This window comes from Lethenteron reissneri, chromosome 31 (assembly GCF_015708825.2).
Source record: "Lethenteron reissneri isolate LAM-NWPU_2019-01 chromosome 31, ASM1570882v1, whole genome shotgun sequence".
NCBI classification, from domain to species: domain Eukaryota; kingdom Metazoa; phylum Chordata; class Hyperoartia; order Petromyzontiformes; family Petromyzontidae; genus Lethenteron; species Lethenteron reissneri.
This window is the reverse complement of record NC_083809.1, coordinates 12,529,426-12,601,514: the sequence shown is the minus strand read 5'-3', so window position 1 is coordinate 12,601,514 and position 72,089 is coordinate 12,529,426. Positions and strand designations below refer to the sequence as shown.

At 51.1% G+C, this 72,089-nt stretch overlaps 1 protein-coding gene across 5 annotated transcripts; it reads left to right on the top strand.

Moving 5' to 3' along the window:
• Positions 1–29,062: 29,062 nt before the first annotated feature.
• PLEKHM2 (pleckstrin homology and RUN domain containing M2) lies at positions 29,063–67,065 on the top strand. Of its 5 annotated transcripts, none has more exons than XM_061563597.1 (17): positions 29,063–29,820; positions 40,873–41,003; positions 41,220–41,329; positions 42,573–42,672; positions 42,899–42,986; positions 44,041–44,251; positions 45,620–45,673; positions 46,986–48,177; positions 48,807–48,876; positions 50,208–50,298; positions 51,153–51,306; positions 51,471–51,603; positions 57,498–57,715; positions 59,320–59,385; positions 59,900–60,059; positions 62,971–63,138; positions 63,868–67,065. In XM_061563597.1, the coding sequence occupies exons 1-17, from the start codon at positions 29,761–29,763 to the stop codon at positions 64,093–64,095; spliced, it is 3,234 nt and encodes a 1,077-aa protein (XP_061419581.1). In that variant the 5' UTR covers positions 29,063–29,760; the 3' UTR covers positions 64,096–67,065. The 5 variants fall into 5 exon arrangements, with proteins under 5 accessions (XP_061419581.1, XP_061419582.1, XP_061419583.1 ...); XM_061563598.1 differs by having other exon boundaries at positions 46,989–48,177; positions 63,868–66,734; XM_061563599.1 differs by having other exon boundaries at positions 29,064–29,820; positions 44,041–44,245; positions 63,868–66,734.
• Positions 67,066–72,089: the final 5,024 nt, after the last annotated feature.

Below are 72,089 nucleotides of genomic sequence, written 5' to 3'. Positions count from 1 at the left end.
CGTTGGGGACCCTGCGGAGTCGGGCTGCAAAGGTAGGGGGGGGACTGCTTCCCGGGGGGACGCCGGGGGCCGCTCTCCACGACGGACTGCTGATGTGGAGGGAGGGGTTACATGATCGCTGGCGTCTGGTTGTACCGTCGTCGTTACGGTACGAGTTGATTAGGACTCTGCATTGCGACACGCTATTACACCTGGGGGTGCAGAAAACCTTGTTGACGTTGCAGCGAGACTACTTCTGGCACGGCATGACGACGGATGTCGTCGGGCACGTTCGCGCGTGTCCCGAGTGTGCCCGGTGGAAGCCGCCCAAACACCCATATGTGCCGCCGATACAGTCTATTCAAGTGTCTCGAGTTAACAAGTTGGTGGCGTTGGATATTTTGGGACCCTTCCCGCCATCCGCTAAGGGAAATAAATACTTGCTAGTTGGGGTGGAGTATCTCTCCCGCTGGCCGATGGCCTGGCCCTTGCCCGACCAGTCGGTGGCGTCCATGACGGATGCCTTTCTATTTGGATATGTCATGGACAAGGGGGCGCTGGAGAAGCTGCTCACTGATCAGGGCCGGAATTTTTCTTCTAAATTGTTGGGAGAGGTGTGCGCTGCTCTGGGGACTAAAAAGATCCGGACATCCCCCTACCACCCGCAGACGGATGGTATGGTGGAAAGACTCAATCGGACGCTGTCAGCCATGCTGTGTCACACGGTTAATGAGAAGCAAGCTGACTGGGATTTGCACATCCCTGGGGTACTCTCGGCATACCGGATGACGCCTCACGCGTCCACAGGATATTCTCCGTTTTATCTCATGTACGGTCGCGAAAACGTGCCGCCAATGGATGTACAGTTGGGAACGGGGGTGAGAGGACCTACTAAGCCTCTCCCCGACTACATTCAGGACGCCGTTCGCTGCGTCGATGAGGCGCGGGAGGGGGCCCGGGTGGCTACTGCCAAAACCCAGGCCCGAAACGAACGTTGCGCTCCACGCTCGATGGGGAAGTGCCCCTGGAAGGTGGGGGATATGGCTTGGCTGCATTGCCCGCAGGTGCGAGCAGGAACCTTCCCTAAACTGCATAAACTGTGGCAGGGGCCTGTTAAGCTCATTGAGGTTCCTAACCCGCAAACCGCGCGCGTTCGGTTCGGAGCTAAGCGCTGGTACGTCCATACGTCTCGCTTGAAACCATACGTGGCCCCTCGGACGGATGCGTAATCTCCTGATGTTGCTTTGCCGGTGTCTGTTGCTGCCGACGCACCCTTGCCTGTGCCTGTTGACCCTGCAAGAGTGCCTGTCATGCCTTCTACAGACAAACCGGCCGTGACACTGCAGGAGACAGCGGACTCTGCTCGGGGTGGGCTTACTACGGCTGCGGGGACACCTGGCCCCGCCGCCCTTCCAACCCCACCACAGAGACGATTGCGGGACACCCCGGACTCTGGTCCTTCGGGGGAACGGGACCTTGGCGTTGGCGGGCCTCCAATAGCGACAGGCGGTTTTGATCCTGTCGCTCCTAAAACCCCGTCGCGTTCTCGGTCTGCAGGGGGGCCACCGCTCGTTCGGGACGGGCCAGCGACCCGCACGTGTTCGAAGTCCCTTTCTTTTCGTTGATTGTTGTTCCCGTTGTTGTTGTTGTTATTGTTATATTCGTTGTATTCTCCGTTGTCCGTTTACGGCTGATGGTTGGGGGTCGTTCGCATTGCTTGTTGTTTCAGCCGAGGACGGCTGGAATTTTCTCTACGGGTAGGGTGGTGTAATGCGAGCGTAAACAGCCTCGCGGATATGACGTAACAGGTGGGAGGAGTTGGGTCACGTGGGGAGAGGGAGTGCTTTTAAGGGCAGGAACCGGAAGAGCAGGGAGAGAGTGTGAGAATAAAGACAGGAGGAGGCCACGCAGGGCAGGAGGTGGAAAGTGGCGTGATCGCCACAGGTTGGGACTCGGCACCGTTGGCCAGCGGTGTCCGGGCACGGAGGAGACCAGGGGAGCCAGCAGCGGGGCTGCATAGAGAGCAGCCGTGGGGCTGCAGGTCGGAGGCGGAGAGGCTGAGTGGGAAGCCAGCAGCGGGGCTGCATAGAGAGCAGCCGTGGGGCTGCAGGTCGGAGGCGGAGAGGCTGAGTGGGAAGCCAGCAGCGGGGCTGCATTGGGAGCCCGCAGCAAGGCTGCGGGAGCGGCGGCAGCAGTGGGGCTGCCGAGCGGGAGACGGAGGAGATTCTGAGCGAGACGCTGTGTGGGCAAAGTTGTAAGAACCACAATAAAGGACAACGGAGACAGACCCAGTGCAAGAGTCCTTTATTACACTTTGAAGGCGAACCCTCAACAGCTAATGGTATACAAGAACCATCATTTCCACCTCAGGAGCATTTGGGCAGTTCACAAGAATCAAATCAGCAATCAAGCCATTCCTGGTGCTATGAGGTCACTGACCCTGCATTATGGCAAAGCACTTCCAGTGACATTGTTAAGTCAGTGCTTATTGAAAGAGGAGCAGTCCTCTTCCAAACCCGCAGTGAAAAATACCCAGCTTCAGACTATAAGTTTTAACAATGAACGTCTGAACTATATGTTGCCAAATGGGCAGAAGGTTTTTAGACAGTGGCTCTTGTACTCACTCTCAACAAGTTGTGTGTACTGTTTTGCATGCAAACTGTTCTCTAGCAAGCTCGGTGGCTTTAGTCAGGGGTTTAGTTACTGGAAGCACTCGAAAGAATAGGGGAACACAAAAAGAGGGCAGAACACAGATCATGCATGCGTGCCTTGCACCAGCGGACAAAGGGCAGTGCTATAGATGCAGATCTCATGCAGCAACTTGATGGGGAACGTAAATACTGGAGAGACATTTTGAAAAGAGTTGTATCAGTGATTCAGTTCTTGTTTAAAAGAGGACTTGCGTTTAGGGGAGATCATGAACGGTTTGGGTCAACCCATAATGGTAATTTCCTTGGCATCCTAGAATTTCTACCACAATTTGACCAATTCTTAACTGAGCATATTAAATAGTTTGGCGGAAAAGGAAGAGGCACAGTGTCCTATTTGTCATCGACGATATGTGAAGAACTCATTGAGCTAATAGGTCCGAAAACTCGCCAAACAATAGCAGATGAGATTCGGGATGCCTAATATTTTGCAATAATTGTTGACTACACCCCAGACCTGTCATATGTGGACCAATTGACGTTCATATTCCGGTTTGTTAACAGCAGCAGATATGTGGTGGAGCGATTCCTGGGCTTTTAGCCAATTGAGAGCCACAGTGGTAAAAGTTTAGCAGACTGTGTGACTGATGGTGGAGGGCCTTGGATTTGACCTCTCAAACTGTAGAGGTCAGTCATTTGACAATGCAAGCAACATGTCAGGAAAATGCAATGAGCTACAGGCCCACCTGAAACAAAAAAAACCTCTGATAAAGTATGTGCCTTGCGCAGCACATTCACTTGACTTAGTTGGTGTTAACACCTTAGACGGCAGTAGCCCAGAGGCTGACGAGTTTTTTTAACATGTTGCAGTTACTGTACACATTTTGCTCTTCATCCACACACAGATGGGGGAAAGTTTTTCGGAAGACAGATGTCAGACTGACATTCAAATCGCTGTCCAGTACTCGGTGGAGTGCTCGGGCAGAGTCAACCAAGGCACTGTGGAGAAATTAGAGAGGCCTTCGGTGGTATGTGCAATGATGATAATGAGAAAAGGGATATTCCAATTGAGGCCACTGGACTATGTGCTATATTGGAAACCTTAGAGATGGTGTTCATGGCACATTTCTGGGACGTCATACTTGACCAGTTCCACGCTACAAGCATGCACCTACAGAAAAGTGACATTGACATCTCTATAGCAGTACAGCTTTTGTCTTCGTTGAAGGATTTTGTGGCGGGACAACGAGACCAGTTTGATGCTTTTGAAAGTGTAGCCTTAAATGTGACAGGTGTCTCTCAGTCATATAAGCACGATCTTCAGCGAAAGAGGAACCACAAAACATTTGTAGATGAGAGCTCAGAGCCTGGTGTGACACTTGAGGGGACGGGGAAGTTCAAAATGTAAACATTTTATGTGGTCATTGATAAACTAGTGGAATGCATTGAATATCGCTTGGACGCTTACAAGCGTTTGACCAGTCTCTTTGGAGTTCTGTTTATTTCAGATCAGGTGTCTAACATACTCTTTGTTTTTTTCGGTAAAGTCAAGTAGGTAAAAAATAAAATAAAATAAATGAGAACTAAAATTTTACTTACGTGACTTTACCGAAAAAGCCAAAGAGTATGAATCCTTGCAGTCGCGAAAGCTTCAAATCTAGGTGTCTAACAGTGATGCCATAGTGGAAAAGGTAAATGCACTCTCCGCTGCATATCCATCAGACCTGGACATTAACTTTTCCAATTAACTCATCCAATTCAAGTCTTTCATGTCTAACTCTGAGGGTGAGAAGTGCCCAACTAAATTGATTGAGGCGTTGCAGGCACTTAATCTGCAGTCAGTGTTCCCCAATGTTTTCGTGGCACTTCGGATTTGCCCTGGTCAAAAAGACACACACACACATCGACTTACACACACTTACAGACATCGACCCACACACAAAAACACAGCGACTTACACACACATACACACATATGGACTCACACACACAGACATCGACTTTAACTACACACACATGGAGTTACACACATATCGACGTACACGCATACAGCAACTCACACACACATACGTAAACAACCACACACATCGACCTAAACACACATATGGACTTACACAGGGCGTTGTGTGTGTGAGTCTGTGTGTGTGTAAGTCGATGTGTGTGCATGGCTCCCTGTGTGTGTGTGTAAGTCAATGTGTGTGTGTGTCTTAGTCGATATCGACTCGCAAACACACATCAACCTACAAACACATAAACATCGAGTTACACGCACACATGAACTCACACACACACATCGACTGACAGACGCATCGACTGACACACATTGACTCGCACACACACATGGACTTATGCACACACGTGGACTTACACAACAACAACAACCGCCATTTGCCACTAAGCGGCGGTGACGTCACCACGACGCTTGTACCACATTCACATCGACACACACACACAAACGTCGACGCGCACACAGACGCATCGACTCGCGCACACACACAAAGCAACCGTCGCTGACACGCAGATGGACTCACACGGACACAAGGACATAGGCACACACATTAAAAAAACAAGTAAATTGTGAAAAATGAGTTGTCTGCACACAAACAATGATTCTTATAAATGCACACAAACTATTATGTGAATATTTCCAAGGTTATGTAAATGATAAGTTTTTTTTTACGTACGTGCATTTAGCAAAAGAAGCAAGAAAATGAAATAATATTTGTCTGCACGCAAAAAAAGTAGCTTAGTGTTTCCAAGGTGATTAATTAAATAATAGGTTTCTAGCTACGTGAGGTTAGTGAAAGAAGCAATACAAAAAAGGTGTCTGCACACAAACAAAATGATTATTATATTTCCAAACCAATTTTTTTAAATATCATTGTTCTATGTACGTGAGTTTAGCGAAAGAAGCACTACAATTGTACTTAACATTACCGTGGTGAGGCCTAGTCCCGTGCAGAACCTGCAGCCTCGCCGAGATTGTGCAGCCGGCCGAGGTGGCTCCCTGGCAGGCTGTGGGCTGGACCACTCCACCCGCCCGCGCTGCAATAATTACTATCGAAGCGCTATATAATATTAATGTAGGGACTCTATAGCAGTAACTGCACGCAATGGGGTGGGGGGGGTGGTACCTACGTGACTTTACCAAAAGAACCAAAGAGTAGGGGTACATAACATATTGAAGAATTAACCTCAGCGTTTTGCGTGAAAATGTCCCCCTCACCAAGACCGACTTGGTAAAAGCCGTCCCCCCCACCGAACGCGTGTGACTTGGTATGATCGAGCGTGTGCTATTTAATACATAAATAAACGCAAACTGCACGAAATCGTAATTAAAAGTTGATAGATGGGAAAAAGGAATAGCGCTTGCTCACGGCGGGGCTTACGGCGTGGTACCTGGCTATTTTTTTACATAAACCCCACCGTTGGAGAGCCAAGCGCGCGAACCACACAACAACAACAGCCATTCGCCACGAAGTGGCGGTGACGTCACCACGACGGTTATGTCTTTCCATGTGCACCTTGAGGCCACGTGAAGTGTCGAACGCCCGCTGGCAGGAGGTCACAGGGCAGACCCAGGTGCCACGGGTCGACTGACTGAGATGATCGAGATTACTGGCTGATGCACCACCTGTGCCCCCCTACTGTGCCAAATTGCTGTGCTTTAGCCACCCGGCGCTCCGCTCGTTGGTGTGAGCGTCGCTTCTCCGCCCTCTGTTGTTGTTGGAGGGTGACTGTCTCCAACTGCCCAGTAGCGTCCTTCACAAGCCTCCTCCACAGAGGCCGATCTTGACACCGCTGGTACTAGTCATCGTTAAGTCCACTCAGCTCTACATCCGCCTGTACCACGTTACTCCATCTCTTCTCTAGCCCGTGCCGTGCCCGTTTAGCCCCCTCGATCCGGCGGAAACAAAGCTGTTTGGGCATGTGGTGATTGGGCATGCGGGCTACATGGCCCAGCCAACGCAGCCTTGCCTGCCGGAGGTGCTCACCGATGGGAATTTATCCAGATCTTTCGAGGATTTGTGAGCTCCTCACACAATCCAGCCTGGTTAAACCCAGGATTGATCGTAGGCAGGCCAGCCTAAATGTTTATAACCGGCGAATATGTTCCATTAGGGGGGTCCACGTTTCGCAAGCGTAGAGAATGGAGGGAATGACTGTGGCCGGGAAGACCCGAAGCTTCGTGCAAAACGACAGACCAGGTAGCGTCCACACAGCATTATGCAACCGATGAAAAGATAATGCCGCTCGACTCATTCGGAGTAAGACCTCTGCTGTTAAACCGGAGCCGGTCACAAGCACACTGCCCAGATATGGGAGACTCTCCACTCTCTCCACAACTGCCCCATCGCCGATTGGGAGTTGTGGGGGTAGAGTGCCCGATGGTACAAAATACCCAGGCAGGTGCTTCGTTTTGGTGGGGCTGATGGTAAGGCCCCACCTCTTAGTGGCACACTCCAGTTTCAGCAGCAGTGCCTCCAACTCCTCCTCTGAGTGAGCCGCAATTACCAGGTCGTCGGCATACATAACGTGGTTGACCAATAGGGAGCCATCCCTTGACCACACCCGGGCATCGATCAGCATCCCATTGTATTTGTATCAGATGGAAATTTCTCCGGTACAGCTACTAATGGCTTCACGAACTACGTGGTCGAAATAGATGTTAAATAATGTTGGAGCCAGAGGACATCCCTGTCGCACCCCGACCACACACAAACCCATACACAATTTTTGACTTTCATATATACGTGCCAAACACGTCTCAGCTCATTGTCACTTATGTCAATAGAATCAGACCTTGTCAGACAGCTAGATTTTGACGATCTAGTGGATGATTTTGCAACAAAGAAGGCAAGAAACACACCAATATAGGAAAGCGGGGGGGCCCCAAAAGACATGTGCTCGGGGGCCTCACGGAACCATGATCCGGCTCTGCATGGCTGATGTAGATGCAGAGCATCAACTGCAATTTCACATTCAAGTGGTCAAGCCCATATAACTGTGCTAGGAGCAGTGGAGTGTTATCTATATATATAAAATCGCAAATCTGTCTGTCTATCTGTCTGTCTGTGTGTGTGTCTGTGTATCGGACCATACGCAGTTTCATTGGACGAAATGTCAGGGATTTGCGAGACACGATTGGTCCGGCGGTTGCCCCTGGCAACGGGTAGCGACGCATTCGCCGCGGGGTGGACGCCATTTTTAATTCCCGTTAAAAATAGGCGCACGCATTAACACGCGACTCTGAGGTAAATTCATCAAAGTTTCACGTCCTCTTCACTCCCCCCCCCACCACAATGTGTGCAATTACTATTATAGGGTCGGTAGATTATAAAATTATAGCGATTAGACAGTATTATTGTAGCGTGGGGGGGGGGGGGGGAACGGCACCCGTACCCAGCCTCAGCCGGGTGGGCAATTTAGGCGAGGCCGGAGGCTCTGCACGGTACTAGGCCTCGACACCCACCACGCGACTCTGAGGTAAATTCATCAAATTTTCATGTCCTCTTCACTCCCCCGCCACCCCAATGTGTGCAATTACTATTATAGGGTCGGTAGATAATACAATTATAGCGATTACACAGTATTATTGTAGCGCGGGGGGGGGGGGGGTAACGGCCCCGGTACCCAGCCTCAGCCGGGTGGGCAATTTAGGCGAGGCCGGAGGCTCTGCACGCTACTAGGCCTCGACACCCCACCACACTATAGGCCGTACATACTACTGCACAGCGGCCGAGGAGATCGTGGCTGGGGGGGGGGGGGGGGGCAGGGGTAGCAGCCCATCTGTGTATATATGTAAGGTTATTAAGAAATATATTTTTCACCCGGGCAACGCCGGGTACTTCTGCTAGTCATTATGATATTTCTGAATTGGGAATTGCGTCATCATATGTTAAACAGGTCTGTTCTGGATCACCACAGTCGCACCCTGAAGAGTTTTTAATTTACCATTTGTGCATCAGGTTTCCGCATCTGCTGCCATGGTTTGTGAGGTTTAGGGTGGACCATGAGCATCGTGGAAGATCAAACCCAGGCGGGATTCATGGTGCGCATGGTGGGGATGCCACTACGCACAGCTGCGTGATGACATCACAAGCTTCCCAGTGTTGATCTGGGTTCACGATAAAGTCACGCCCCCCTCGACCCAGGCCATGGATCACATTACTCTAATTTCCCATAGACATTATGTTAGAAGCAGGGGTTGTGACTAATTGTCATGAAGCGTACAAAAAATGAATATGATTATAAGTTCACATCAATTTTGACCATAGGTTTGTCTTCTATTTTTGGTTTGGTGGGGGTGGAGGGGCAGAGGCTCGCTTTGTCCCTCACATTTGAAATCGCGAGTGCATATAATTAATTAATTTTTAATCTTAATTGTAAACTACTGAAAATAAATTAGTAAAGGTGTCCAATTTGGGAGGGGCGTTGTCCCCCCACAAACTCGGCCCATGTCTTGAACTAATAAGTACATATAATTAGATATGAAGGGCTATGCTGATTTTGATCTTCAATCCATATTAGGAAAAGTTTTTACATTCTTTTTAGAATTACACATCTTCTACTAGTTACTATAGTGGCAGTTAAAGGTACCACATGTTGAGCACATTCTAGACTTTTTCCCGCATTCCCTGGAAAAGTTTGTGTGTAGGCCAAGCATTCGGGCAGATGGAGGTTGGCAACATCTACTGCTTTTTCATGTGTTTAAAGCCACTCATTTAACCTTTGGTTAAAAAAATTTCCTTTGCATTTCTAGCCAGAGGCACTATCATAATTTACTTTGCATTTTGCACAAATGATTCAAAGCCATTTATATTTATTTTTACTATCTCCTAACGCTATATTTCTACCTAACACGTGCGCGTCATCACTCGAAATGGCGGGCGGGCAGACGGAGGCTGAGCACGCGGTAAAGGGATATTTGTCGGTATGCACTACGTGCGTACCAGTGACGTGCGGTGAGGTCAATGGCTGGGGAGGCACTGGCAAGTGTCAGAGCCAGATTCACGCACTGAGGGAGGTGTGGCCTCACGGAGGGGGGCGTGGCCTCACTGAGGGGGGCGTGTCGTCACTGAGGCAGATGTGATAGCTGCCTCCCCTGGTGCTTTATATTGCAGTTTCATGACGAGACCAGCGAGCCTAAATTTCATTATACACATACGTGAAATAAGTTACCTGGAGTATGGAAGGCGAGGACATGAAATTAAGGGGTCTACAAACATTACATTGGTGACATACTGAGATAGTAACAGGCACGCGATTATTGCCTGCACTAGGCTGAGCTCGTCGCTGCCTCACCTCTCGTCTCTTCCTGTATTTGCAGTGGAGCTGCGCAAATTTGGCGATTTTGACTATAAAAATGATTGGAATCATACAGAAATTACATTTATAACACAGATCAGTAGAAAAATCTTAACATATATTTGATTTGATTATTCTTTTCTTTTACTTTTCGTAACAGCTATTTTCATTCGAGTATGACAAGTGAGGCTCTGCCTTTCCTGCCTCCCCTGACTGCACGTCCCTGGCGCGTACAGTACAATATGGTATTACAAGGTAAAATAGTCCGTTTTCACCACGTGCGTTCCTAGTAAAAAAAAATGCTCAAAACCGGCATGTCGTCCCCTCACCTCATGCACCTTGGCCATATGGGCCTCCCTTTCTTTCCCTAAACCTCGACGTCAGAGCCGTCATCCCAGCGGCCTTGGTGGATCATCGGAACTGATATGACATCCCCCCCGCCGCCCGCACCACCTCCGCAACTCCACCCAATTTCACCCCCACCCCATATTACTATCCCACTCACCTTTCTCGCCACTACCTCACCCGCCATAAACCTCCATTATTTTTCATAACAACAGTTTTATTATAGTATTGTGTTGGCAGAGCACTCTGTAAGGGGGATGCAAGGTGGTTTGTATTTATGGTATGGGATTGTAACCTCGTCGGTCAGCTTGGTAATTTTCGGTGAATTCACGTTGCTCCCCATGCCCCCCTGCCTCTGCTCATATATCTCGGGCCCACAGGACCCTGTCTAGAATATATTACTTCTTAATCTCCAAGACCCTCCTCCCTTCAGTCTAAAAAGTAAGGTTACTTGACCAACAGCTTTTTTACCACTGTCCTATTCTTACGCAATTTATTCTGGACCCCACTGAAAAATCTCATAGCACATGGTCCCTGGACACCAGATTACTGAAGGATGCGGGCCTATTAACGAGAATCAGAAATTAGGTCACTAGTTTCATGGAAATAAACTTGAGATCATACCCCCCAACCTCCATCCTGGTGGTCTGGGATGCCATCAAAGCTACCTTCAGGGGCATTTTAATATCAGAATGGGGTCTGGAGGAAGAAAGAAAGGGCCAGAACCATCCTAGAACTGGAGGAGAAACTGAATGAGAAACACCTCCGATTCAAGACAACCCAATATCGTGCGGTCTAAGGGGAGGTCAATAGACTAAATCTGGAACTAGACAAGGTGTTAAATGGCCAAACCTCCTTCCACTTTGAGGGACAAAATTTCCTTCTACGACCCCTCTCCCTCCACGACCAAGCTTTTAACCCGGCTGGTCAAAGGCAAGCAAACTCATAACCATATTTCTGGGATTAAGGATGCCGATGGGCTACTCAAGATGAGGGTCATGCAGGATAATGAGAAGTTCTACAGCTTCTTCAAGGACCTGTACCGGGCGGACCTTCTGTCGAGCCCTGACATAGATAAATTCCTACTTAAGACTTCCCAACCCATATCCACCCGGATTGGAGGGAAGATATGGAAGTCCCGATCAAGCTCCCTGAACTCCTGGAGGCCCTGGATGCCTCCCCTGCAGGGAAGGCCTCAGGCCCCAATGGCTTCCCATTGGAGTTCTATAGAAGCCTGGGCCCCCCAATCCTAACACACCTCCTTGACACTTTAAACGAGTCTGTTAGGCAGGTGAAACTCCCGTTACTCCATGGAAGAGGCGTGGCACCTTGAGGAAGACTTTCCGGAGGTCATCGACCCTGCCCAGATGGGGTTCCTCAAAGGCAGAGATCCCTCAGACAACATCCGAACCCTGGTCAACTCGGTTGATATTGCCTCCAGGTCAAACACGGAAGCCTACGCCATTGCACTAGATGGGGAGAAGGCTTTCGATCGGGTAGAGTGGGGGTTTCTTTTTGGCACCATGCAGAGGCTACCCCCCCGGTTTATCAAAATGTGCAGACTCCTTTAAGCTCATCCGACTGCGACAGTTACTACTAATGGGTTTGTCTCAGAGAGGTTCCCCCTCACTAGAGGCATGGGACAGGAACCTCCTCTATCCCCCCTCCTCTTTGCAATTGCCATTGAGCCTCTGGCAGCCAGGATATGAAGTAGCCAGGAGATATTAGGTATAAGCAATGGTCAAGTCGAAAATAATGCCAGTTTATACGCGGATGATGTTCTGCTTACCAAAACTAGACACCTTAATGCATGTCCTCCTGAAGCTTATTGTGGAGTAAGGTGCAGACTCAGGCTCAACATCACAAAGTCAGAAATCATGCTTCTGTCCCCAATTTCGGGAAGTTCTGCACCCAACGTCTCCCACTTCAGGCAGTGCTCCTCCCAAATCAAGTACCTTGGGGTGAAAATAATTTCCAACCTAGCAGACCTCTTCAAACAGAACTCCCACCCCCCTTTTTTCTGGAGATTGAGGTCTCCCTAGCCATTTGGCATGATATCCTGCTATCACTCCCCAATCTAGTCCACTTAGTCAAAATGATTACCCTTCCCAAGGCCCTTTACCATATCAGGATGATCCCGACAAAGATATCTCAGAAATTATTCAGTAAGCTTTGTTCCCTGGTATCCTCCTTTGTCTGGGGCCACAAGGTGGCCAGGATCAACAACCATACCTTAACTCAGGAGAATAAATGTGGTGGGCTAGTGCTACCTGATTTGGCTAAGTACTACTTATCGAGAGGCCTCCTTACAATCAAGTATAATAAAGCTCGTTGAGATGACTTCTGGAATCCGTCTTTTATTCAACTTACGTTACAGTTACTTCACGCTGCTGATAGGCAGCGTGAGAGGGACAGATAGACAGAGAGAGACGCACTGCCACGTGGCAACTCGGAGCCCCGCTCCCACGTGGCCCCCTTCCTCTGTTCATTCCCGTTCTAACCACGTGTTGTTCGTCTCCACCCCTATTTAATACCCGGGTCACGTGGTACGTTTCCGCCAATCCTCGTTAGCCTGCATCGAATCTTCCAGGCTCCCTCGTCAGCTCCCGGGACCACACCCCTGACTCATCTCCCCATTGGCTGTGGCCAAAGCCAGCAGAACCAATCCTTATAGCTGTCACCTTTCCATCACGTCAGGGCCATGCCCCCAGGCTTCCCCCCATTGGCTGTAAACCAGGACCGGCAGAGCCAATCACCATGACGAGTTGTGATACGTCAGTGAGCCGTATATATCCTCATATTACATCACCCCCCCACCCCCCCCCCCCCCCCCGGTGTAAAAAGTCAGCCATCTCGGCTGGGAAAAGGGTGACAAGCAGAATCCAATTTATATAAATATTAGGGCATCTGAGATGCATTAACAAGGTAAGGGGGGGAGGGGGGAGTAGGCATCTACGCGCCGAGGAATTCAAAACATTAAACAACAGACATATATTAGGGCGCCCCTGTAGCGCAGTAACAACAGGGTAACAGACCGCAAGGCAATCATTACTAACGAAACGGAAGAGATTTCGACCGCGTACGCGACGCAGGACCCTCTTTATTTGTCGCGCATGGTCGCCTCACCGCTCGATCTGCAGGAGGTGGTTGCCGTGGAGAATAAGAAGAAGATTGTTCGGGTTTTGTCGTATCTGGGATAGCTCCCGTTGGAGGAGGGACATCCGGGGTCTCGTCCCTCAAAACCTGTTCATCCACGGGGGGTACAACACAGCCCCGCTGGGGATCAACGGGCGAGGCAAGTGGCACATTCGGCACGCCAGACCCCGGCAGGTCAATAAGTGGAGATGAGGGGCCAGCACGCGGGTCAACATAGGGTTTGAGTCGCGACGAGTGGACATACCAATTACGTTGGCTGTACTGGATGCGAACACTCTGGGGGTTCCGAATGTCCACCAGCCTCACAGGCCCCCGCCAAGGCCTGTGCAGTTTAGGGGACGTGCCCACTGGCACCTGAGGGCAATGGAGCCATGCCAGATCGCCCACCGACCAGGGCATGTCAGTTCGCGATCGACGCGCATACCTCTCGTTCCTTTCCTGCGTACGGGCCGTCGCACATCTGGCAACCTCTCGTGCCTCTGTAACCCATTTAAGCGAGTCCCGTACGTGATCAGGCAAGGAAGGGGACGGTTGTTTACCCACTGTACCCAGTTGCACATCAATCGGGGGTACATTCTCACGGCCATACATCAGGAAAAATGGCGAATATCCTGTGGACGCGTAAGGAACCATGCAGTATGCCGCCAGGACGCCCGGTATGTGCAAGTCCTAATCGGTTTGTTTTTCACGTACCATGTGACAAAGCATGGCCAAAAGGGTGCGGTTAAACCATTCCACCATGCCATCCGTTTGAGGATGGTAAGGGGAAGTGCGGATTTTCTTTGTGCCCAGTGCAGTGCATACATCCTTGAGCAATTTGGAGGAGAAGTTACGTCCCTGATCCGTGAGCAGCCCTTCGGGTGCTCCTTTATCCATGACATAACCATTCAAGAAAGCCTCGGTGATGGACGCGGCCGTTTGGTCAGGCAGAGGCCAGGCCATAGGCCATCGAGAAAAATATTCGACCCTGACCAAAAGGTATTTGTTTCCCCTAGCCGATGGAGGGAATGGGCCCAGGATGTCCAGAGCAACTAGTTCATTGATACGGGATACCTCAATCAAATGTAGTGGTGGAACATAATGTTGGAGAGGCGGTTTCCTCTTCGCACAATCATGGCATGACCGGACAAAGTCAGTGACATCTGCCATCATGCCAGGCCAAAAGAAATCCTGCTGCATCGCGGCCAACGTTTTCTGCACGCCGAGGTGCATCAATTTGTCAGCGTGCAGAGCGCGGAGCAGGTCGTGGCGAAGGGATGTCGGCACGACCAGGCGTGAACGGTCAGACAATCCATCAGTACACATCAATAATCCTGCCTGGCCCCGGAACATCTTCCATTTCCATCCCGCCAAATTAGCTCTCGGTTTCCTGATTAGTTTCTACAGCGGAGCCAGAGAGGCATCGGCCTCCTGCTCGCGTAGCCACACTGAGTGCGGCAACCGCAGTGTATCGTCGGCACCAACGGGTACATCCTGGCCTTCATCGTTCGACATTGCCCCCATAACCGGACAGGGCGAGGTAGGCAGCGCTGCACAGCGGTGCGTACCCATCAGACAGGCGCAGGGAGGAGTGGGTGGCAACCTGGAGAGAGCGTCCGCGTTGGCATGGCGAGTACCCTTGCGGTACGTGATATCGAAAGAACATTCCTGTAACGATTCCAACCACCGAGCCAATTGCCCCGATGGTTGGTCCAATTTCAACGAATATTGCAAGGCCGCGTGGTCAGTGCGCACGAGGAATTTCCTTTCATACAGGTACGGCCGGTACTGGCGAACAAAATATACGATTGCTAACAGTTCTCATCGTGTCACGCAATATCGCGTTTCGGCAGGGAACAGCACCCTGCTGCCATATGCCACCACTCGCTCGACTCCATCTTATCGTTGCAACAAAACGGCTCCTATGCCGATATCGCTAGCATCCATGTCAAGGATGAACGGCTGGGAAAAGTCTGGGTAGTCGAGCGTAGGCGCCATGGCGAGGTGATCCCGAAGAGATTGAAAAGAGCGTTCCTCTTCCGGGCCCCATTTAATTCTCTGATTTTTCCCCGTCAGAACATGCAGTGGCTTAGCCAGTGTCGCGAAGTTCTTAACAAAACGGCGATAGTAGGATGCAAACCCAATAAACCACCGTACGTCGCCCACTGAAGTGGGCGTGGGCCACTCTCGGACACACTCTGTTTTCTGAGGGTCCGTGGACACACTGTCCTAACTGACGATGTGACCCAAGTATCGGACGGACCGTTGCAAAAGGTGGCATTTCTTTGGTTTAAATTTTAGGTGAGCCGAGCGCATCCTCTGAAAGACAGTCTCCGGGCGTTGGAGGTGTTCCTTTGGTTTTGACACGTCATCGAGGGGAAGCTGCCAAAACCCAGATGACAGGTCGAGGGTGGAGAAAAAAATTGCCCCTGACAAAGCGTCCAATGAGTCGTCCCTCCATGGCAAGGGGTATGCGTCTGCCACGGATATCTTATTCAATCGGAGGAAATCTAAACAAAACCTCGTCCCACCATCTTTTTTCTTAACCAGCACCACCGGCGCGCCCGAAGGACTGTTGGACGGCGAAATAATATCAGCCGCCAACATATCGTCCACCGCGCCGCGCACGTGTTCCCTTTCAGCAGGGCTCATGCGATGTGGGTGCATATGTAGTGACATAAGAAGGGAGGGGCTGCTGTAGGCTATGGGTTCCCAGGTGGGTCCAGACGCTTAAGCCTCTGGGCGCCGCCAACGGGGGGGGCTGTGTGTGCTCTGTGGGATGTCTGGTGGCGCACACGGCCCCACCCCTCGTTGGGGACTGGGCATATAAGCGGAGCTCCCTGGACGATCGGGGCCAGTTGTAACTCAAGACCCAAGACCCACGACCAGCCATCTGAAGACCCTGGGATGCTGCGAGAGCCAGCGCTGGGACTCTGGAACTCCCGACGCTACGACCTTGTGAGGGCGAGTTCCGGAGCGTAGCCAGAGTAGAGTATCTAGGCTGTGTAGCTAGGCTGTGTACCTAAGCTGTAGCAGAGTATCAGGACTGTTGGAGTGTTGTGTTGTAATAAAGAAGTTACCTCTACAAGTGTCTCCGGAACCTGTTACACATACAAATCGGTCCCGCCGCACTGGTGTCAATATGGTGCGACAAGAGCGAGGTATGGCCGAGATCCAAATCTTTTTACTGAAAACGTCAGCGTACTCTAACAACAATGAATGCAAAGCACTCCTTTGCGTGGTCGACAAAGACGTATTTTCCTCGCACAAATCCGCGATCCATCAATCCTGTGAACGATCGTATCGAGGTCCATCAGCGGCTATTTTAGTGGGTAGTTTACCCTCAAAGCTGGCGAAATCGGTAGTGGCATGAGCCAATATCGATCCAGCCGGAATGACGACCCGGTTCGGGCCCCCATTCAATTCTTGTGTAATAAAGGACTCGACCTCGGTTTCTGGCTTGGTGTCCTTTATTCGGGTTCGTCTACTTTTCCCACACGGCTCTTCCTCAGAGACCCTCCGCTCGATGGCCGACGCTGCCGTCGCTCCCGTAGCCTTCCTCCGTCCCCTAGCAGCCTCGCTGCTGATCTCCTCGTGCAGCCTCTCCGGCTGCCCTCGCTGCAGCCCCACCGCTGCCCTCTCTCCTCCGAAGCAGTCCCGCTGCTGATCTCTTCGTGCAGCCTCCCCGGCTGCCCTCGCTGCAGCCTCACCGCTGCTCCCCGCTTCTCCGGGGTCGGTCACCGCTGGCCGACGGTGCCGAACCGTACTCTGTGTGTGTGGCGATCTCGCCACTCCCCCCAGCCTTCGCCCTACGTGGCCTCACTCTAGCCCAGTCTCCAACAACTCCCCTTACTCTTCCGGTTTCTCCCCTTTAAGACCTGAACCCTTTCCCCCACGTGACGTAACTCCTCCCCCCCGTGACATCACATCCAGAAGGTCGTTTACGCCCGCATTACACCACCCTCCCCCGTAGAGAAATCCCAGCCGACCTCGGCTGAACAAGAACTCCGACAAGTAATACGAGCGAAACCGACCCAGACACACTAAAGGACACGAAGCATGCAATAAATATAACAGTAAGAACAATAACACAACATGAACAATCAATGAAACGTAAGAGATTTAGAACGTGTGCGGGTCGCCGGCCCGTCCCGGACGGTCGGCGGCCCTCCCGCAGAGCGGGAACGTGATGGGGTTTTAAGAGCGACAGGCCGCAATCCTCCTGTCGCTGTTGGAGGCCCACCAACGTCCCGGTCTCGTGTCCCCGAAGGCTCAGCCTCGGAGGTGTCCCGCGATTGTGCTCGCAGCGGGGTCGGAAGGGCTGCGGGGCTCGGAGTTCCCGCAGTCCTGGCAGGCACCCCCCGAGCAGAGCCCCTCGTCACCTGCGGTGTCACGGCCGGTCTGTCTGTAACAGGCACGACAGGCGCTCTTGCAAGATCAACGGACGCAGGCAAGGGTGAGTAGGCAGCAACAGACCCCGGCAAGGCAACATCAGGAGATGACGCATCAGGTAGAGGAGCAACATATGGCTTCAAGCGCGACGTGTGAACGAACCAGCGACGAGATCCAATCCGAACACGTGCCGACTGCGGGTTGGGAACCTCGATGAGGCGGACGGGCCCTTGCCATGGTTTATGCAACTTAGGAGAGGTACCTGGCCGCACCTGCGGACAATAGAGCCAGGCTAGGTCCCCAACCTTCCAGGGGCACTCCCCCTTGGAGCGTCGAGCATACCGCTCGTTCCGGGCCTGAGCCATGGCCGTAGCCACGCGGGCCCCCTCCCGCGCCTCCGTGACCGGCGAACGGTGTCCCGAATGTAATCTGGAAGTGGCTTACCAGGTCCCCTCACACCGGTTCCCAACTGCACATCCATCGGCGGCACGTTTTCCCGACCATACATAAGGAAAAACGGCGAATATCCTATAGCCGCATGCGGCGTCATCCGGTATGCCGAAAGCACCCCAGGGATGTGCAAATCCCAATCTGATTGTTGTTCACTCACCGTGTGGCACAACATGGCGGACAAGGTCCGATTTAGCCGTTCGACCATACCATCCGTTTGCGGATGGTATGGAGATGTCCGTATTTTCTTAGTCCCAAGAGCCGCGCACACTTCCGCCAACAATTTAGAAGAAAAATTTCGGCCCTGGTCCGTGAGGAGTCTCTCCGGCGCACCCTTGTCCATAACGTACCCAAATAGAAAGGCGTCGGTAATAGCCGCGGCCGATTGGTCGGGCAACGGCCAGGCCATCGGCCAACGGGAGAGGTACTCCACCCCAACCAGCAAGTATTTATTACCCCTCGCAGATGGTGGGAAGGGTCCCAAAATGTCCAGTGCCACCAATTCATTAACCCGAGACACCCGAATAGACTGTATCGGCGGCACATGAGGATGTTTAGGTGGCTTTCGCTGGGCACAATCGGGACACGCGCGCACGTGCCCGACGACATCTGTCGCCATGCCGTGCCAAAAGTAATGACGTTGCAACGTCAATAGGTTCTTTTGAACACCCAGATGTAAGAGCGTGTCACAATGGAGGGTCCTGATTAACTCGTATCGCAAGGACGCCGGCACAACCAGACGCCAGCGTTCCTGTAATCCTTCCCTCCACATGAGCAAACCATCCCGGAGAGCGGTTTCCGGCACCCCACCCGTACCCGGACCCCCACTCTCCCCCGCAGACCGCTTCCGTAAAGACAACAACGACTCATCCATCATTTGTTCCCGAATCCATACAGACCGTGGCAGATTCAAAACCCCATCAGTCAGACCCGGCTCCATCGGAGCATCCGGCATCTCGACGGCCAACGCAACCGGCTGAGGGGGAGATTGAATCGGCGCACACCTATGCGTCCCCGACGCGCACGCGCAAGGGGAGCGCTGCGGCAATCTTGAAAGTGCGTCCGCATTCGCATGGCGCACCCCCTTCCGATGGTGAATTTGGAAGGAAAATTCTTGCAGCGTGTCCAACCAACGCGCCAACTGGCCGGATGGCTGGTCCATCTTCAGAGCATACTGCAAGGCCGCATGATCCGTGCGCACAATAAACGAACGACCGTACAGGTACGGTCGAAATTGGCGTAGAAAAAAAACAACAGCCAAAAGTTCCCTGCGAGTGACGCAGTAGCGGGTTTCCGCGGGAGACAAAACCCGGCTACCGTACGCCACCACGCGCTACCCCCTTTAGACTGAGACAACACCGCGCCAATGCCTGTGTCACTCGCGTCCGTATCAAGAATGAAGGGGTGATCGAAATCCGGATAATCCAATGTCGGCGCCGTAGCCAATAGATCGCGCAGGCCCTGAAAAGCCGCCTCTTCCAGCGGTCCCCAACCAAATTTTCGTCCTTTACCCGTAAGGAGGTGCAAGGGCCTCGCGATTGTCGCAAAATTCGGAACAAATCTCCGATAATATGAGGCAAATCCCAAAAAGCGACGTACATCCCCCACGGTGGCCGGGGTTGGCCAATCCCGGACGCACGCTGTTTTGTCCGGATCCGTGGCCACCCCATCAGCACTCACGATATGCCCCAAGTAACGGATGGACCGTTGCAGTAGGTGACATTTCTTAGGTTTAAATTTCAAATTCGCGGAACGCATCCTCGTGAATACCGACTCCAACCGCCGTAAATGTTCATCAAATGTGCGGCTGAAGACGATAATATCGTCTAAATATATGAGACATGTCTCCCACTGTAACCCCGTCAATACCAGCTCCATCAACCTTTGAAATGTGGCAGGGGCCGCATTCAGCCCCATCGGAAGACAATTGAATTGAAACAACCCCTGCGGCATACGGAATGCGGTTTTCTCCCGCGAGGGCTCGTCAAGGGGAAGCTGCCAGAATCCCGAAGAGAGATCTAGCGTAGAAAAGAACTTGGCCCCCGACAAGGCATCGAGGGAGTCGTCCATACGCGGCAGGGGATACGCATCTGCCACCGATATTTTATTCAATTTCCGGAAATCAACACAAAATCGCAATTTGCCGTCCTTTTTCTTGACCAAAACAACAGGCGCGCCCCATGGGCTGTTAGATGGAGATATTATGTCCGCAGCCAACATGTCATCCACTGCCCCCCGAACGTGTTCTCGCTCGGCCGGACTCATCCGGTGCGAGTTCAACCGAATAGGGGCAGCGTCCCCTGTGTCAATATGATGGTAAAGCAACGAGGTGCGTCCCAAATCCAAATCGTCGGAGCTAAACACATCCGAATAAGTCAATAACAATTTACGAATCGCACAACGTTGTTCCTCGGACAGGGAAGAATTTTCCCTACATAAGTCGGCAATCCAGCGATTATCCGAAGCTCCCGGCTCCGAAACTCCAGCAACCACGCCCTGGCTGTGCAGGCAATCCTGTGCCGTAAATGCCGTAGTGGCATGTGCCACAACCGTACCAGCCGGAACACATACGTTCTCGGTACTCGCATTGAGCACCTGCAAAAACGGTTGTTGGTCCGGCCGGATGATGGTCTGCGCCCCAACCAGCGCCAATCCGGCCGTTATGGTGGCGGACGGTGACAACAAGACCCCAACCGCACCTTGCCGATCAGGCAGAGGCTTCCGATACCGCAAAAGGATAAGCATCTGTGAGCCAGGTGGAATGTCAACAGATACATCGGATAACACCTGCACCTGGGCGGCAGGAGCAGGTCGCCCCCAGGGCGACGGCAGAAACGAGATTTTATGGCCACCCGGCAATTCAATACAATTCTCATTAATTTTGATCAAAATGGGCATCTTAGCCAGAAAATCAGTTCCCAATAAACAAGGAACTGCCAGAGATCTTGAAATTAACACTATTCCTGAGGCCGACACTTCCCCGATAGATATTTTAGCGTCCACCTGGCCCACAATGCCCATGCTACCCCCGTTCGCAGCTACGCACGACCCGTAAACCGGACGCACGGCCCCCGGTGGGATGCCCAAGAGATGGAAAATGACATCCGATATAATGGTCGCGGACGCTCCGGAATCAACCAAAATACGCACGTCCACCCCTTGTATAGACCCCGGTACAGTGGACGAACCAGTAGCGGCCGCGACGACCCTCCGTGCCAATTTACGCCACTGCGTCACCGAGCGACACGGCCCCATCGATGGCATCCCGTTGGTAACAACACCCGGATCGCACGACAATGGTGATGGGTGAGGTGTAAAGCCTTGCCGGGTGTCTGGTGCGCACCGACTTGCCTGTCTTGGAGGTTCCTTCTTTGGCGCGTCCGTTGACGAGGCCTCCTGCTGGGGCGGACCCGGGACGTGGGCCCAGCAGTCCCTGGCGTAATGGCCCTTACGCCCGCAGCGGAAGCAGTCAACGTCGTTGCGCCGCAGCGCAGGCCTCGCGTCCCGACGGCCCCGTGCCGGCAGTGCAGCGCGCGGGACCGGCCCACCGCGGTCCGACCATGGACCAGAGGTGGCCGTCAGCTCCTGCGGGCTCCCCCCATCCGGCACGTACACCGCCTTCTTAGGGTCCCAACCCACGGCACCTCCCTCGACGATGGGCCCCCCCTTCCACGCCGCGACTTGCTTCCACCGGCGCAGGTTAAACTGGGCATCCAGACATTTGGCTGCCGCCCGGGACGTCAGCTTCTCGTGGCCACACACCGGCATGGGAATCCCCAGATCCCGGGACAGCTCGAGCATCTTACCTAAGATGAGAGGCTCGAGCAGGTCAGGCTTCGTCTCCGGATATGCGGCCATAGCCAACTCCAGTACCGCACCCCTATACGCCACCGGCGACTCCTCGGGCGCTCGCTATCGTTGAGCAAATCGGCGATGAGCATCATCAGGTGGCTCGTAAGCATCCGCCATTTCGTCAAAAACTCCTCGTAATGTTTTCTTCTTCTCGGCCGTTATAGAGCGAAAGAATCTGACCGACTCGTCATCAAGAAGAGTCGGCAGAACTTCCAAAGCCTCAGCGTCAGTCCAGCTTGCAGAGCGTACCGCTGCCAAAAACCTGCAGGCGAAAGCGCTCCAATCGCCCCCGATGGAGAATTCTTTGACCGTAGTAAGATGACGACTGCGACTCCTTGGCGCGCCGTCCTCAAGTGATGATTTATCCGGTGGCAGGTTCAAAATGGCGTCGCATCGCGGCGTGGTCAAGATGGCGGCTTCCCGTCGCGGAGAGCGCAAGATGGCGGCTTCCCGCCATTCTTCCCCCGCCACGCCCAAGATGGCGTCTTCGTGCCGCGTGGCTGATGGCGTCGACAGCGAAGGCAAGGCGGTGGCCTGTGGACCACCCTCGGCTCTCCCCAATGCCATCCTCGGCGTAACGAGGTCACATAACTGCGCCAGTACATTCTTGAGTGTCTCAAGCTGCTCCGCCATCAGTCCCCATCGGAAATCCACGTCCGTTAGTGCTGACGGGCCCGCCGACGCGGCGACATCTTGAACTCCCGGACCCGCACTCGCTCCAGCACGGGTCTCCTCCACCAACGCAGCTGGGTCCATCGTTGGAGGAAGGCCGTCGTCGTCGGATGATGAAGCAGATGATGGCGTCGGAATATTATTTTTTCTTAGTTGCTTTGACATGCCGTTACACTTCTGGCACCAGTGTAATAAAGGACTCGACCTCGGTTTCTGGCTTGGTGTCCTTTATTCGGGTTTGTCTACTTTTCCCACACGGCTCTCCCTCAGAGACCCTCCGCTCGACGGCCGACGCTGCCGTCGCTCCCGTAGCCTTCCTCCGTCCCCTAGCAGCCTCGCTGCTGATCTCCTCGTGCAGCCTCTCCGGCTGCCCTCGCTGCAGCCCCACCGCTGCCCTCTCTCATCCGAAGCAGTCCCGCTGCTGATCTCTTCGTGCAGCCTCCCCGCTGCCCTCGCTGCAGCCTCACCGCTGCTCCCCGCTTCTCCGGGGTCGGTCACCGCTGGCCGACGGTGCCGAACCGTACTCTGTGTGTGTGGCGATCTCGCCACTCCCCCCAGCCTTCGCCCTACGTGGCCTCACTCTAGCCCAGTCTCCAACAACTCCCCTTACTCTTCCGGTTTCTCCCCTTTAAGACCTGAACCCTTTCCCCCACGTGACGTAACTCCTCCCCCCCGTGACGTCACATCCGGAAGGTCGTTTACGCCCGCATTACACCTGTATGAACGGGGCCTGACCCGGCTGAACGATAGTTTGAGCCGCTACCAGGGAAAAAGATTTAGCCACCGAATTCCACGGGGATAACAGCACACCCGTCGCAGCGTCTGCAGCATCCAAAGGCTTTTGGTAACGCAGCGGAATAAGCATTTGCGAGCCCGACGGCACCTCTACCGTGGCAGCAACAATCGTGTTAACTGCATTACCCGGGGACGAACGGCCCAGCAGGGAAGGCAGGAACGACATCCTACGGCCCCCTGGCATTTCTAAGCAACCTTGGTCGACAAGTATCTTAACTGGCATGCGGTGCAAGAAATCGGTGCCTAATAGGCATGGGACGGCCAGTGAGTGAGAAATAAACACTGGTCCTTCCGCGGTAATATTCCCGATGGCAATGCGCACATCAACTTGCCTGAAAATACCCATGCTACCCCCATTAGCAGCAACACACGCGTCATTAACCGGTCGGATCCGTGACGTGGGAATAGACAGGAGATGAAAAATGACATCGGTAATGATGGTGGCAGACGCACCTGTGTCCACCAAAATACGGACATCGATCCTATCGATGGTACCTCGTACCATCGATGAGCCCGACGCGGCAACTACCACCCTACGGGCCAATTTTTTCCATTGTGTCGTAGAGTGTGGCATCGACACAGATGTACAACAATTTCCGTCCGGAGCGCAAACATGTGTGCGAGTGGATGGGTGATGTGACAAGACCTGCCGGGTGTCCGATTTGTGCCGACTCGCCCGAGGGTGTCCTGGATCCGCGTCCGGTGGAGGAGATGGAAGCGGACCCGATGGGAGCTGAGAGGGCAGAGGTCAGGCAGCGGCAATCCCGGGCGAAATGGCCCCGTCGGCCACACTTGAAGCACGTGGCCGTCGTTGCCCGGCGGTCGCTCATCCCGGGCCCTGCACGTGGTCGACCCATATCATCACGCTGGTCGTGCAGCCGGCATCTCGGGACCCAGTGAGGAACAGCAGCCATCACCTCATCGTCACCGGAGTCATCGGAGCAGTGGACGACCCGCCGTGGAGACCACCCCAACGGTGGACCGTCTATTTGGAGATTCCCCGTCCATGCCGCCATCTGATCCCAGCTCTTCAGATTGAACTTAGCGTCCAAGCAGCGCGCCGCCCATCACGACGTGAGCGGTTCGTGGCCGCATACCGGCAACGAGATGTTCAGTTCCTGGGATAGCTCAAGCATTCGGGAAAGGATGAGAGGATCCAGGAGATCAGTCTACGAGTCGGGGTAGGCGGCCATAGCCAAAGCTAACAGTGCCCCCCGGTAGGCCAAGGGCGATTCCTCTGATCCTCGACGACGTGACATAAACTTTCTGGTAGCCGCCGTCGGCGGGTCGTAAAACTCGGCCATTTCTGTGAAAGCATCACGAAGCGTCTTCTTCTTGGTCGCCGGGATGGATCGGAAGACCGCCAAGGAGACATCATCCAGCAGCGTGGGCAGCACCTCCAGTGCCTCTGCCTCCGTCCATCGAACGAATCTAAAGGCCGACTCGAAGCGCCACGTGAAGGCACTCCAATCGCCCCTGGTCATGCCTGCTACATGAAACTCTGACCAAAACTATCACGTTACCATACATAGCAGGCGTGACCAAAAATATCTCCAAAATTCTAAACAAACATAAGATCCAAGTCCGATTCAGTACAGTGCATAAAATCCGTGATCTGATTCCATCTGTGAAGGATGTCGTTCCTGACTTACAGTATCTTGGAGTCTACAAATTGAGTTGCAGTTGTGGTGATTGCTACATTGGAGAAACGAAACGTCATGTTTCTGATCGTGTCCACGAGCACAAGTCAGATCTGAAACACGGCAGAACTGATTCTTCGGCTGTTGCCGATCATTGCTACAACTCTGTGGGCTCTCATGAAATTTTCTTTTCCGAGACCAAGGTGCTCTGCAAACTTACTGGCTACCATCAAAGGTTTGTACACGAAGCCATACAAATATACAAACACAGACATAATTCCAACCGTGATGAGGGTTACAAACTGAGTAATCATTGGAAAGATGTGATTAACCATGCAAAAAAGATGTAACTGTACTTATTTGGACCATCTTATTTGACAGACAACTATTACAGGTCATTGATAGACAGCCAGTTTGTTGTTTTACCAGTTTTAGTTTTTACTTGCTTTTCTTTTTTCACACTTTTGTTATGTATGCCATGTGTTAGTTACAAACCGCACCTCTCCATAACAAAGGCCCAGTCCTTTGTTATGCAGTCTACTCTTGGTCTTAAGCCTCACCTTACCATATTAATAAAAAAGTGTGCCGTTCCTGGCCCTTCCCCCCCTCAACCATTATATATACGGGGTAGTATTTCTTGTGATCTCTCATTTACTTGATACAGCTGTCGTGGCTGTGACGGTTCCACCTGAAGACGGAGGCTTGTGTTGCTTCCGAAACGTCGTGAATTTTTTCATTTGTTTTATTTTACTTTTATTAATTTACATTTTTTACCTACGTGACTTTAACATCTCTTAATGTTCGACGGCTTGTGCACCAGATCTTATTTACTCATGATGTGCTTTACAAAAAAATTCGCAGATTACCTGCTGGATCTCCTCTCTGTTTCAAAGAACAAATTTGACCTAATGTATTCGCTCATTTACCAGCTTCACATTCCCTATTGCCGTACAAATACTGGAGTAAGGACCTTTGCTATTGATGCCCCAGGGTCTGGAATGCTATTGCCAATAAACTGCAACTTGAATCACTACCTATGACATCTTCACTCAAAACTGCTCTAGAGGAGCTGTACACCCCTAGCTACCACTGCTATTCAGTGGCCTAAAATAAAATGTTTCGCTCCGGATGATCGCTGCAAAGTATGACCTGTGTTTTGATTTAGTGTGCTGATCTTAAAGGTGCATTGAAAAATGTTGATACTCCGACTGATGCTCCTGCTGTTGTGGAGTGACTCATGCAGCCAGCTATGGCTGCAGGGTTTGGTAGTATATGTTGTTTATGTCGTTTATTGTGAAAATTCGGTCACAGTTCCTATGATCACTGTCTCATTGCTTTCATGGCTTTATTTTGGTGATTTCGAAAAGTTTTTTGGTTTGGCCATGTTTGTTTGTTGTAGTACGGAGTTAGACTGATGGCCTTAATCTAAGTTGTCTTGTGGTTGTTGTTGTTTGACTTGCATCCCACTGGGATTTTTGCACACAGCGTTAGTGTACGGTGCTTTTTCTGCAATATATTTCTGTCTTTTCTTGGATTTTCTGTTTGCACATAGTCACATAGTCACTTTAAGATGTTTTCTTGTTAATGTTTTTGTTTTTTGTTTGTTGCGGTTGCACCCGATTCAAGAGCCGAATGGCTCACATGGCTATACCTAATAAATTAACTTGAACTTGAACCAAAATAGATTCCTATACAGAAACAAATGCTCTATTTCACCTCGACTTCGCTTGAATACAGTTCATGCCACCATCCTGCCCATATTTGATGGCTGGGACACCATCTACCACCTAGCTTCTGAATCTACCTTAAAACTTCCTGGTCCATTATACCACTCCACTCTCCGTTTTATCCTTGACACCCCCTATAAAATCATCATTGCAACCCGTATGTTCAACTTCTTTAGCATTGTACGTAGCCAACCATGCTAATCGGAGGTGCCTGTACGTTAACCTAAATCTGCCTCCATGGAAATCCAGAGATTGTCACTGTTCCGTTTTCATCGCAAAGATCGCCTTAAACATCTGCACTTACCAAAATGACCACTTTGTTCCTCTTAACTCAATCCTGTAGCTTCAGAAGTGACTCCTATTCCCCCCCCCCCCCAAAAAAAACCATTCGCTATAAGTTGTTTGGTAAAAAAAAGTATTTCAGCGTTGCTGATCCACGTTTCTGGAACAGCGTTGGCCCCTCATCTACAGCTTCGTTCCCTGCCTTCACTCCCCCGCTTGATTCCCATATCAGGCCAAAATCACAGCGCTTATTTGCACCTGCGCCTAACTTTCATCTGGCTCCACTTGCTCCCATGTTTTCATTGCCCTTTTTAGATTTGCGTGTTTATGTCACTGTTAGATTAGCATACAGAGCTTACTTGTACGTGTACCTAATACATTTTTCTGCTGAGATTATATTTTCACTGTATTTTTTGTATCCGCGTGTTTATCTAATGACCATTAATCAACCCAGTGTTTGTGCGATACATGTATTTATTTCTTAAGCGCCTCTGGACTCGTTCTCTGCAATTGTTGTTTTAAATGTTATTGCTGTGCTCACGCACCACGGATTTCCCTTGTAAAATAACCGGGAAAATTGGCTAAACGGGAACCATGCGCGTACACAAATCACGTAAACATCAACTCGAAATCGTGATATCGCAGCCAATTTAATCGATTTCTATCTAATCACCTCGATTCCTGGATCGCGTGGGCGGTGTGGGCAGACACCCCGGTCCCATGATCAGTCACGTGCTCCGCGTGTCACCACTGGATCGATTTACCGCGTTAGATTCCTACCGTCGATTCCAAACCCGCATCGCGAGTGCGAGGAATCGGTATGTGTGACGAATCGATAAATCGATACCGCCCAAATAAGGAGTGGCTCTAAACAGCTGCTGGCTGGTGCCAGGCGAGATCGCGGGGAGAGTGCGGGGAGAACTGGGGGAGAACTGGGAACGTGGGGAGATCAGTGGGGGGGAGAAAGGAGTGAGATCAGAGAGGGCGAGACGGGTATTGGGTGAGATGATGGGTGAGTGAGCTCATGATTGAGTGAGCGAGGCAGGGGTTAGGGTGAAGTGAAACCGGGCTGGCGTGGGAGCGCGGGGTTCTATTGAGCGCCTAGATAGGAGTGGTTGTTGTGGCTCTGTGTGTGTGATTCAGCGTGTGTGGTTATTGTGCGAGTCTGTAATTGTGTGTGAGAGAGGAAGTGTCGCTGTGCGTGTTGTTGTTTTGTGAATCTCTGCGGCTGTGTATCGTTGTGAGTCTGTGCACCGAGCATGGCACAGACCCTGTGGTGACGTCACCGCACCTGAGTGGTCTGAGAAGGTCTCCGTGTGTGTGAGTCTCTGTGTGTGTGTGAGTCTCTGTGTGTGTGAGAGTCTCTGTGTGTGTGAGTCTCTGTGTGTGTGTGTGTGAGTGAGTCTTTGTGTGTGAGTGTATCTGTGTGTGTGAGTCTGTGTGTGTGTGAGTCTCTGTGTGTGTGTGTGAGTGAGTCTTTGTGTGTGAGTGTGTGTGAGTGTATCTGTGTGTGTGAGTCTCTGGCTGTGTGTGTGAGTCTCTGTGTGTGTGTGAGTCTGTGTGTGTGTGTGTGAGTGAGTCTTTGTGTGTGAGTGTGTGTGAGTCTCTCTGTGTGTGTGTGAGTCTCTGGCTGTGTGTGTGAGTCTCTGTGTGTGTGTGTGAGTGAGTCTGTGTGTGTGAGTGTGTGTGAGTGTCTCTGTGTGTGAGTCTCTGGCTGTGTGTGTGAGTCTCTGGCTGTGTGTGTGAGTCTCTGTGTGTGTGTGAGTCTCTGTGTGTGTGTGAGTGAGTCTCTGTGTGTGAGTGTGTGTGAGTGTCTCTGTGTGTGTGAGTGTCTGGCTGTGTGTGTGAGTCTCTGTGTGTGTGAGTCTCTGTGTGTGTGTGAGTCTCTGTGTGTGTGTGTGAGTGAGTCTTTGTGTGTGAGTGTGTGTGAGTCTCTCTGTGTGTGTGAGTCTCTGTGTGTGTGTGAGTCTCTGTGTGTGTGTGTGAGTGAGTCTTTGTGTGTGAGTGTCTCTGTGTGTGTGAGTGTCTCTGTGTGTGTGAGTCTCTGTGTGTGTGTGAGTCTCTGTGTGTGTGTGTGAGTGAGTCTTTGTGTGTGAGTGTGTGTGAGTGTCTCTGTGTGTGTGAGTGTCTCTGTGTGTGTGAGTCTGTGTGTGTGTGAGTCTCTGTGTGTGTGAGTGAGTGAGTCTTTGTGTGTGAGTGTGTGTGAGTGTCTCTGTGTGTGTGAGTGTCTCTGTGTGTGTGAGTGAGTCTGTGGTTGCGTCTCGTGATCAGTAGCGGCGCTGGACACAGCGAATCGCACGGCTGGCCACGTACAGTGCGAAAGAAGTTCAACATAGAGAGCCAGGCCGGGGAGCGGGGTCCCAGGACCAGGACCGGCGCGAGCTTGCCCGGGGGTGTTCGGGGTCTCGAGGGTACGGGTTGGGTCTCGAGGGTACGGGTTGGGGTTCGCGGTCTCTAGGGTTGGGGTTGGTGGTTGGGGTTGGAGCCGGTGCTGGGCTGTGGCTTCGGGGCTGCGCCCGCTCCTGGAGCGGAGCGAATGGAGGCCGTGAAGCTGAAAGATCGGATCCTGGAGAACATCTCCTGGTCCATCAAGAAGGTGCGGACCTCCCCCTGGTGACCCCGTGCCACATCTGGCCCGGTGCCGTTGGTGTGACGCAGTGGAGTGTGTTTATTGTGTTCCCTCGTGTTGTGTCCTCGCGTTGTGCGCTGTTGTCGTGTTGCGTTCTCCGCGTCCTGGCGTCTCGCGTTGCGTTCTCGTGTCGCGAGACGTCAACTCGCAGCGCAGACTCCTGAGGTCGGTGTGGAGGGGCAGGTCGTGAGGTTGATGTGGAGGGGCAGGTCGTGAGGTTGATGTGGAGGGGCAGGTCGTGGGGTCGGTGTGGAGGGGCAGGTCGTGAGGGAGCGAGCTCTATTTGCTGTCCGGTCTGCCCACGTTCCTATTTGTTAAACGTCAACTCGAGTTGAATGCCAACGCTGGCTGTGCCAGCCCGGATTTCTCCCGCCGGTCTCGCCGAGTTCACCAAACACGTTTAGTAGTTTTTTAGGGTTTTGATCGTGTAGGAAATGTCAATTACCCGAGAGTGCTGAGCCCTTGTTAACACCAGCAAAATGTTATTTTATAAAGCCATGTAGCTACGCCTAATGTCAAGGAGAGCACATGACGCGTTGTTTTTGAGACGCTGTAGTTTTACTTGTGGGATCCTTGTGCACAGTATCAAGATATTGAATGATAAAAATGGGGCTTAACCCTTACTGGCATAAATACAGAAGGTGTGAAGATGTTCAAACACCAAATAGACACCTTTTATAAGACATCAAGCCTGAATTAACTACACGGACATGTAAAACATGCAAACAAAATATGCTTTGGTACTGCACGCACTGTTCTGGAAACTGATTGGCCTGAACCAGAGGTGGCCTCTTTCATGCCGTTGGCCTTGTACTGTTCGCCTTTTGGCAGCCTTTGGTCCAGCACTGGTCAATGATATGAACGAGCGCAGTCTCCCTGGAGTAGGCTAGGTAGTTTAACACGTAGGCTTTCGCGACCAATATAATCCATAATAGAGGTTTTTGGGTTAGATCGCGTAAATGTATAAATGTGTCGTTAAAACCCGCCACCACCCGACACAGCCAACTGGTAAAGGTTGTCACGTAAACAGAACATGCCAATTCGTCACTAGTCTAGCACGCCGGTGTGTTGGAGAGCCAAGCCACAAAATTTACAAACTGAGTACGACGTTTCACCAGTAATTACAACTAGCTTCATCAGGCGACAGCCAGATGTGGCTGTCGCTTGATGTGGCTTGGCTCTCCAACACACCGGTGTGCTGTACTTGTGACGAATTGGCATGTTATGTTTACGTGACAACCCTTACTAGTTGGCTGTGTTGGGTGGTGGCGGGTTTTAACGACATCTAACCCAAAAACCTCTTATGTAGGCTAGATGGTCGGCATACTGTAGGGGACATCATTGGGGGATGAGGTGATGTGATCTTTGAGTGACAAGAGCGAGGCGCTGCAGGAGTTTGGAAATGGTTGATACGTTTGTAATAGGGCCATATGAAAAAAATTAACCCGTAAAAACAAAGTTTTTCACTATAAATCCTTTATATGTGTGGCGGCTAGAGTCCTCTCGTCCTCTGGCTTGAGATGGCTGCCACCTATGGGTCAGATGATTGCCTGCCACCATTAAGCAATTGGTAATTGGTAATAATTTTTTTTTCCTAAAAAGTCTAAAGTTACGGAATTTTTTTTGACGAAAATAAATTGTCACGCACAACGAGTCTGTGTGCAAAATGTCAGCTCGATTGGATCACGGGAAGTGGGTTAAAAAACGACCGAAAGATTTGCACGGTCGTAAGCGCACAAGCAAGAAAGTGAACTTAATATAAAGGATTTAAAAATGAGAAGAGGTTTTACCCTTTCTGCCAACAATGGGGCCGTAGTTTGCAGGGTCCCTGGGGTCAGAGACAGGTTTTTGTTTCATAGAGGAGTCACTGGGCCCATTTTCATTGATGGAGGGAAAAGATTGGACTGGAGATGGCATCGTGCTTGGAGAAGCCGCAGATGATAGCCGAGGGAGACGAACAACTACTGCTGATGGTGGAACAGCAGAAGAACGTAGATTAACACCCGTGGTGGCAGAGAACTGCTGATGGCGGTACTGTGCCTGCAGTTGCACCAGAAAGCGTTGAGCTTTTGTACCAGCAACCCTGCAGTGCTGAAGCCGCCGTCCTTGGAGAGACACTGGCCGAGACGGCTCATGGCTGAAGGGACGCCATGCTACTCTTGACACTGGCAGTGAAGCTGGAGTGTTGCTGTGAAGAACAACCTTGGAAGAACCTGTGAACGGTGCTACTCCCCTCGCTTTAGCCTGTCTATCATTATACTTTAGACCTGTTCATCACATCTGATCTCACACTGCAAGGAGAGGCCGCTTTTCCCATTGCTGTTTTTGACCCGAGTCTATTCTATGTAACACTCCCCTGGACTCCAGGCGTGCCATTATTCACGCCGCAAAATGCATCGCGGGGCATTGCGGTGACGCCGCATGGCACCAGCTACGTGGTTTCTCTTCCTTCTTCCCTCAGCGTGCGGCTTGTTCTGCCACTCGTTTTGTGCCGAGCGAAGACTTTTGGAATCTTAACCTCTCCACTGTAGGTTCAGCCTCAGCTGCCAAGGGGCGTTCTCTTCTACGAGGACAGCCTGGGAGTGATGCTGTCATTGTCACAGTCCCTATTCTCAAAGCAACGCTCAAAGAGCCAAAGTGATTGCACCTTTAGGTGGTGCTCATCTCCTGTTTACACCAGTGAGTCAGTGAAGGGCAAATTCCACATTCATATGGTGGGGGAGAGTCCTCTGCATTGAACGTTTTCTCAAGTGTTTTTTTTCTATTTTGTGGTCTAAAACGACAAAATGACTACACATGCAGTTCTTGTGAGTTGGTGGTCGGGATAAGGCTGAGAACATTGGTACAGTAATATTCTGATTTACGTCTCTCCCATTTATGTCGTTTCAAAAATACGTGATCACTTTATTCATACCACTACCTGATTTGCGTCGCCTTTACGCACACTTATGTCGCTGACAGCATCGTCCACCCTCTCTCTTATCTGTCGCCTCAGCCTTCGCCTCCACCTACCTTGTAAACTGCTTCCATTGACTTTGTTTCGATATTATTCGTCGCACCTTTCAGTAACGCATTCCTCATGTAAACCGGGGTTATTACTGTACATGCAACGCTACACACCTCTGTGTGCGTGTGGTTAAATTTGTTTTGCGGCATGCACTGTTCGTGTTGCAGTGGGTGTTTGGCTGTGTACAGGTCTGTCGCACGCACACCACTCCCCATTGAGAGCTGAGGGAGGTCGTCGGATGTTTTTTTTATAAACTTTGATGAGGAGGAACAGAACATTGCGGTCATCTTTTTATAGAAAACGCCGGGAGGTTTGGAAAACCGGATCCACCTATTTAAAGCCGAGACTTGTGTCGATTTAACGAATCATGTCACCACGAGCAGTGAGGCGTGGACACAGGCGCGACAAGCTGGTACAAGCGGATAATGAGAAACATGACGTGACGTCATTTCAAACGAGTCGGTGTCCCAGTTCAAATTCGACAAATGCAGAAAATGACACCACAAATCGCTCAATTGGGATTCTACGCAGCAGCTACATCACCCCCTGCTGCGAAAACTACAACAGGTGACCTGAATGCAGCACCATCCCTCGCACCTCTGAATTCGTTCACTTTCTACGAGAGTGAGTGCCGACTGTGTGGCGGTGCGTTACAAGTTGAAACGGAAAACTACGAACAAATCACTTCAGCACAGCTCGTCTGTGCAGATGTAAAACAAAGAGTAACATAAAAAAAATCTTAGCTCATCATTTCCCTGTAGCTCCACGCATGCAGCTCCCCATTTAGTTCTGCCCATTTCTGCGGATGGTGCTTTGCAGTCAGAAGCGCTTTCAGTCCACTGCGGGGTGTTGCAGATTACAGGTGGGAGGACAAACTGCCAATGATCCACAAAATACAGGGAATTGCGTATTATTGGATTGCAGATAATTAAATTTTGCCATACTCAAATAATTGGATAGCCCAGTGCTTGCTTATGTTGTTGAATATTTTCCAAATACAGTTGTAGTGGGTTCTCAGCGAGACAGAGACGACGTAGTCGAGGCACACTTGTTTATTAACCCAAAGGCCAGTAACATAACACTTGAAGGGGTAACGGCCCCTTCACCCGTACACAACAGGAATACACCCCTAGCACTATCCCCGACTGATCTACTCCCAGTCCTCCTCTAAGAGTGCTAGGGGAGGCTATCTGATCTGGCCCTGGTCAAGCGCGGATCCCGGCACCCAGCCAACCAGACCGGCTCTTACAAGAACATCGGTCCTGAGGCTCTAAGGGCCGCACCACTGGCTTGCCCTGCCTGGCCCTGAGAAGGACAGCTTGCCAGGGGAGTTCCAGGGCCTATCTGCCGGTCTTCAGTCTTTGCTGGTTAAAGCTTCACACTGGAACCCGAGCCCTCTGGCTCCCCGCCTTTTATACCAATCGCCACTGAGGGGTGGGGCTATGGGGGATCACAGCGCCACCCATAGCCCCCCAGGGTTAACCGTTGCGGACGTGGATGTAGACACCCCTGTGTGTCCGCTTCCCTTCCCGTAACCACCTCTACACAGTTATAATGTGGGGTGCCACGGTGGTATGCAGGAGGTCATGGGTTTGATCTCGACCCTGACGCCTGCTGTATATTTGGAGTTTGCGTGTCTCTCTCTTGGCGTGTTGATATTTTTCCGGGTCCTCTGGTTTTTCGCTCCCTGTTTAGAAACATGCGTTTATAATTCTAGATTTGAAGCTTTCGTGACTGCAAGGATTCATACTCTTATGTTTTTTTCGGTAAAGTCACATAGGTAAAAAATAAAATTAAAAGTTAATAAAAGTAATAATGGAAATATAATAAATCACGACGTTTCGGAGGCAACATAAGTCTCCGTCATCAGGTGGGACCGTCACAGCTAAAATTACTGCATCAATTGAGGAAAATTCCAAAAGACCAGCCCTTAAATACAAGTTAAGGAGGGAGGGGCTTATCTGAATGTGGTAACCAGTGAATGGAACGTGGGGGTGGTGGGCGGGGCTACAAGAGAAATTGGTCAACGTCGTGTGTAAGAAAACGGAGCTACAAGAGAAATTGGTCAACGTCGTCATGTGCAAGAAAACAATCGGTGTACCTCGACTTAAACCGATGTTGGTTGAGAATCCAAATACAACAAAGCAGTACTGTTAAACGCTGGGGATGTCAACACTCGGTAAAGTAGAAAAGTACCTGTCAAATAAAATGGTACAAATATGTGTAGTTAAATATTTTTTACATGGTTAATAACATCTTTCCAATGATTACTCAGTTTGTACCCATCATCACGGTTGAAGTTATGTCTATGTTTGTATATCTGAATGGCTTCGTGTACAAACCTTTGATGGTAGCCAGAGGGTTTGCAGAGCACCTTGGTCTCGGAAAAAACAATATCGTGAGAGCCCACAGCGTTGTAGCAATGATCGGCAACGGCGGAAGACTCAATTTGGCCGTGTTTCAGATCTGACTTGTGCTCGCGGACACGATCAGATACATGACGTTTCGTTTCACCAATGTAACAATCACCACAGCTGCTACTCGGTTTATAGACTCCAGGGTATTGCAAGTCAGGGATGACATCCTTCACAGATGGAATTAGATCACGGATTTTATGTACTGTACTGAATCGGACTTGGATCTTATGTTTGTTTAGAATTTTGGAGATCTTTATGGTCACGCCTGCTATGTATGGCAACGTGATTGTTTTGATCGGAGTTTCAAGTGGCTGTTTCTGTATGGTGGGAGAAACAGCTTGACGGATGGTACGGTCAGAGTATCCGTTCATCCTGAGGACCCGATGTACATGTCTTAATTCACTGGCCAGGTGGTGTTGGTCAGAAATGCCATGAGCTCTGTGGTATAGCGTTTTGATGAGATAATTATTTTGAGATGGGTGGTGGTGGGAATCAGGTTTCAAGTAGGAATCTGTGTGGGTGGCTTTCCTGTAGACAGAATGTACCAAGGATCCGTCAGGTCTCCTCTCAAACAAAATATCCAAGAATGGTAGTTTGCCATCTTTCTCCACTTCCATGGTGAATCTGATGGATGGGTGTCTGGAATTGATGTGGTCCAAGAAGTGGTTCAATGCTGGGAGGCCATGTGGCCAAATGACGAAAGTGTCATCCACATACCTCTTCGACAGGGAAGGACGCAGGGTGGATGTCTGGATGGCGTCTGATTCAAACTTTTCCATGAACATATTGGCTAGCACTGGTTACAAGGGGGAGCCCATAGGGGTACCCTCATTCTGTTTGTAGAAGGTGCCATTCCAGGTAAAATAAGTGTTGGCGAGGCAATGCCTAACCAGCGCAGGTACATCCGAATTCAATCCATGTTGGACCAAGTCCTCAATTATTGTTAGGGTGTCAGGCACTGGGACTTTGGTAAACAAATACTACATCAAAACTGACAAGGATATCATCAGGTCTCTATGGTCAAGGACATGGTATTTTGTATATGTGGATCGCCTCATGAACTAATCTCACCTTTCTGAAGAGATGCCGCGACTCTAAGGTAATACCAAACGCATTTATACTAACATCTGCTGCTGTAACTTCTTCTAATGTTAAACGAATTCTGTCTAGAACTAGCTGAGCTCTTATCTCAGAGAAAATCAGACTTACGCACACCGATCTTGATCAGTTAGACAAGACTCTCTACAAATCACACTTATCTTTGAGTGCAACAATGTCCACATCAGATTGGGAACATGTAGACAAAATGACTGCCTCTTCAGCTGCCGCTATGTCGACCAAATGTAAGGACAACTTGATTTCCAAATTCAACCGCCTCTCAAACAAGAGACCGGACCCACACGTTGAAAAGTTAGACGTTAACAAAGTCGTAATTAATCACAGTAACAGTTCTATTTCTGAAGGTCTGAAATCCGTTTTAGCTAAAGGACTAAACTTTGCAGTCACACCTAGACACATACCAGTTAATGATATAATTGCCCGAGTAGATGTAGCTCTCAAGGGCCTGCGTCACATTGCTGCAGACGTAGCAAGATCTGAAATCTCTGCAACCCTCAAGCGCTAAGATGCCAGCTAGCAACATCAGCAAAGATAAGCGTTTTGAATTAGCTCAATTAAAAAAGAGGGATGACATTGTCATCCTCTCAGCCGACAAAGGCAATGCCACTGTCATCATGGACAAAATAGAATACAACAACAAAATGCAAGAATTACTCAACGATGGCAGCTATACAAAAATAAAAAGAGACCCCACCAACAGCCTCATCACTAAAACCAACAAAATCATTTCTGATTCAACCGCATTAATTAATCAGACCAAACAGTTCTCGTTGAAACCTTATGCAGCCAGGCCACCAAGATTATACGGCTTGCCAAAGATACATAAAGAAGATACACCTCTTCGTCCCATTGTCTCTACGATCAACTCCCCCACATACAAACTGGCTCGTTTTCTGTCTGAAATCCTACTGCCTTTCACTGGAAAAACCACCTCTGTGGTACTAAACTCTACTGACTTGGTATCGACAATCAAGGGGATTTCCCTGTCCCCAGACTACCTGCTTGTCAGTTTTGATGTGGTTTCCTTATTCACCAAAGTTCCTGTACCTGACACCATCGCAATCATTGAAGACTTGGTTCATCAAGGACTGAATGCTGGGGTACCCCCCCTGGTGAGACACTGCTTAACCAATACATACTTCACCTGGAATGGAACTTTCTACAAGCAAACTGAGGGCACCCCAATGGGCTTCCCCCTATCTCCGGTTGTAGCCAACGTTTTCATGGAGAAGTTTGAGACTGACACCATCCAGACTGCCACTCTACGCCCTACCTTATGGAATAGGTACGTAGATGACACTTTTGTCATCTGGCCACATGGCCGACCTGCTCTAGACCAATTTCTCGACCACATCAATTCCATACACCCAGCCATCATATTCACCATGGAAGTCGAAAAAGATGGCAAGCTACCCTTTTTGGATGTCCTAATTTAAATGAGACCTGATGGTTCAATGAGCCACTCTGTCTACAGGAAAGCCACCCATACGGATGCTTACCTAAAACTGGATTCCCACCACCATCCATCCCAGAAGAATTCCCTCATCAAGACTATACCATAGAGCCCAATGCATATCCGACCAGGAACACATTGTCAGTGAACTCAAACATGTACGCCAAGCTCTTAAGGCTAATGGTTACTCCGACTACACAATCCGCAAAGCCATCACTCCAACCATCAAGAAGGATCCTGTTGAGGAACCTTTCAAGACCATCACCTTAGCCTACATTGCTGGGGTCACAAAAAAGATATCCAAAATCCTGATAAAACACAAGATCCAGGTCCGATTCAACACATTACATGAAATCCGTGATCTAGTCCTGTCTGTAAAAGATGTGGTTCCAGACATACAGTACCCTGGCGTCTACAAACTAAGTTTCCTCTGTGGTAGCAGTTACATTGGAGAAACCAAACGACATGTCTCGGACCGCATCCGTGAACATAAAGCAGACTTGAAACACGGGAGGACAAACACCTCGGCTGTGGCAGATTACTGTTACAATTCAGTGGGCTCACATGATATTGACTTCTCCAAGACAGAGGTTCTCTGCAAGCCATCTGGCTACCATGAGAGATTCATTCATGAGGCGTTCCACATATACAAACACAGACAATTTCAACCGAGAAGATGGATTCTGGCTTAGCAATCATTGGAAGGACGTAATAAACCATTTCGGATCTTAACTGATTGTGTTCACGTTTACGGTGACTTTCAGACCGCGTTCCACTCACTGGCATTGTATTCTCCGCAGGGAATGGATTCTTTGCTTCGCTGCAAGTTTCCCCTCACTATTCTCCCATTGACATATTTCGTTGCTTCCTCTTAGTATCTTTCACACGACGGTCAATGGTACAGTGTATAATAACAAATAGTATAAAATGTATATGCTTAATACAATGTACAAAGTAATATATAGTATCGTAATTGTATAGTGAATATACAGCAGTGTGATATACATTAGGGTGGGTAGAATAATACATAGTGTAATATTACAATGTATAAGGTTTAGGGTGGTTTATAGCAATACAGTATATAATTTAATGTTGGGTTTGTCTATGGCAGTATATAGTACGGTGTAGACTCGTGTGATGTAAGAGGATAAAGTTTAGATGGAAGCATATTATATTTTTTACGACGTAGAATTGTAATGTATTACTTACTGTTAGTAACTCAGCTTATTGTAGAGTATATTTAGTATACTGATGATACTATGTAGTTTATACTTTAGTTGTTTACGTGTTGGTTTTAGTTACTGCAGCTACATACTATTAAAACTCCTTCCCTTTATTAATGCTACCCCTATCCCCTCCCTTTGATGCTGCTAATCCTGCATAATGCACGGGCATAAGTAGTACTAATCACATACCTGCATTTCCCATATCCCCTCCCTTTGATGCTGCTAATCCTGCATAATGCACGGGCATAAGGAGTACTAATCACATACCTGCATTTCCCATAAATAAATTCCTCTTGATATGCGCCCTTTCCCCCCCTTCCTACCCAGCTTAAATATATGCTCCAAGCATGGTGCTGTTTCATTCAGACGCTGTCGCCTCGACAGACCTGGTTTTCACCTGAAGACGGCTGCTTGCGTTGTGGCCGAAACGTCGTGAGAATTATTTTATTATGTTTTATTTTTATTATTTTATTACTTCCCTTCTACGTGACTTTACCGAAAGAACCAAGAAGATGAATCCCTGCAGTCACGAAAGCTTTAAATCGAAATTTAAATAATATCGTTTGGTCTTTCATTTACAGATGGAGTAGGTGTGTATCAATTCAGGTTGTGAATATAAAATAATAATTTTAAAGCAGATTAACTTTGAGCCAATGTTGTTCACACACGGAGAGAACAATAGTGGGCCAATTTTGGAGCCTTGAGGACCTCCCTTAGTATTAAGGAGTAGTTTGAAAAAAAAACCTATATAGTTTCTGTCCCCAAAGATAGTTTGAAAACTGTCCGATTGATGTTTCTCAGATCATGCTGCGGTCTTTCAATCTGAAAGTTGGGTTGCATTGCCATCTGCTTTGATTTTACACACAGCCTTGGAATTGATTTTTACGGAGACCTGGTAGCAGTGTTGCTGTGTTGAACTTCAATACAGTAACCTGCACTGTTTTGATAATAGGCCCAAGGCTAACTGGTAGACACGTCTGGTGGCGACGTCCTTTGGCAACGCGAGCTGGCAGTGATATATTTAAAGATTAATAATGAATGTTTTAAAGTTATGGCTCCACCTGCCCCTGTAGTGTACTGGTGATTGTGCTGCCTTTATTGCAATGACAGAAATGGAAGCGGAGTCATTGGAGTGCGGTAATATAATTTTGTCATTCACGAAGTTGCAAACTCATGTTGACCGGCCCAGGGAACACATCGCTCGCCTGTATTCGGGCCGGAACGATGCATTCATTCGTTGATTAATATCAAATCTCCGATACCTGCATTGTGTCAGGTGTGCGATAATCAGTATTGTTCTATCACAAGCTCACGTGATGCCTGCAGACACTCCATAGCATCCATTAAGAATCTCTTCCACAGAGCTATCGGCAAGTCTACTCAGTTTCACATACTCCTGTACCACATCAGCTCCATCACTTCTGCAGCCCATGCCGCGCCCGTTTAGCTCCTTCTATTTGGCCAAACAAAAGCTGCTTGGGCATGCGGTGGCTAGGCATGCGCGCTACATGACCCAGCCAACACAGCCTCGCCTGCTGTAAGAGCTCACTGATGGGACCATGTCCAGATCTTTCAAGGATCTGTAAGCTCTTCGCACAATCCAGTCTGGTTTAGCCCAGGATGGATCGTAGACTGGCCAGCCTGAATGTTTCGAGCTAGCTGGAGCAGGTGTTATTGTAAATGCATCCATGATCCATGTTTAAGCAAGCAAATTCTGGTCTGGTTTTGACCATCTTGGTCCTATCAGCAGTCTGCACTGCTATATGAGTCAGTCTGTGTGTCTGTGTGTGGGTGCAGCTTCAAGGCAGCTTTGTTCCCTGCCAGCGCGAGGAGGAGGATGTATCCGTGGACAGCCAGCCGACCGTGCGCAACCACGACCGGCTGCTACATCGCGTGTGCGAGCACCTGGACCACGCGCTGCTGCACGGGTCCGTGAGTGTGAGAGTGTGTATCAGTGAGTGCAGTGTGTGTCCGTGAGTGTCAGTGTAACTCAGTATCTGGTGCGGTGTGTAAACATCGCCACTAGGGAGACAAAGGCGGCCGGGCGTAGTGTTGGTCACCCACCCTCTCGTGTCCTGTGCCGGCCTTAATAGGTGCTTGCTAACAGCACTTGTCCATTAAGTCTGGTATGTGTGTGTGGTCAGGTTGCAGCACATCCCTGCCGGCTACTGGCCGCTGGTCATGCACTTCACGCGCTCCGATGCGGTGGCGACGATCTCTGCCCTGCATCATGTGACCACGAGCTTGGGCCGGAGTGAGTTCCCGCGGTGTCACCCGCCAGGATCGATCACGAACCGGCGCGTTCGGCCACTTCCACATGCGTGCTCTCCATTGTCCTGCAATTGAGAGGAAACCAGAGAACCCGGAGGAAACCCATGCAGAACAGGGGGAGAACGTACCGACTGCTCGCACACTCGCCGAGCTGGATCTTTAACGTCCACTGTAAAGCAGACGGCTTGTAGTCATTTTACGATTAATGCACCCACAGTGATAACTAGGGCAGCCTGCCGAGTTGGAGCTGCGAATCTCTGAAATAAGGGGCGAACATGCTACAGCTTAGCTGCATCACCACCCGGATATAAAAAAAAAAAAAGTTTTTTCTTTTTCAATTTGACGATATCATTTTATTTGACTATTCACGCTGGCAACGACGCACGAGGGGGTTGTTGGTCAGTACCACACCCAGCTGCGTTTGTGTCTCTAGTGACAATGTTGACACATCACACAAGGTAATCATTTGAGGCTGAGTCGACCTAGGGGAGGCCAAGGATTGCTCAGATATTCGTCACCGGTGTTGGAATTAAACTTGTGTCATTGGGTTTATGATGCAGTGCACGCATCTCACTCTCTGTAGAACAGGGGGAGAACATACTAACTCCATGCAGAGAGGTTCCCAAATTAGAAATAGAACCCAGGGCCTTCTTGCTTTGAGGCCGAGTGTTATCACTGCGCCACCACCTTTCTGCCCAAGATGATGTTGCAGCATCACATTAACCTGTTATCTATGTGGTTGTCTTGATCATCAGCAATGGGTAGTCAAAAGGCTGGCTGGAAGTGGACCTGGCTACACCACCCTATTGTGTGCCGTGCCAGCTGTCATATGTGCTCCTTAAGAGCACTTTCCTCGAGAGTTCATTAAGGCTATAGGGGAGATCTTTATCTTGTATCTGTGTATGCGTGTGTGGTGTTGCAGTAGTGCAATGGTTAGCACGCTGCACTATGAAGCCGACGACCCGAATTCGATTTCCGCTCAAGGCCAAGACCAGTGACGATTATCTGAACCGGTCCTGGGCCTTCCTGGGGTCGTCTCAGCCTCAAATGTGTACCTGGTAGTGCGATGTGTAAACATCGCCACTCGGGAGACAAAGCCATCCGGGTGTGGTGTTGGCCACCCACCCCCTCGTGTGCCGTGCCGGCCTTAATTTGTGCTCGTATGCCCCAACAGTCTGTTAAAGCTATACAAGGGACCTTTATGTTTTGTGTGGTGGTGCGTTCAGGCCGCGCGTGGCTGTACCTGGCGCTGAACGAGAGCAGCCTGGAGAGCTACCTGCGTCTCTTTAGTGAGAACCCGGTGCTGTTGCGTTCCCACTACAGCGGGTAACTCGCTCACTTGCACACCCCCACCACGCACTTCCGAGCCATGATGACATCACCAAGGCTGCCACTTGCCACTGAGTCACTGTGGCATCACCACGGCCGCGACGTGACCTTCTGCTTCTGTGCGCACCTGGCACACCGCGTCCACTATACCTCTCGCTTTGAGGCATGCGGTAAACGACTCTGACGGGGCGCGTGCGCTGTTGTGTGCGTGTGGCGCTAGCAGAAGCGCGTTGGTGTGCAGCTCGGACCACCTCAACCTCTTCCTCACGCTCGTCTCCGGCCTCGAGTTCATTCACTTCGAGCTGGAGCTGGTGTGTACACCCGATTGCACACACGCAAATACACACACCTATTGAGGACTCGGGTCTGCCAGACACCGGCTGTTGCATCTCATCCATCGCACTGTGTTCAACCACCAACACCACACCGTAGGTCACAAATACATACTCAGCCTCTCACTCACTCACCCACTTTCCCCCTCACTCCTCACGCTGCACGTCACAACAGTACTCTGCTACTCGCCACACTTTTCGCTTGTTCCCTCGCACTGCTCGACTGTGGAATTCCCTCCTCCCACTATCATCATTATTCTCATCTACTTTCCCAAAGCTATTATAACCGTAATAACCTTGGTCAATTCAGGAATTGCGTTACTTTCTCATTTTTTACATCTTTGATACGAGTGCTGTTTTATTTCTGGCTGTGTGGCGTTTTGGGCCTTGGAGCTTATGCTCAGGGGTCCCGGCTCCATTCTGATTGGCAGCAGCAGGGAAGCCTGTCATGTTCGTGGGGTTCATGGGGCCTGAACCCGTGGGAGACCGGGATCTCGTCCCTTCACGTGCAGCGCAAGCCGCTCGCGAGCATTGGCGTGGGGAACGTCTGGGACACTGCGAACAGACCTCTTCCTTCACGTGGATGTCTCTCCACATTGCCTGTACTAAGTGCTTCTCGGCTGTTCAGCTGATGGGATGTGTAAAAATACTCGTATTTGTTAATGTGGATAAAACACGAAAAGGTGAAAGTGGACGGCAGGGTGGCGGCAGCACAGTGGTGGCTCTTGCGGCTCACAGCAAGAAGAACGTGGGTTCGATTCCTGACTTGGGCGCATCTGTGTGTAGAGTTTTTATGGTTTCCCCCAGTTCTGCATGAAATTCCTCAAGGTTCTCCACATTCCTCCGAAATATGCTGAGAAATCGCCTGCAAATTACCCAATTCCGGATCATGCACAGCAGCAACATCACTCCCTACTGAAAAACACGTGGCAGGACTCTCCAGAAAACGAGGCTTTCCTGCCTGAATGAACGCGTTAATGACGCAGGGGAAAACCACGTGACATGCATGCCCGCTCCTCTCGTGCGCTCGCAGGATGCGCCTTACCTGGACCTGGCAGCGTATATGCCCGATCCGTACCGCCCCGTGCTGCCCGATGACCTGCACGGCCACTCCCCGTCATGCCGGGGCTCGTGCCGTGGCTCGTGCCAGGGCGGCTGCTCCGACAGCGCCTCCCTCGAGTCCGGGAACTCGGCGAACCTGGAGTGGGATGACTCGGCCATCGCTCCGTCTAGCGAAGGTGCCGGTGGGCGGATGCACTCCGGCAGGTTTTTGGCAGTGGCAGGACATCGGATTTCTAGCTCTCCCGCGTGCTCTCGGGTCGTTGTTGTCATTGAGTGCGATGCCCGACGTTTTGCGTCACATTTTGGGGGCTTTGAGCAGGAATTGAATTCAGTTCCTGGGGGGATTGAGTGCGTGGTGATGGTTGCGTATATATTTGAGTGACGGTGATTGTTTGCACGGGCGGTGTTTTAATCTGAGAAGTGCATATGGAGTGGTGCCGCCACCTGTCTGGATGTGAACGGGACAGTTGGGGAACCCGGCATCATCTTATTTGTATCGAGAGATCTGATACCGATGATGCCGAGTTGAACTTGATTGCAGGAGAGTGCACAGCTTTGATAATAGACCTTGGCTGACCAAGGATCATGTGGGGGTTTTCTCTGTGTAAAATCATCGTAATTTAAATGTGTAACGCGCCCCTGCACAGTGTTCTCGCTCTCGAAAGCGACTCGGGAGAGGTGTGAGCAGGTACCACAGATGAGCGGGAAAGGCAGCAGCGAGACGGTGCAAGCCAGTGCCAACAATTATCCAAGCTCTGTGTTCCTTTATATGGATGTAATGTCGGTACACTGGTGAAGCATAACACACCGGTCCTCATAAGACAGTCTGACGATGTCGCTGTTGCCCCTGAGTGAGCTGCAGTCTCTACATCAGAAGTTGCCTTCGATTCAGCAGCTGCTTTCCCATTCAAACGTGTAATGCTACGAGCCGTAATCTTTTGATGCCACCGTCCGCCATGAAATTTTTTCAGAAATGAATCGAGGAACCATTCGACCAAGTCTAGGACACCTGTCAAATCTGCCTTTGGAACACAGTGCCAATTGTCATCAGGCTGGGTGTTATACGGCAACAGACCATGAAGCTTCCTGTTTAGCCGCTCATAACATTCGTCTTCCGACTGCTTCGACATCAGGAGGACTGATTTTAACGCACACCCCGCAAAATTTTCTGACCGGGATTGTGAATCGCAGGGAAAAAAGAATTGCGAAAAATTTGCTTTTATACTGCGCACCATCGGTGCACCACCAATACATTCAAATATCGAGGTGTTATTGACCAATCAATGAGTGTTTACACATGGGGAGGAAACCGAAGCACTCGGAGGAAACCACACATGCGAGGGGGCAACATTGTATCCCATTTTGTGTGCGTGTAACATTTGTGTGAGCCACCAACCCTGCGCAGTTCTGATTCTCGACCAGTGCCAACGGAGGAACACGTCAACGTTTGTTCGGCAGTGGAGCAGGTGGCGGCCGTGTCGCGGTTGTGCTGATGCGGAGCGTGGTTGCGTATATTCATGCGGCGTGTGTGTGTAACACGTGTGTTGTAGATTTTGACTTCCAAGACGTTTTCGAGCCTTGCATGTGTGTCACGGACGCCACAGGTGGGACTGGCTCCACAGCCCAAACCACGCACGTACGCATACACACGCACAAAGACAACAATCTCCCGTGTCGCCTTAACATAATTTGCTGTTAGGGAGTAGCACTTACGAAGGCCGGCTCGGGACATGTAGGGTGGATGGCCAACACCACGTCCAGCTGCTTTTGCCTCTCGAGTGACGATGTTTACACATCACACCAGGTACTCATTTGAGTTTGAGTCTACCTAAGGGAGGCCCAGGACTGATTCAAATAGTCATCACTTGTGTTGGCCGTAAGCAGGGATTTAACTTGGGTCACCAGATTCGTAGTGCAGCATGCTAACTGCTGTGTCATTACTTCCCGCAACCACACATACACGAAGACAATCCCCTATATAGCCTTAACAGACTGTTGGGGCAAGTGCTGTTTGCGAGCACCTATGAAGGTCAGCAGGGCACACAAGGGGGTGGGTGGCCAGCACCACGTCCGGCCGCCTTTGTCTCCCCAATGTCATAGTTTACATACCACACCAGGTACTCATTTTAGGCTGAGTCGACCTAGGGCAGGCCCAGGATCGATTCAGAGAATCGCATTGGTGTTGGCCCTGAGCTGGAATCGAACTCGGGTCGCCAGGTTCTTAGTGCTCCGGTTAGCGCTCTGCACTATGAACATGCACATATACACGCACGCATGCATGCATACTTACACATATACATGCTTGCAGATGGTGCTGCCCGTGTGTTGCACTAACATCCCCTCTGTGGCACTTTTTATTCCTTCCAAGTCATTCGGGCGGCAGGGCGGTGGCACAGTGGAGACACTCGCGTCTCGCAGCAAGAAGCGCCTTGGTTTTATTCTCGACTTGGGTGCCTCTCTGTGTGGAGTTTGTGCGTTTTCCCCCTTTTTCTGCATGGGTTTCCTCCGGGTTCTCCACTTTCCTCCCATACCTAAAAACACCACATGTACTATAACCGGTATTCGTCAATACGTCTGAAACCTGAATAATAACCTGCAAGTTACTCAATTGTGATGACACAGCATCAACATTGCCCGCTACTGTGAAAACATGGCAGGACCCACCTGAAAACGAGCCTTGAGACCCAGTGAGGCTTTCGTGGGTAAAACGAGTGAAATAATAATCCATGCTTGTGGCTCAGAGCAGTAGAGTGAGCAGCTAGTAATCGGAAGGTTGCAAGTTCAAATCCTGGTTGGGGGTCAACTCGGCCAATTGTCATCGCTCCTGGTTTGATAAAGTTGTCCTTTCGATTATTAGAATAATAATGATAATAATACACCTCCGGTGGTGCCATATGTGTGAACGCGTGCCACCAGCAGACACCGACAGCCTCGCCGAGCCCCTGCACAGCCCCGACGCTGCGGGCATTATGGGCACCATGGGCACCGCAGGCACCACTGCCGCCAAGCGGGAGAGAGAGGGCGGCGTTACCGCGGCCCCCCGGGGGTCGTGGCACCGGCAGAACCCCTTCTCGTCACCCAACCTCGGCTCGCGCGGTGACCCCACGGACGAGGTCGGCGGCAGAGCCATTCCGGCGAGTTCCGGCGACGCCGACCACGACCACTCCCCGCTGGAAGTCATCCGCCTGACCACCAGAAGGCGCAAGCGCCACGGCAACGGGAGGTCCCGTGGCGCGGACGGGCAGCGGCACGGCAGCGGTGGCAGCAACGCTTCGCTGCCGTCGGAGGCGGTGCTGCAGCCGGACATTGTCCTGCAGTGGGACGCGGTGAAGCGGCCAAGCAGCACGCTGCAGCCCGACGTGATACTGCAACCGAGCGCGCTGCGGCAGGCGGGCAAGGTGGGCGAGTTGGGCGGAGCCCAGGAGCCGGGTGACGAGTTGCAGCCAGACGCAGCACAGCACGTGGACACGGAGCCGCGGCAAGTCGGCCTGGCATCGGGCAGCGAACAGCGAGGCATTAACCTGCCCGGTTTGGAAATGTCACGAGCGAAGGGTCAGATGCAGTCAAGAAACCTGCGTCTGAACATCGCCAATCCCCTGAATGACGACGAGGGGGCGGAGCATGTTGGGTGTGCGGGTAATGGCGACGCGGAGGAGGAGGGGGAGGAGGGGGATGGAGAGCAGCATCAGAGCGTGCACGCGCTTCTCAGCTCGCACCTCTCCAGTGCGCAGAGGTACACGCTGGCCCACACAGACGAGGAGCAATGGACGCTGGGCGACGATGCCATGGATTCGGACGGAGTACGACCCTCAGAAGATGGACATTTGGACAAACTGCACAACCACACCGAGCACAATAGACCCTCCGGTGTGGCAAGCTTAGTTGACTGTTACGGTGAGCTGGGCTGTGGGGTGGACGATGGTAGCGCAGGAGACTGCCGTTGTCAGAATGGAAACTGTGCGCACGATTGCGGTGGCTCTATTCATCGAGACAATGTGGAGGCTGAGAATGGAACAGCTTTGACAGAAGACAGAGATGCGGATGGCGAAGACACTGAGACGGACGACGCCGCGATGGGGAGGCCGCTACAGCACCGCGCCGAGATCAGGTACCGGTGTAAAACCCACTGTCGGGCCCACTTGTTTCCCAGACATGTTAGAAGAGGATATCGCCTGTAACAATTTTTTTTTATATACGGTGCTTGTTTAAATGCCTCGACAACTCAAACAATCATCTCATTTCAAACATTCATAGGGCACCCCCATAGGCAGCTGCCCCTGTGCGGCACAAGACAACTCAGAACCTAGCCTGCGAGCGGGTGTTTGTCTGACAGTGGTAGACGATGGTTGCTGCTGCTGTGTGCAATCCCAGTTGAGTAAATTGCAGGTAATTTTTTTTTTACGTTAGCAAATTCGGGACCGTGTCGTCAGCACAACGGCCTACTCATTGCCAATGATGACACAGGCTCTTTAACGTCCACTCCAAAGAAGCAGAAGGCCCGTAGCATTTTACGGTTAGTGCGCCTGCAGTATTAACCAGGGCGGCCTGCCCGGTACTCAACCGCGAACCTCTGCAACAAGCAGCTAACACTCTACCACTGCCCATCTTAAGCAAACCATATAATCCGTAGACAAACAAATCTCTTTAGTATCTCAAGAGACACAGCGCCTAGGCACTGGACAGGAGTATGAGGGGTGCCGTGTGTGCAGACAGTGAGTGATGTTATTCTGTTGGCAGCGTGGACAACAATCTGCTGCTCCTGCTCATGCTGCACGTGTTCCGGGAAGACGAAGAGCAGCTGTACAAGGTGAGAGGTCGCACTACCATGGTGGATAAGAGACGACCTCGCCTGGTATGCAGGAGGTCGTGGGTTAAATCCCGACCTTGACGCCTATATATTTGGAGTTTGCATGTTTCTCTCTTCCCGTGGTCGAATGGATTTTTCTCTGGGTCCTTCGGTTATTCGCTCCACTTTTAGAAACGTGCATTAAAAGTATTTGGCTGCTAGACATCTCCATATGATAAGCCAATTCGTTGAGCTATATTTTGTGGCTTCTGAAAAAGAGCTGTACAGCTCAGTGGGCCTTACCTGATAAAAAATAAATAGTTTAGTTTTAATTTAGTTGATGTGGCTGCCCCCGTACGCTTTGAAACAGTCTGGCCTCCGCCAGAGACAGCCTTCTTCATGGCCTAGTCTCAGCAGTGTCAGACCAGAGAACGCCAAAAGGCGAACAATTCAAATACAATGCACGTATCGGGGCATTTATAGATCGGGGTGAGCAGATATATCATTGGATATTTTTGCCAGTGGTGTTTGATCATCTTAATACCTGTTTTGTTGCCAGAAAGGGTGAAACCTATTCTTATTTTTTCATCAATTTGATAATGGCAAAAAGGTCCCATAGATACTCTGCCGCACCACATGTGACCTGCCAATAGGCTAACTGTTGAACCACTTGTGATGCTGCTGGATGGACATAGGCAGTGGGGGGGTGGAATTTAAGGAACTCGTCCCCATTTTTTCAACTTCTATGCTGGGAGATGGCGTCGAACCGCCCACCTCTGGTTTACAAGCATCCTGTATGCTGGGGCGTCTCTAGAGCGCTAAACATCACACACCGTCTCAAAACATTTGAAAGGGCACATCCAGTGGTAGCTGTCCTTGTGTGGCACAAGGTGACTTCGGTACCCGGCCTGCAGGTGGGCAGCAGTCTTCCAGAGTAGGGGGGCGACTATTTCCGCTGGGTGTAATCCCAAATTGGGAGCGGTTTGCGGTGTATTGTTTGAATTTTGCCAGCTTGGACTGTGATGCCGGCACACAGTGGCCCGGTCGTTTCCACTCGCGTCTTTAACATCCACCATGAAGCAGATGGTGCGCGTATTGCTCCGATCAATGCACCTGCAGTATTAACCGGGATGGCCTACCGGAATAAAACCACGAACCTCTGCAATAAGCGGTGAACGCACTACCGTGTCGCCACCACCACCAGCCCCGACACGGCAGGCGACTGGGGTTAGCCGTGCATCGCTACATTCACCTGGCCCGGGGCTAAGGCTGCGGGCTGATTGTCGACGGTCGTTGTTGTTGTTGTCGCTGTGCTCATTCTGGTGAGGTTCCCCCGGGTCCCTCTCCCCTAGATGCTGAAGCTGACAACGGGGCACGCGGAGGGTGCGGTACGGTCCTTATTCGTGGTGCTCACCGACTGCCATGTCTACCTCGTGCGCAAGGGTATGCACAGCAGGGCGGTCGCGCTGTCAGAATACATCCCCACACATACAACGGTATAATGACCCCGTGTTACCGCCAATTCGATTCGCGCTTACTTCTCCAGGAACGCATTTTCAGCACTTGCCGAGGTTTGCCTGTACTGGTCTGCCTGTTCACTTTAATATTTTAAACCACCAGTTTCCCCCATGTCTCTGTATTCTTTATACAGTAGTACTTTTCTTATTAAATGTCCTGTATTAAATTAAACTACTTATGCCTGGTCTTAGGCCCACATATTAAAAGGATTCGTCTTTGAGAAAAGACCTGGAGTCTCAATTGAACATGGCTGCTCAGGTCTCTCTCGATATGTCCTCTCCTCGTGACCAATTACACAAAATGGGCCGTGCCAGTGTCCCTCATGAGCGATGTTTTATGGGTCAACCCATTCCTTTGTTACACTCATATGAACAAAGTATTGACAATAACCCCAGCAATAATGTGATTCGACCACAGGCAGCAATGTCCTATTTGTACCGTGGTGTCCGGAACTGAAAGCAATACTCCGTGGGGTTGTACGAGTGCATCGCACAGCCTTAGCGTTGCATTTATATTCGACAATTGTCACTCCTGCACCTGAACTTTTTATGGAATTTCTTTGTTATTTTTCTGCTTTTCAAAATGCGGATGAGGACACGGGCACAATGAAGGTACAATAAGATGACATCGGATCCGGACTTACCGGTCAGATTGCCGCTGCCGCCAGCCAACAATGGAGGTCTAGGAAATGAGGGCACGGGGGGCCTCGACGCTTCTGACCAGACAGCATGAGTACCACCGCCGGCGGCTCACGGCGGTCCGCGTGCTCTGCGTTATAGGGACGGCGGAGAAGCCGTTTGCGGTAGAGAGAGCCACCCCCTACCACCAGCTGGCGGCGGTGCGCGTGGGCGTGCACGGGCAGGCGGTGCGGCTGGACGACGCCTCCCAGCGCCAGCACACTTGGATCGACACCGCCGAGCACGGCCTCACTGAGTACGTCCACCGGCGCGTGCAATTAAATCACGAGTGTCAAGTGCGTATACGTGGCGAGCGTCGTGTGTGATTACGTGCGTCGCGTGTGATTGCGTGTGCGGCCGTGTTGTGATTTGCGTACGTGCGTCCATGTTGTGATTGCATGTGATTGCGTGCTCTCCCAGGTTCCTGCTGCTGTCTCTGACGGCGGCGCTGGTGCGCGGCTGCCGGGAGCCACCGTACCCACGCACCCACACGGAGACGTCCGAGACGCACCCGACCCTCATGGCCTTCGTCGCGCGCGAGACACCGTGCCCGGTGCGTGTGTGCGTGTGTGCGTGTGTTGCGTGTGTTGCGTGTGTTGCGTGTGTTGCGTGCGTTGCGTGCATTGCGTTGTGTGTGCTTGTATTCGTGGTCATGTTGTAAATGTGTAATGGGTTCAATTTAGGCGCACACACTTCTTGGGAGGCAACACTCATTTATTAATTAACACAACGTTTACTCAACAGTTACTCTTACTCTACACATAGGGTGGTGACCACCGACCTACGCTAGCTAACACACAATTGTATTTTAGTCTCTCTCCAGCGTGACCCAGCCAGGTGGCTGCTGGCAGTCCGCTCACTGTAGGTCTTCTCTTCTGGCATCTTCACGAGGTGTCTTCATTCTTCTCAGGAACAGCCCTGCTCTGCCTTCACACCACCCTTATATCTCGTCTCTCTGGCGTGGCCGGCTCCGCCCAGGCCACGCCTCCCTTCCCAGGCCACGCCTCACTTCCCAGGCCACGCCTCACTTCCCCCACCTCTGGGAAGGTCCGGATCCCTCCAGCACGTGACCCCCCAGGCACCCCCTTGGGGCCCCCAGCCCTCGTACGGGCCAACACAGTAGTGACCGTTCTGTCACTACATCACCCCCTCCTGTATAAACACACAGCCGTCCCCGGCTGTAACACAACTGTGAACATCGAAAAGGTGTGCCTCCGAACCAGCAACATCAATAAATGACCGGCGACCGATAAGAAATACAATCACGTAATATATACAGAATCGACGAGGGTAAAAGGGAACCGCATAGAAAACGGGGAATTAACAACAAATATACATGAAAACTGGCTAACCCACTTACGCTACAGCACAGCCCCCCCACCGTTAGAATCACGCATGCAATGACAGTCACCCGTTAGCACCCCCCCGCCTTTCCGACGTGGCGTCACAACCAGTAGCACGCGTCGGCCATATCGGGGGGGGGGAATTTCCATGTTACCACCCCACCGCCTTTCCGACGTGGCGTCACAACCAGTAGCACGCGTCGGCCATATCGGGGGGGGGGATTTCCATGTTACCCCCCCACCGCCTTTCCGACGCGGCGTCACAACCAGTAGCACACGTCGGCCATATCGGTGGGATTTTAACCCAGTCTCTCTCCAAGACTCGCATCGCAGCATATAGCTGTACCGACCGAGCTGAGATGACCCAGTCTCTCTCCCAGACTCGCATCGCAGCATATAGCTGTACCGACCGAGCTGAGACGACCCATCGTTCACTCACTGCACAACATGCACCCTAACAACTGAGGGAAACAGTCTCAACGTAACAGGCCAACTCCACCCGAACCTTACGAATCTCCAGCCCACTGTTTCAACGCGCCTCAGAGGGTCTCAACCTCCGAGCCGTCAGGTCAAGCTGTCAGCCATAGCATGACGGGACCACCCTCCCTGAGCCATGTGAGCGCACAGCCCACAAGGCTAGACAAGCCACAGAGTGTCTCGCTCTCCGGGCTGTCAGGTCAAGCCGTCAGCCATTGCATGACGGGACCACACACTCCGAGCCATGTGAGCACACAGCCCACTAGGCTAGACATACCACGGAGTGTTTCGCTCTCCGGGCTGTCAGGTCAAGCCGTCAGCCATTGCATGACGGGACCACACTCTCCGAGCCATGTGAGCGCACAGCCCACTAGGCTAGACATGCCACGGAGTGTTTCAATCTCCGGGCTGTCAGGTCAAGCCGTCAGGCACAGCATGACGGGACCACACTCTCCGAGCCATGTGAGCGCACAGCCCACTAGGCTAGACATACCACGGAGTGTTTCAAGCTCCGGGCTGTCAGGTCAAGCCGTCAGCCATAGCATGACGGGACCACACTCTCCGAGCCATGTGAGCGCACAGCCCACTAGGCTAGACATACCACGGAGTGTTTCAAGCTCCGGGCTGTCAGGTCAAGCCGTCAGCCATAGCATGACGGGACCACAACGTTCATGTTAGACACGCAACACTCACTGGGCCATGCTGGTCAGGACCTGCGCCCCAAGATAGTGACAGCCAGCAGCACAATTCCAAATCCCTGGCAGCATGTCACCATCGCAATTTAACACCATCACAACACATACAATTTGAATTATGATCCCCCACAGAACTAATCCAATGCCGAACAGGTACGCACAATTTTTTTTTTTTTTGACGATCCCGAATATTCAATGGTCACAACAATACACCTCACATCCCGTATCCGTACACATCATCTCCGAGACTCGCATTGCAGCAATGCAGCTGTACCAACCGAGTGGAGAGAGCAATGCAATTTGACGGCAATTAACGGAAACGCACCCCCGATCCATGTAGAACACAAGGAGCATTCCCGCACAAAAGACATCATCTGTGCAACAACGGACAGGAACCAACCAGTGAGTTTGAAACAAACCGAACCTGTCACTTCAAAATCCCCTTCAACATTAACCATGGGACTCAGGGCATTCGAATTTTGAGAGAAAAAAACTGTACACAAACCCCAAGAATCGCCGAATTGATTAATACAGTATATGCAGTATACGAAGTTCGTACAGTCAATCATTTGGCACAATGCACCATCCAGTCCCCACATGGCAACACACACAATCAATACTCCAGACAATCCGTACATAGTAAATAATCACAAGCAAGTACCCAACATTCCATACACTGTTAACAATGACGATCAAAGTTTCTGACAGTTGCAAATGACAATCACGAGCGAAACTCCATACAGTATACACAATAACAATGGCGATTTCGCAACACAACGATGTAACAACACGAGTCATTAACACGGCAACATACAGGATATCAACGGAGCTCGGGACACCAACAACGAATTAATCATTAACTACCCCCAGAAGATACCGATCTCGACGCCGTAATTAACAACAAACACTGGTCGCCGCGTCAATTTCTCACGCACACAACCGGACGAACACGTTCCGCAACCCAGCGAGTAAAAAAAAACCACCCGCGATCGCAACCCGGCACACGTAAGATGGGTGAAGTTATTATTATTATTTTTATTGGGGCCGGGTGCTTGTCAAGTCACAACTCGCCTGGCAAACTGTGAATAGCGGAGGGCGGCAAGGTGGAGCACTGGAACGGCCTGAAGAATCTTTGATGGTGAACACGGCCTGCTCTTGCGAACCCATCCACCTCTCACGCTCGAGCAGAAGGCTGGAACTCCCCCTCTGCAGGCGTTGATGTCGGCGGGAGCGGCATTTCGGCAGCAGGAGCGGTGTTTTGGCGGGAACAGCGCCCCGACCAGCCGCCAAAATGGCGGGAACGGCGTTTTGGCGGGAACAGCGCCCCGACCAGCCGCCGAAATGGCGGGAACGGCGTTTTGGCGGGAACAGCGCCCCGACCAGCCGCCAAAATGGCGGGAACGGCGTTTTGGCGGGAACCGTGCCCCGACCAGCCGCCGAAATGGCGGGCCCACCGCGTGGCCCGCATGCCCGGGCCTCCCCCGCCAGCCACCGCAGCGACGATGGTGTCCTCTCGCCGCGGCTCCGTCGCTCCGTTCCCGATGGCGGCGAAGCAGCAGTGCGATGCAAGTCCCGCCGCTCCGCGTGCAGCGCCATCTCTCTCTCTCTCTGTCACCGGGGCTGCCATCCCCGGGGCTGTCCGAAGGATGGTCGTCACACCATCCCCGTCGTACGAAGACGTCCAGATGAGTTTTATATTTGTTTTTCGTGTGCCCATTTTACTTCCCTAGGATAACACCTAGCAATATTTATTTTTCCACAACTTCTGACACCAAATGTAATGGGTTCAATTTAGGCGCACACACTTCTTGGGAGGCAACACTCATTTATTAATTAACACAACGTTTACTCAACAGTTACTCTTACTCTACACATAGGGTGGTGACCACCGACCTACGCTAGCTAACACACAATTGTATTTTAGTCTCTCTCCAGCGTGACCCAGCCAGGTGGCTGCTGGCAGTCCGCTCACTGTAGGTCTTCTCTTCTGGCATCTTCACGAGGTGTCTTCATTCTTCTCAGGAACAGCCCTGCTCTGCCTTCACACCACCCTTATATCTCGTCTCTCTGGCGTGGCCGGCTCCGCCCAGGCCACGCCTCCCTTCCCAGGCCACGCCTCACTTCCCAGGCCACGCCTCACTTCCCCCACCTCTGGGAAGGTCCGGATCCCTCCAGCACGTGACCCCCCAGGCACCCCCTTGGGGCCCCCAGCCCTCGTACGGGCCAACACAGTAGTGACCGTTCTGTCACTACAAATGCATGCGTAGCGTGTTATTGTGTACGTGAACTGGTCATGGGCCTCCCCTAGGTCGACTCATCCTCAAATGAGTACCTAGTGTGGTGTGTGAACATCACCACTGGTGAGACAAAGGCGGTCGGTCTGTTCAGGCTATACGAAGGGTATTTGTTTTTGTTTGTAATGTGTTCCTGTATATGTGTAGTGAGTCCAACTGAGTCACAGATGTTATCTTGGGAGCAACACTATTTATTCACACAACAGCACAAACACAGCACAACTTATGCTCGGGTCTCGAATGCCCATCTAACCACACTACGGCAGAACTAGACGCGGTTCGCTATCCCGGTCCGGACCACAAGCTGGGTCCCGGACCGCGTGGCTAGAGGCTTCTTCTCCCCTACGTGGATCTTCGAACACCAACACACGAAGAACCCCGATCTCCCCACGGAGCTCTCGTTATATGTCCCCGGGGCTGGGGCTGGCTCCGCCCTTAGCCCCGCCCACCTTCCATGCTTCTCGAGCTCCTTCTCGAATGTTCCCGAGAGCTCCTCGGAACCACGTGACCGCCTCTCGGCCCCCGTCCACCGGTGCCCCCCCCAGTATCGTCCGGTCACGTGACAACAGGTCAGCCAGAGTATCATGCCCCAGAGTAACCCTGGCTGGCTGACGCTCGCTCTCGCTCCCTCACTGGTAGCCGGCACCGCACACTGTTCGCGGTGCCTCCACACTAACCAGTGCTCACCCAACCACCGCTAGTGTTGGTACTGCAGCCCGCAACCCGGGCTGCCCGCAATGACAACATTACCGGCCGTGACTTCACAAGTCTCGGCACCACACAGTGACAAGTACAGTCACTACATATGTATACATTTGTTTTTGTTTGTATGCGTGTGTGTGTATGCATGTGTCTCTGTGTGGGCTTGCCTGCATTTGTGTTAATTTATTTGTATGGGGTCGTGTATATGTGTGCATGTGTGTGTGTGTCAGTGTGTGAGCATCTATGGGTAGAGGAGAGCGGTAGTGTAGCGGTTAGCGTGCTGCACTTCAAACCCGGCAACCCGAGTTCAATTCCCACTCACGATTTTCTGAACCGGTCCTGGGCCTCAAAATGAGTACCGAGTGCAATGTGTAAACATCGCCACTGATGAGACAAAGCCGGCCGGGAGTGGTGCTGGTCACCCACCCCGTCGTGTGATATGCCGGTCTTCATAGGTGCCCGCTAACAGCACTATGCAGGGATTTTTGTATTTACATCAGAGGTCGCAATCGGGTACCCGATACCCGTACCCTACCCGATACCCGGCTACCCGTACCCGGCTGGGTACGGGTAGCCGGGGTAGGGTACCCGTTAGCGACCCTGGTGCGGCCGGGTACGGGTAAGGAATCAAAACCCGTTTGCGACCTCTGATTTACATCTGTGTGTGTGCGCGCATCTGCTCTATGAACCCGGAAATGTTATTAATTCCACTGCCAACATCCGTAACCAATATATTCATATGCGCACACACACCCCTCTCACAACCCATGCACACGCACAAATGCACACACACATAAATAAATAGGGCTCATAGAAATCTGAACCGGTTGTGGGTTTCTCTTAGGCATTAAATGACGGCTTTAAACAAGTCTTCACGAACAGCACTCGACCCTGACGGGTCTGTTAATGCTACACGGGGTACCTTTGTCTTTGCAGCTGGCCGAAGTGCATGTCGCGTGCTACAGCTACGTGCACTGGGAGGAGGTGCACCAGCAGTGCGCGCCCGGCTCCGGTTGTGCCGCGGCAGGCTGCCTGCAGGCCCCACGCTGCCCCCAGGGGCCGGGCTGTGTCCCCTACAAGGAGGAGCTGCTCGTGTACCGCACGACGGGGCGCCTTGGTGGCCACACGTGGAAGCCGTGCTACCTGGTGCTCAGGTGCGTGCGTGTGGAGCAACGTGCGGTGTACTGTGACATCTGCGGTTTTGAGGTTTCAGCATCGCTAGGTGATACACCAAGTGGGTCGCAGGCTTCGGTGCCACCGACTCTAGTGGTCGCGCTTGACTACCGCCGATCTCCCAGTCCCTACCTCACTGCGCTGGACACGCTGTAAGGCAGTTGGGGTGATTGATCCAGCTCTAATGGATTCATTCCAGTCACTCGTTCCCTGCTACCGTTGTTAGGTTGTTAGTGTTCCCGTAAACTTCACTCATTGACTCCCACACCCGTGGTGTTGCTAACCAGACTGTGTCATCCAAACTGTGTTCAACTGCTACACTGCTGGTCGCAACAACACTCACTTACTCAACCACTTTGCCGCACACTCACTGCAGGTCATAACAACACACTCACTCTCTCCACCCACCCACTCACCCACCCACTCACCCCATACTGTAGGTCACCTCACTCCTCTCTCTACTTCTTCCCTCGCACTGCTCCACTCTGGAATTCCCTCTCCCATAGCCTCTTTTTCCCCAGCTCTTACAATTGTAGTGAGTCCAACTGAGTCGCAGACGTTATTCTTCTGAGGCAACATATTTATTGTAACACGTATATACAAAGGGGTAACTGCCCCTTTACCAGATACAGCCTGGGGTGGTGACCACCCAACTAACTACACTATACGTAGGAGTTACAGCTACGAAGGGTCGGACCCTCACTCGTGTCCCCGGCCACGTGTTGATGCCTTGTAGGACATAGAGCTTCCAGCTTGTAGACGTGGAACTTCCAGCTTGTAGAACGAAGCGACCCCGGTCCCTCTCAGGGACCCACCTCATATCCTCCCGGGTCGGGGCTGGCTCCGCCCAGGTCCCACCCGCCTTCGCAAGCGTTTGAGCTCCCTCTCGATCCCCTTCGAGAGCTCTCCCTGGACACGTGATCACCCCCTAACCCCCCCCCCCCCCACCTGGGGCCTTCTCTGTGGACACTCCAGATCACGTGTCTACGGGGTCAACCAGAGTGCCATGGCCCGGGGCAACCCTGTCCCCGGGCTGACACTCTCCCGCTCCCCCTTGTGGGAGCCTGCACTGCACGCCATGCGTGGTGCCCGCGCTATCCCAACGCTCACCAAGCCCCGCTAGGGCTGGTACTACACCCACCTACGATGACGGTGCATCGCACGCCACGACCCTCCCGGGACGGCACCATACAGTGACATCCACGATGTCACTACACTGTTATAACCTCACTCATTTCAAGAAATGTGTGACACTCATGTCTTATATCTAGTACAACTTTGATAGTGCTGTTTGTTGCTGCCTGCCTGATATGTTGGGCCTTTGGGTCTGTGCTCAGCAACTGTGTTAAGAAAATTAAATGAGGTGAACAGGAGATAGCAGTACATCAAGTAGGTTGTGCAGACTGTTCGGTGCCATCGCACTAATGTGTGGCTCACTCTCTCGTATGGCTCTCTTGTGGCTCACTCTCTTGTAGCTCACTATCTCGTGTGTGGGTCATTCTCTCTCGTTTGGCTCTCTCTCGTGTGACTCTCTTGCTTGTCCACGTATGTTAAATGTGCGCTCTGGCGCTGTTTTTGTTTCCAGCAGTGGCATCTTGTACCAGTACGAAGACAGCACGGGCGTGACACCAATCATGTCTCTCAGCATGAGGTGAAACACTAATTCAGAAACACTGAATGTGCAACACAAGTGCAGCGCACATGCAGCACCAGTCATCATAAAGGTCAAAGTCAGAGTGATGTACCACTCAGATGAGCATTAAGGCATTGGTACTGATCACATGTTTACAGCCCTGCTGGGCCAGTGGTGAAATTCTGCATTACTATGGCGAGGGGAGAGTTTCACCATAGAACCAAGATTCACTTCCACACAGAGTGGCACTCGCGTTATCATCTCCGCCATGTGCGATCAGCATAGCCACCTTTTTCACCGCAGACCGATCCCGCGCGCACTTCCCTGCGCTGAGTCTCCAGTCATGAAGGCAGTGCCCCACTGGCCCTCAGCACAAATTGACTCCTGCAAACCCACACACTCGGGTGCCATTCCCCCCCCCCCCAGACTATCCGGCTCAAACCCATTAGGCAGTGGCAGCGGAGTCCCTGGCTCTCGGATGGCATTGTGTGACCGGCCCTCCCCCCCGCTGTCTTGTGTGGTGGTTGCGCAGCGGAGGTGGGTGTGGCGGTTGCCTGCGCGTGCGCGATGCCGAGCAGCCACACAGCTTCCAGGTGCTGCTCACGGGGCGACCGCCCCTGCGCCTGGCCGCACGCTCCGAGCCCAGCGTCTCCCATTGGCTGCAGGCCATCTGCCAGGCTGTGTCGCACGGGGTGAGCGTGCGCTCGTCGGCTGCTTGCGCCGACCGTGCGTGTGTGTGTGTGAGCGAGTGTGTGCTGTTCGTTCGAATGTTGTTCACTAACAGCACTTGTCCCAACAGTGTGTTAAGGCTAGACGGGGGATTTTGTTTTTGCTGTTCGTATGTTCTCAGTGTGTGCATGTGGGTGTGAGAGGGGTGCGCGCATGTGTGCATGTGTGCGCGCATGGTTTGTGCAAGAGGATTGTGTGTGCACGGTGTGTCCGCTCGTATGTGTGTGTGTGGGGGGAGTGATAGTGTCGTGGTTATTACCTTTCACTGTGACCCCGGTGACCCGAGTTCAATTCCCGCTCACAGCCAACACCAGTGACGATTAACTGAACTGGTTCTGGGTCTACCTTGGGTCGACTCGGCCTCAATGAGTACCTGGTGCGGTGTGTAAAAATCATCACTTGGGAGACAAAGGCGTCCAGGGATGGTGCTGGCCATCCGCCCACTCGCATGCTGTGCCGGCCTTCATAGGTGCTCGCTATAAACGAAAGATTTGTATTATACCAGCTGAGGCCCACTAAGCTATATCATTCATTTTCACAAGCGACCTGGCCACAAATGATAGTTTAATCAAGTAGCTTATCATTTGTATGTTTATGGCAGCCTTCGCTCGGCGGATGGGTGGAGGTTGCGATTTGCTGAGGAGATGGAGTCTGCTTCAATGGCCCGCGATCACAAATCGCTCTTTAATTCCATAAAAAAGTAACCTGCAGCGCCACACCTGTTACCATCATTATGGGAAAGAAAGGTGATCCAATCTCCGACCCCCAGGAACAGGTTTGCAGATTTGCTGAACATTTCTGTGAGGTTCTGGAGGAGGGGAAATCCTGTAAAACAACGTGGGACAAAGTGGGGATGAACCTGCCTCAAATATTGAATGGCTGTCTGAGGTGCCATCTGTTGCGGAAGTACTGAAGGCACGGGTAGAGATGGATTTCCCAAGCGAAATGCTGAGGGAGGCTGGCAACATTCTGGACCAGTGGACGAGTTCCGCAGGATTGGAAGGATGCCTTGGTGGTCCCCCTCTTTAAGAAGGGGGACCGCACAGACTGTAACAACTACAGGGGTATCTCACTCCTCAGTGTGCAGGAAAAGGTCCTGGCAAGGATTATTCAACATCGCCTTGCTAGGCACGCTGAGGAGAGGCTTGCGGAGCCCCAATGCGGTTTCAGGAAAGGGCGGTCCTGCACAAATGCCATATTTTCTGTCTGTCTGTTACAGCAGAGGTGTAGGGAATTCCAACAAGACCTACATCTCTGCTTTATTGACCTGGTCAAGGCCTAGGATACCATCAGTAGGCCTGGGCTCTGGGTTGTTCTTCGTGCTTTCAGAGTCCCTGACCCTCGGCTCACAATCATTAAGGATCTTCATGATTGTGAGCGGGCCCAGGTAAGACTACGTGGCCGGGAGTCGGAGCCATTCCCTGTACACATTGGGGTGCGACAGGGATGTCCTCTGGCTCCCACATTATTTTACATCTATTTCGACCACATAGTTCGTGAAGCCTTCAATCGCTGTACCGGAGGTATTTCCATCTGGCACAGATACACCGGGAGGCTGATCGATGCCCGGGTGCGGTCAAGGGATGGCTCCCTATTGCTCAACCATGTAATATATGTCGATGATCTGGTAATTGCTGCTCACTAAGAGAAAGAGTTGGAGGCGCTGCTGCTGAACCTGGAGCTTGCCACTAAGAGGTGGGGACTTACCGTCAGCCCCACCAAAACTAAGCACCTGCCTGGGTATTTTGTACCATCGGACACTCCACCCCCACAACTCCCAATTGTCGATAGGGCAGTTGTGGAGAGAGTGGAGAGTTTCCCATACCTGGGCAGTGTGCTCATGACCGGCTCCGGTATGACAGCAGAGTTCTCACTCCGAATCAGTCGAGCGGCAATATCTTTTCATCGGTTGCGTAACGCTGTGTGGAAGCTACCTGGTTTGTCGCTCCGCACGAAGCTTCAGGCCTTCTCGGCCACAGTCATTCCCTCCCTCCTCTACGCTTGCGAAACATGGACCCCCCTAATGGAACATCTTTGCCAGTTAGAAACATTTAGGCTAGCCTGCCTATGATCCATGCTGGGTTTAACCAGACTGGATTGTATGAGGAGCTCACAAATCCTTGAAAGATCTGGACAAAGTCCAATCGGTGAACTCCAAAAGCTGTTTAGGCATGCTTTGGCTGGGTCATGTAGCCCGCATGCCCAGCCACCGCATGCCTAAACAGCTTTTGTTCAGCCAGATCGAGGGGGCTAAACGGGCGCGGCACAGGCTAGAGAAGAGATGGAGTGATGTGGTATAGGAGGATGTGGAGCTGAGTGGACTGGCCGATGACTGGTACCAGCGGTGTCAAGATCGGCCTCTGGAGGAGGCTCGTGAAGAACGCTACTGGGTAGTTGGAGGCAGTCGCCCTCCAACAACAATGGAGGGCGGAAGAGCGACGCTCACAACAACGAGCGGAGTGCCGTGTGGCTAAAGCACAGCAGGTTGGCACAGTAGGGGGCACAGGTAGTGCATCAGCCAGTCATCTCTGTCAGTCAACCTGTGGCATCTTGGTCTGCCCCGTGACCTCCTGCCAGTGGGCGTACGACATTTTACGTGGCCTCAACGTGCACATAGCCTGGCACAAGCGTCGTGGTGATGTCACTGCCACTTCGTGGCGAATGGCGGTTGTTGTTGTTAGGTGTGCGTGCGTGTGCTCGCTGTGCTGGTGGTGACACGGTGGCATGTGTGTGTCCGTGTGTGCGTAGGTGTACGTGCGTGTGCTCTCTGTGCTGGTGGTGATGTTGTGGCATGTGTGTACGTGCATGTGTAGGTCTGCGTGCATGTGCCCGCTGTGCTGGTAGTGACGCGGTGGCATGTGTGTGCGTGCGTAGGTGTGCGTGCGTGTGCCCGCTGTGCCTGGCGTGCTGCTGCTCACGCGGAACGACCTCTTCCTGTGCCATGAGGACGTGGAGACGCGGTTCATCCGCTCCCTGGGCAGGCTCCCACTGCCGTGCATCGTGCTCGCACGGACACACGACATGCGCCACGCGTGCTCACTGGTACACTCATTCATACCCAGATACATGCATTCACAAAGACAAAGATCCCCAGTATAGATGTAACGCGATAAACGGGGTACTTACCTGCACTAGCAGACATCCACCAGTAGGGTGAGATGTGTGGGCCACCAAGGTTCACCAAACCCCAAGAGGGGGGCTGGGGGAAGATTCCAGGTCCCTCTGGAACTCTCTGGAAGGGAGGCGTGGCCAGGGGCGTGGGGACCCTGGTAGGTGTATAAAAGCCGGACACTTGACCCGGGTTCGGCAGTGTTCCTCAAGCCGAAGACTGAAGACCGGCTTCGAGTAGGACCCTGAGACCCCCAGATCCGCTATCCTTGTAAGGGCCGGGACTGAGTGGACCAGTGGCGGGGACCCGAGAACCTTGGCTGGGTCGGGTCAGGATAGCCTCCCCTAGGGCCCCTAACCGGAGGGTTGAGTGCAGTGGTCCCCAGTGTGAGGAGGCACGATAGCCCGGAGGCCATACCTCCCCAGGTAGCGGGTGTAAGGGGCCGTTACCCCTTTGTGTTAGAGACCCTGTACACTAGTGTTGTTAAATAAAAGTGTCGCCTCAATTACCGGCTCCCCTTCGTCCTTGGGCTCAATACATAACCATAAAAGATTGTCGGGGAAAGTGCTGATCACGAGCACCTCTGTGTACACACAGTGTGCACACGCTGGGTTAATTTCATGCGCTCTCCGTGTGTGTGCACACACGTGTGAGTGACGCAGGTGAGGGAAGGCGCAGACTCGCAGTGCGTCCTCGGCTGGGACCTCAGCTTCAGTTGCGACTCGGAGCTGCGCAGGTTCCTCTCCGGCCTGGCTCTCGCCTGGGAATCGATTTTCCAGGCAAGTTTGCGCGCGCGGCCAGAGTGGAAATCGCAACGATCGTTTTTTTGCTTGCAAGCGCTTCGCGTGCCTTTGCTTCCCAGGCCTGGGTGCCGTCGGCACGCACAATGATGGCTGTCCCTGTGAGTCTCTTAACGGCTGTGAACGTAATGTGGTGGGGGCATGTGTGCGGATTCTATTCAACTGTGTGTTATAATCTCGATAAACTCTAAAACAACGGACAAGCCTTTGGCATATGGCACCCGTGGTGGCGGTTGCTTGGAGGATTGATTCGATGCTGGGAAGCGACGACTTACTCAACTTGTATCTAACATTGAGATCCGAATGAGCCGAAGAATTCCTGTCCTGCCTCCTTTTGGGATCCCAATGACGGGCAAATCAAGGGAAAGTCTCCCTCCAGGGGATCATGGGAGCAGCCAGTGAGTGTAGCTGTGTGAGGATAGCAGCGGGTTGCTTATTGTGTCAACACAGCAGCGACAGATACGTGGCTACCAGTCGTGTCCATGCACAGTGTTGTATTCAGAGTCCGAGTGAGTTCCTGAAGAAATTAGAATGTATGCATTGGTGCTCCTCTCCTGTTGACGGCGCTGCAGCATATTCATAGGACAACCACAGTTGACTTCCCCTAAAACAAGATCCCTCATAATGGGCGGTGGTGGTGGTGGCTATGCTGCCTGGAATCCAGCGTTGTGGAGGCAGCAGCGAGGGTTCTGGATCACACCGAGATGGGTGGGCATCGAGGAGGAGCCGTACCCTGGCTCACCAGGGAATGGCAGTACAGGAAAGTGTGGATTCCACTTGTTCCATCTGTACGCGATATAAAGTTTTGCCCTCTCACACGTATGGGTTTTCCCCGTGTTTCCTCCCACCTGTATAAACATTAATAATGATTTGTTACTAATACTAAAACAAGATCCCTCATGCTCTGATAGTGCGTTGTCTTTGAACTGTGCGCCTTTTGGCGTCATCTGGTCGAACACCATATGAGACTAGGCTCTAAGGAAAGCTGTCTCTGGTGTGGACCAATGAGTTTCAAGGACAATGCATAAATTATGAGAGTGTTGTTTTTGTTTGCATTTTGACTGCAAGTATTGTGGTTAATGTAAGCATGATTCCTTGAAAAAGGTGTCAGTTTTGTTGCCAGAAAAAAGGGGAAAAACCCTATTAGTATATTTTGGTACTGGCAAAGGAGGCCTCATGATGAAATTAATGATTTGGCCAATACCATCTTTTAATACATGGAGGAGCACAGAGCTTGGGCAATTGTTGGTCATGCCAAATCCTTAGGGTGTGGCTGCTGCTGCCTTCCCACTCATTTGTGATTCCTTCTCCTGGCGCCTCCAAATGATCGTCTGTCTCTCTACGAGAGCGAGGAGCGAATACATGTGGCGGCAATGCGGCGTTTCCAGTTGACATTTTATTTATCATTAACTCGGATTTGAACTCGCAGACCATTCGAACGTGCACCACTCGCTCTATCGCCGAGCCACTCGACTGACTGGACTGAGTAATTGTTTAGTTCGTGCATCCAAGGGTGGCACTGGGGAGCGGTGTGGGCCCCCTGGTGCACGCATTATTAACTCGGCCCTCATTATTCACGATCTATCGTTAAATTCTGAGTTGGGACACCTCCATGATGTGGCCCCAGTTATGTCGTGCAAAGCCGTCTGTTGCCCAATCTACGTGGTGCACAAGGGGTAACAGCAACTGGCCGATTGTTATTGTGTCGCCTCTCGCCGGTGAGTCTAATATCTACGCGTAATGCATACTATTTGGTTGTTTTTATAACCCAAAATATGAGCACATCTCAAGACACCGTAAACCATGCGATAGATGTCTCGGTGGCCCTCTAGGATGGTGGCAGGGTGGCGGTGCAGTGGTGACACACCAAAAATCACCTGGGTTCGATGCCTGACTTGGGTGCCTTTCTGTGTGTGGAGATTGTATTCTCTCCCTCTTGTTCTGCATGGGTTTCCTCCGCGTTCTCCAGTTTCCTTCCATAGCTAAAAAAAAAAAACACAGGCAATGTTGTAACCGGTATTGGCCGAAAACACATTCCAATCCTGAAAAATTACCTGCAGATCATCACCTAGTTGGGATCACACGGCAGCAGCAGCAACATTGCCCCCGACTGAGAACACCTGGCAGGACTCGGCAGCGAGGCCTTCCTGGATTAACCAGGGGAGGAACGACATTGATAACAATAACAACGGGCCCCAGATATGCAAGCTGAACAGGGTACGGCCGCTCTGCATCTCTGTGTCTTTGTGCAGGTGCAGCTGCCTGCAAGAAGTGCAGAGGGACGGGAGCTAGAGCCGCTCCGAGTGGGAGCGACATAACAATACATGCTGACACGCACACATACATATATACACACAGTGTAACACTCGTGGACTCCCTGTGTCTATACATGCATATGCACCAGTACGTTACTGCGCACACTAAAATGCACATTTATGGTAAAGTGCGTGGAATATGCATGGATGCCCACAAACATGCATACGCACGCATGTGGCGAGGTACGAATGCGAGTTTACACACACCGCGTGGTGGTATTTAACAAGTGTGTTCTTGTTTTTTTCATGTTTCTGCAAAGCCAACTCGAACAAGGTATACGTTTTTGTTTAATGAAATAAAGTTCAAAGACTGAAAAAGCAAAACCGTGTGCAGTACGTTCATGTGAGAAATGAACGTATGAAAAAGCGAAACCACCGATGCCTTCTATACCAACAAAACACAAATGCAGATCATTCTCACTCCATATATCTCAACTAGGCCACGTGTAATGGTCTGGCCAAATTTATTTAATAAGGACCCTCCACCACCCAACACGGCCATACGAATTGAGGAACAATCCTCGCAAACTCACATCGATGATTGAATTCATGACGTTTCGCTTGGGACTGCGCCGAGCATCATCCTGGGTGTAGGAATGTAAATATTGTCTCCGAAGACGTATGACGTGTTAAACCGATTCACTCGTGAATCCACAAACACTGCCCCCACAGACCATCACTTGCTCAAACACAAAAGGGCCACTGACTGTCACTGGACCCGCACACAAACACGGCACCCGCCGTTAGCATTGGTGGTGTCACAGTCGCTGAACGATTCACACTGCGTGGGGCTTTGTCGCGAGGGATCAGCGTTATTAATAGTTATAGTTCAATAAAATGTCATCTCATTGTTCTTTGGGTCTTTCGGTAAAGCCACATAGATAGAAAAAATAAAAAATATCACGACGTTTCGATCGCAACACAAGCAATCGTCATCAGGTGAAAAAATATAGCGGGAGAGCTGCTGAAGCAGGATGTTATATAGGTTTGAGATGGATGTCGCCCAAGGGTAAGTGGGCGGGGCTAGAGATGGAATTTGCATGTAAATGTAAGAAAACCGGTTGCCACTGCCACATCGAGGAAAACGAAGCTGTGGAGGTGGCCATTGTATTGTGAGAGATGAGCATGTCAATGTAAGAGAACCACCGCAACGGTGGCTGTGTTAGTGAGACGGCCTGTTAAAAACGAGAGCCACCGCCACATCGAGGAAAATGAGCAGCGGTGACTGTTATTTTAGTCGTACCGGGGCGTAGCTAGCTGAGGGATGTCCGCGTAGAGGACAGAGTTCTGACGTGTGTCAGCGTCGAGTGTAGAGAGTGTAAACAGAGTGTATAAGAGTGTGTAACAGTTGTGAATAAACGGCAAGCAGCCCTATGTAAGAATCCTCGTCTCAGTCTGGCTCTACAAGTCTCCTGGGTGTCAAGAGTTTAAAAAGAAACACAACACATCCATCGGTGTTAAAAGTGTAAATTGATAGATGAATTAATATATATCACTTTGTATATTATACTATACATATTAGTTGTTTATGATATAAAAAATAGTTTACACGTGGAGAAAAAAGTCGCCATGAACAACATATGAACAGGGGCTCTCGCCAATCATAGACGCTAACGCTTGGGCACCTGCATGTTCACCGTAGAATGGAAAAAATGTGGGGCTTAATGGTTAAGTTCATAAATTTGGAGTACGTTGCCATCCCTGGTTATTCCAAGCCTCCGAATTGTGTTCGTGACTCACAGCACTAATAACCGTAACACTATAGAAAGCAATAAGTATTACTTATATCGTGTTACGGATTCACCAGAAAAAGCTCCGTGCCATCTGACGTCATTCTAAAAGTGTTGGCCATCGTGTGCCGTCGTCGTGGTCCATACTTGCCAAATAAGAAATAAGTTACCCGCAAATTACACAGTTGGGATTACACACATCAGCAATCGCCGCTCCATACCGGCAGACGAATGCCCTCTTGCAGACCTTCGCTGAGTCACCTCGTGCCACACAGGGACAGCTGTGCAGCACATGGTGCAAAGGCGTCGATGAGATAAGACGCGAGTCACTCATCACGTGCAAAGCTAAGCTGCCGAGTTCCATTATCAGTGTGCCGTGCGGTCCCGCGCTGATCTGGCACGAGTTGTCACTCGTACGCGCACACTGAACTACCTATATTACTTATAATTTATCATACTGTAAAAGCTTATCCATAAAAGCCGCAGAGTCGTGGGGCTCTTTTTCAGGTTTCCTGCATTGGGTTATTGTGAGATGTTTTCAGCCAATTAATGACGAGTGTTTAATTAACCCACGGACACGAGGGGGCAACTATCCCCATACAGACAGCAAAACCTAACTGGAGATGAGTCCACTTGCTATACTGCACTCTCTCGGTGAGCCCACAGCAAGGGAGTTTCACATTCGCGTGATTATCCACCAACCCTCACTGCCTCCACGGTGTTGGACATCAGGCCACATGCAGCATAGCCACTGCCGCACGGCTAAACACGACGTAGGTTTTCACAACCAATATTACGATTCAATGTTGGTTTTCGGGTGATGTGTTATCAGACCCTCTCCCACCAAACAGCCAAACAATTTAAATGGTTACGTATGGATTGACGTAGAATCGGTCGCGTAGCAGCATAGCACTGGCTGCTGGCAGGGAAGGGGATCTGCAGCTTCCAGCAGCCCTGACAGCAGGTCACGTGATAGACCAGAGCGGGATCGAGGGGAAAGGTTACGGAAGGGGCACATCGAGAACCCGCGAGTAGGTTCCAGAAGGGGGCGTGGCCGGGGGCGGAACCAGGCCATGCTGACAGTATAAGAGGACCCCCGGGAGGGGATCTTGGGAAGACCATAGAGTCTGGGAGGTCTTGCCGCCGATGGTTTTAGAGAGGGACGTTTGCTTGGTTCGATTAGGGAAGTCGAACTCGTGATGATTCTGTTGGTTTTTGTCGTTAGGCTTTTAAGTGGGATCGTTTTTAATTTTGGAGTAACTCCCATCATTAAGTAGGTCCAGGATTTTGTTGTTGTATGAATCTTTATCCATGATGACCGTGGCATTGCCCTTGTCTGCCGAGAGGATGGCTATATCATCTCTCTTTTTTAGGTCCGCGAGTTCAGAGCGTTCGTTTTTGCTGATGTTACTAGTGGGTTTCTTAGCATTCTTAAGAATAATGGCTATTTCAGCTCTTGCTACATCCGCATGGATGTGTCCTATGCCTCTGAGGGCTACATCAATCTGAGAAATTACATCCTCTACTGGTATTAGTCCTTTGGCCAGTACCGTTTTTAGATTGTCAGAAATTGGGATGTTACTCTGATTAATAACGGTCTTGTTAACATCCAGCTTTGTGATGTGTGGCTCTGGAATCAGACGCCATCCAGACATCCACTCTGCGTCCTTCCCTGTGGAAGAGGTATGTGGATGACACTTTCTTCATTTGGCCACATGGCCTCCCAGCATTGAACAACTTCTTGGACCACATCAATTCCAGACACCCATCCATCAGATTCACCATGGAAGTGGAGAAAGATGGTAAACTACCATTCTTGGATATTCTGTTTGAGAGGAGACCTGACGGATCCTTGGGACATTCTGTCTACAGGAAAGTCACCCAAACAGATTCCTACTTGAAACCGGAATCCCACCACCACCCATCTCAAAAGAATTCTCTCATCAAAACGCTATACCACAGAGCTCATGGCATTTCTGACCAACACCACCTGGCCGGTGAATTAAGACGTACATCGGGCCCTCAGGAAGAATGGATACTCTGACCGCACCATCCGCCAAGCTGTTTCTCCCACCATACAGAAACAGCCACATGAAACTCCGACCAAAACTATCACGTTACCATACATAGCAGGCGTGACCAAAAAGATCTCCAAAATTCTAAACAAACATAAGATCCAAGTCCGATTCAGTACAGTGCATAACATCCGTGATCTGATTCCATCTGTGAAAGATGTCGTTCCTGACTTACAGTATCCTGGAGTCTACAAACTGAGTTGCAGTTGTGGTGATTGCTACATTGGAGAAACGAAACGTCATGTTTCTGATCGTTTCCGCGAGCACAAGTCAGATCTGAAACACGGCAGAACTGATTCTTCGGCTGTTGCCGATCATTGCTACAACTCTGTGGGCTCTCATGAAATTGTCTTTTTCGAGACCAAGGTGCTCTGTAAACCTCCTGGCTACCATCAAAGGTTTGTACACGAAGCCATCTATATATATAAAATCGCAAATCTGTCTGTCTGTCTGTGTGTGTGTCTGTCTGTCTGTGTGTCGCTGGACCATACGCAGTTTCATTGGACGAAATGTGAGGGATTTGCGAGACATGATTGGTCCATTTGGTTTCCCACGGCGGTTGCCCCTGGCAACGAGTAGCGACGCATCCGCTGCGGGGTGGACGCCATTTTTAATTCCCATTAAAAATATGCGCACGCATTAACACGCGACTCTGAGGTAAATTCATCAAGGTTTCACGTCCTCTTCACTCCCCCCCCACCCCAATGTGTGCAATTACTATTATAGGGTCGGTAGATAATAAAATTATAGCGATTAGACAGTATTATTGATGCGCGCGGGGGGGGGGGGGTAACGGCCCCAGTACCCAGCCTCAGCCGGGTGGGCAATTTAGGCGAGGCCGGAGGCTCTGCACGGTACTAGGCCTCGACACCCCACCACACTATAGGCCGTACATATTACTGCACAGCGGCCGAGGAGATCGTGGCTGGGGGGGGGGGGCAGGGGTAGCAGCCCATCTGTGTATATATGTAAGGTTATTAAGAAATATATTTTTCACCCGGGCAACGCCGGGTACTTCTGCTAGTACAAATATACAAACACAGACATAATTTCAAGCGTGATGATGGTTACAAACTGAGTAATCATTGGAAAAATGTGATTAACCATGCAAAAAAGATTTAATACACTTATTTGGACCATCTTATTTGACAGACAACTATTACAGGTTACTGATAGACAGCCAGTTTTGTTTTACCAGGTTTAGCTTCTTTTTTCACACTTTTGTTATGTAGGCTAGGCATAGTTACAAACCAAACCTCTCCATAATAAAGGCTCAGTCATTTGTTATGTAGTCTATTACCATCTACATGGCAGAGGCTCGGTCTCATTTGCAGCATTTTGTGATGTAGGCTAGGCGTAGTCACAAACCTCACCTCTCCATAATAAAGGCTCAGTCATTTGTTATGTAGTCTATTCGTAGTCTCAAGCCGCACCTTACCATAATAATAGAAAGTGGGTCGTTCCTGCCCCCCCCCCCCTCAACCATTATATATACGGAGTGGTATCTCTTGTAATCTCTCATTTACTTGATACAGCTGTCGGGCTGTGACGGTTCCACCTGAAGACGGAAGCTTGTGTTGCCTCCGAAACGTCGTGAGTTTTTTATTTTACTTTTATTCATTTTTATTTTTTACCTACGTGACTTTACCGAAAAAACTTAAGAATATGAATCCTTGCAGTCACGAAAGCTTCAAATCTAGAATGGTAACTTGCCATCCTTTTCCACCTCCATGGTGAATTTGATGGCTGGGTGTATGGAATTGATGTGGTGTCTACAAACTAAGCTGTGTCTGCGGCAGTAGTTTCATTAGGAAAACTAAGCAACATGTCTCGGACCGTGTTCGTGAACATAAGGCAGATCTGAAACGGTAGGACCAATACCTTGGCCGTGGCTGATTATTCTTTTAACGCTTTGGGCACACACAACATTTATTTTTCCAAGACGAAGGTACTCTGAAAACCCA

Excerpts from the sequence above, each read along its gene's own strand:
- PLEKHM2 (XM_061563597.1), top strand. The coding sequence starts at position 29,761 with ATGGAGGCCGTGAAGCTGAAAGATCGGATCCTGGAGAACATCTCCTGG. Across the intron at positions 42,987-44,040 it reads TTCACTTCGAGCTGGAGCTG|GATGCGCCTTACCTGGACCT; the intron begins GTGTGTACACCC and ends GTGCGCTCGCAG. Across the intron at positions 45,674-46,985 it reads GTGTGTCACGGACGCCACAG|CAGACACCGACAGCCTCGCC; the intron begins GTGGGACTGGCT and ends GCGTGCCACCAG.